Source organism: Salmo trutta, chromosome 28 (assembly GCF_901001165.1).
Source record: "Salmo trutta chromosome 28, fSalTru1.1, whole genome shotgun sequence".
Lineage (NCBI taxonomy): Eukaryota > Metazoa > Chordata > Actinopteri > Salmoniformes > Salmonidae > Salmo > Salmo trutta.
The window spans coordinates 42128860-42200948 of NC_042984.1; the positions used below are offsets into that span (position 1 = coordinate 42128860).

Here is a 72089-nt window from a genome sequence, read left to right on the forward strand (position 1 = left end):
GATATCAGGACAGTGATCACTCACCTCAGATTAGACTAAGAAGTTTTCTTCAACAAGCAGGATGCTCAGGATGTACTTCAAACACACGACAAGGCTAACATCCCCGTCATTGGCAAGAGAAAGAGACGCAGGTACAGACACAGAGCGGGGTGCCTCGTAAGGATCCGCAGAAGGCGAGTGGGAAAGCTACCGTTACCATCAATATTACTTGCCAACATGCAATCATTGGACAATAAATTAGACGAGGTACGATCACGAATATCCTACCAACGGGACATCAGAAACTGTAACATCTTATGTTTCACGGAATCGTGGCTGAATGATGACATCGATATTCAGCTATCGGGATATACGCTGCACCGGCTAGATAGAACAGCACATTCCGGTAAGACGGGGGGGGGGGGGGGTCTGTGCATATTTGTAAACAAGAGCTGGTGCACGAAATCTAAGGAAGTCTCTAGATTTTGCTCGCCTCAAGTAGAGTATCTTATGATAAGCTGTAGACCACACTATTTGCCAAGAGAGTGTTCATCCATACTTTTCGTGGCTGTTTATTTACCACCACAGACTGATGCTGGCACTAAGACTGCACTCAGTCAGCTGTATAAGGAAATAAGCAAACAGGAAACCGCTCACCCAGAGGCGGTGCTCCTAGTGGCCGAGGATTTTAATGCAGGGAAACTTAAATCAGTTTTACCTAATTTCTCATTTGAACATGTTAAATGCGCAACTGGGGAAAAAAATTCTAGATCACCTGTACTCCACACACAGAGATGCATACAAAGCTCTCCCTAACCCTCGTCCTCCATTTGGTAAATCTGACCACAATTCTATCCTCCTGATTCTTGCTTACAAGCAAAAGATTAAAGCAGGAAGCACCAGTGACTCGGTCTATAAAAAATTGGTCAGATGAAGCAGATGCTAAACTACAGGACTGTTTTGCTAGTACAGACTTGAACATGTTCCGGGATTCTTCCGATGGCATAGACGAGTACACCACATCAGTCACTGCCTTTATCAATAAGTGCATCAAGGACGTCGTCCCCACAGTGACTGTACGTACATACCCCAACCAGAAGCCATGGATTACAGGCAACATTCGCACTTAGCTAAAGGGTAGAGCTGCCGCTTTCAAGGAGCGAGACACTAATCCGGGCGCGTATGAGAAATCCCGCTACGCCCTCAGACAAACCATCAAACAGGCAAAATGTCAATAAAGGACAAAGATCGAATCTTACTTACTACGAATCTGACGCTCGTCGGATGTGGCAGGGCTTGCAAACTATCACGGATTACAAAGGGAAACCCAGCCGAGAGCTTCCCACTGACGCGAGCCTACTAGACAAGCTAATGCATTCTATGCTTGCTTCGAGGCAAGTAACACTGAACCATGCATGAGAGCATCAGCTGTTCTGGACGACTGTGTGATCACGCTCTCCGTAGCCGATGTGAGTAAGACCTTTAAACAGGTTAACATTCACAAGGCCACAGGGCCAGACAGATTACCAGGATGCATACTCAGAGCATGCGCTGACCAGCTAGCAAGTGTCTTCTCTGACAATTTTAACCTTTCCCTGACCCAGTCTGTAATACCTACATGTTTCAACCCTGTGCCCAAGAAGACCAAAGTAACTTGTCTAAATGACTACCGCCCCATAGCGCTCACATCTGTAGCTATGAAATTCTTTGAAAGGCTGGTCATAGCTCACAACAACACCATCATCCCAGAGACCCTGGGCCCACTCCAATTTGCATACTGCCCATGCAAATCCACAGATGACGCAATCTCTATTGCACTCCACACTACCCTTTCCCACCTGGACAAAAGGAGCACCTACATGAGAATGCTGTTCATTGACTACAGCTCAGCGTTCAACACCATAGTGCTCTCCAAGCACATCAATGAGCAAAGGTCCCTGGGACTGAACACCTCCCTTTACAACTGGATCCTGGACTTCCTGACGGGCCACCCCCAGGTGGTGAAGGTAAGCAACAACACATCTGCCATTCTGATCCTCAACATGGGGGCCCCTCAGGGGTGCGTGCTAAGTCTGCTCCTGTACTCCCTGTTCACCCACGACAGCGTGACCTCGCACGACTCCAACACCATCATCAAGTTTGACACAACGGTGGTGGGCCTGATCACCAATAACAATGAGACACCCTTTAGGGACAAGGTCAGAGACCTGGCAGTGTGGTGCCAGCACAACAACCTCTCCCTCAACATGGGCAAGACAAAGGAGGTTAACATGGAGTACAGGAAACGGAGGGCCAAATATGCCCCCATTCACATTGACGGGGCTGTAATGGACCTTCAAGTTCCTCTGTGTCCACATCGCTAAGGACCTATCTTGATCCAAACAAACCAACACAGTCGTGAAGATCGTACAACAATGCCTCTTCCCCCTCAAGAGGAAGTAAAAAATGTACTGTTCTCTCTGCTACTGCAAGGCAAGTGGTACCGGAGTGCCAAGTCTGCGATCAAAAGGCTCTTGAACAGCTTCTACTCCCAAGCCATAAGACTGCTAAATAGCTAACTAAATAGCTATCAGGACTATCTGCATTGACCCTTTTTGCACTAACTCTTTTTGACTCTATGCACACACACTGGACTCTACCCACACTACACACTCACACATACTTACACTGACACTCCAACACATACGCACACACGCACGCACAGACTCACTCACTCACTCACACATAACACGTACACACAGGCACACATTCGCCACACACACACACACTTTCACACTCATCATATACGCTGCTGCTACTGTCTATTATCTATCCTGTTGCCTAGTCACTTTACACCTACCTATATGTACATATGTACCTCAATTTCCTCGTATCCCTGAACATCGACTCAGTACTGTTACCCCATGTATGTAGCCAAGCTAGCGTTGCTCATTGTGTATTTATTGCTTGTGTTACTATGGGTGTGTGTGTGGGTGGTTGGTCTTTGGGACCTCCCTTGGTTAGGTGGGTAGCAGATGGCAGGGCAGCTTGGAGTGGGTGGCATGGACTGGCACATTCTTAGTCTACTGCCAAGCTGTGGCTAGTCTATTCCTGTGTGGTTTGATATTGGAATATTGGTGCCGTTTACAACTACAGCCATTCATTTAAATGCCAAATAGGCAGTTAGTGCTTTTTTTCATGTTTCTGATGGAAACTCATTCTCTACTAAAGCAATTCAAGGTCCAGCATTAGCATCATTATCCACTAGCTCATAGCCCTAGAATGCAGGGTCAGGGCTAGGTCAGGGAGACCCTCTCCATTCCCATCTGCACTATTCTTGCTTGTGATTGTCTGTTTATGTCTGTGTGCAGACACGTGTGAGCCTGTATGCCTATATGTTAATGCATTTATTTTATTGTCCCTCAGATCTGGACGGCCGGTCAGTTTAATGGTTTTTCAACAGCGCCAGTCCCCTCAGCAAGATCTCCTGGGTGAATCTTTAACAGTATAGCTAGCCTACGAGCTTAGCTAGTCTACTCCTAATACAGACCTAATACATATTTAAGCTTTGTCGCATATTGGTCATCGTATATGTTTTGCCCACTGGTGGATGTTGTAGAGGTGTACAGCTAAACGTATCTCTTTTGACCCAGGGGAAGAGAACACGCCGGACTGGGTATGTGTGGAGGATGATTTGAAGACTAGACCTCCATTCTGGTGTCCCTTTCTAGCCTGACTACTCCCCATCTTTTCCCCCAAAACTCAAGACCTAAAGGTAAGCAGCAAAAGCTGTGAGGAAGCTCAGTGGTGGAGTGGACATATTTTGACAGCAAAATTATGCCATTTAAGAGAGTAGGAAAGCGATCGTAGACAACAGAAAGATCTGTTTTATGGTTTTATGAAGAAAACAATTTGGGTCAGATGACACTGTAATAAAGTAAAGTGAGAAATTAAGCTTGAGTTCCTCTGAAGGTATCTGGTACATTGGTGGATTTGCGCTTGAACAGAGAGAAGACGATGTAGCAGGCCTTGGCTTCAATCAACCCGGGGAATCAGAAAAAAATTGAATAATTGGCAATTAGAGTAGTGTGACTGGGATTCCTTTGTGTGTCGCAGGCTATGATTAGCAGGTTACATCTCGTTCAGTCAGTGTCTATCTCTCTAGCGTTTCCTGGCAGCTGAGCTGGACAAGTCAGCCAAATTGACTGATAAGATTGTGGAAGCTGTTTGATAAAGAAAATGGAATCCTTCACTCACATGAGGAGAATAGCAGTCCTTGCTCATCTAAGAGACCACTAAATTACCAGAGGAACATTTTTTACATTGCCATTTCTTGTAATTTAGCAGACGCTCTTATTCAGAGCAATTTACAGGCGCAAATGGAATGGCATTAAACACCTGGAAACCATGTGTTTGATGTATTTGATACCATTCCACTGATTCCGCTCCAGTCATTACCACGAGCACGTTCTTCCCAATTAAGGTGCCACCAACCTCCTGAGATATATATATAAAAATAACACCCTTTGTTATTTCTTGCACTATATATATATAGCACTGCATTTGGAAAGTATTCAAACCCCTTGACTTTTTCCACATTTTGTTATGTTACAGCCTTATTCTAAAATTACTTAAATTGTATTTTTCCCTCATCAATCTACCCACAATACCCCATAATGACAAAGCAAAAACTGTTTTTTAGAAATTTTTGCAAATGTATTACAAATAAAAAAAACTCACCTTTACATAAGTATTCAAACCCTTTACTGAGTACTTTGTTTAAGCACCTTTGACAATGATTACAGACTCAATTCTTCTTGGGTATGACACTACAAGCTTGGCACACCTGTATTTGGGGAGTTTCTCCCATTCTTCTCTGCAGATCCTCTCAAGCTCTGTCAGGTTGGATAGGGAGCGTCGCTGCACAGCTATTTTCAGGTCAAAAGATGTTTGGGTTCAAGTCCGGGCTTTGGCTCGGCCATTGAAGGACATTCAGAAACGTGTCCCAAAGCCACTCCTACATTGTCTTGGCTGTGTGCTTAGGGTTGTTGTCCTGTTGGAAGGTGAACCTTCACCCAAGCCTGAGGTCCTGAGCGCTCTGGAGCAGGTTTTCATCAAGGAACTCTATTTTGCTACGTTCATCTTTCCCTCGATCTGACTAGTCTCCCAGTCTGCCACTACATGCTTCACTGTAGGGATGGTGCCAGGTTTCCTCCAGAAGTGATGCTTGGCATTCAGGCCAAAGAGTTCAATCTTGGTTTCATCAGACCAGAGAATCTTGTTTATCATGGCCTGAGAGTCCTTTAGGTGCCTTTTGGCTAACTCCAAGCGGGCTGTCATGTGCCTTTTAATGAGGAGTGGCTTCCGTCTGGCCACTACCATAAAGGCCTGATTGGTGGAGTGCTTCAGAGATGGTTGTACTTCTGGAAGGTTCTCCCATCTCCACAAAGGAACTCTGGAGCTCTGTCAGAGTGACCATAGGGTTGTTGGTCACCGCCCTGGCCAAGGCTCTTCTCCCCCGGTTGCTCAGTTTGGCTGGGTGGCCAGCTCTAGGAAGAGCCTTGGTGGTTCCAAACTTCTTCCATTTAAGAATGATGGAGGCCACTGTATTCTTCAATGCTCCAGAAATGTTATGGTACACTTACCCAGATTTGTGTCTCGACACAATCCTGTCTTGGAGCTCTACGGTCAATTCCTTCGACCTCATGGCTTGGTTTTTGCTCTGACATGTACTGTCAACTGTGGGACCTTATTTAGACAGGTGTGTACCTTTTCAAAATCATGTCCAATCAACTGAATCTACAACAGGTGGACTGCAATCAAGTTGTAGAAACATCTCAAGGATGATCAATGGAAACACGATGCACCTGAGCTCAATTTCGAGTCTCATAGCAAAGGGTCTGACTACTTATGTAAATAAGGTATTTCTGTTTTTATATTTAAGAAATTTGCAAAAAAAATTGTTTTTGCTTTGTCACAATGGTGTATTGTGTGTTGATTGATGAGCATCACTTTACCAATTATGAAATTCTCTTACGTTGAGGACTTTTTACAAACAACATTGTGTCAGCCAGTTTTTGCCCAGTGGGTTTATTATAATTCAACATTGTTGAGTTGACTTCATCTATATCATCACTGGTATAATGATATGCGACCTTGGTCTTACCTACACATATCCCCGAGGGGCAAAAAATAGCACTATAACCTAAAGCAGTATTTCAAGCTGTTACAAAATAGCTCATTACCGAGTTAAAGGCAGGTATGTTAAGATGAAAGATATAATGTGCTCTTCCAGTACTACACTGTTATTATGCCATGCTAACAACACCACCTTAGTTTGCCTGGCAGGGTTAAAGTAACAAAGGATGTTGAAGAGGATATCAAATATGCACTGTTGGCTCTGTGAATGTGCAAAACTAACTCATTATAATAGAATAATGCAGTTAAGATGAAAGGAAACCTTCTGTAAAGTGAAAGAAAGCCTGTGTGTGTGCCCTCATGCATTCATGCATGCTTACGTGTGTCCTGTAGAGAAGATGGGATACTATCATTATTCTCTCTCATTGTTTGAGCGAAGTGAAATCCCCCACAGCCTCGGAAGTCCCACAAGATGAATGACATGGCTTGTTTCAATCTGGAGTCATGTCATTTGTCAGATGTAGTGATAATCTGTGTTTCCCCCCCCCCCTTTCAACACACATACTGCCGATACCGTATCAACACACTCTCTCTGTTTCCCCTCTTTCACAGTCTCTGTCTAGCGATAGAGGAGAGATCAAAGGGTAAGCACCTTATTTCTGGTGACTCGGCTGAGGCCATTGAGTCCTGAAGATAATCCATAAAGCGAGGCAAATGCTGGATGGTATTCAAATTAATCTTTCCAAATTGAGATTGAAAGACTCATGGCCCATGTCCCACAAATATTCCTGCATACATATTCCTACATACATTACAAGTAAACAGTAAATCACAGACCAGCCTGCGTCCAAAATGTCACTGTATTCCCTTATAGTGTACTACCCTAGGGTGGCTCTGGTCAAATGTAGTGCACTATATTGGGAATAGGATGCCATTTTGGATGCGGCCCAGTGTCCTTTCCCTCTCCCTCTGCTCCTCCGACCTCTTACATACTGGACACCACTATTCCCTTCATCTTAACTATTTGAAATTCAGATGCCTCCGTCTCTGAAAGGAGAAATTGTGTGTGATGGATGGCAAGCTCTAAGGAAAATACATTTACACCATTTGTATGGAAATGCAGCAGCAGTGGCAGAGGCCAGTTACCTGGAGACTGCGGACCACTGCAGGGTGCTTGCAGATGATGAACGTGTGTGTCCCTGTGTTTGATCTAGACCTACACAATGTTCAAATTGTCATCCATATGTAGCTTAGTAGTGTGACCAAACTCTTTATATGTCTTCATTCTGACTGAGACCCAGAGTGTGTGAGTGTGTGTAATCATATTGCAGCTCAACCCCACTATGTCTGTTTTGTTATCCCTGTTCGTCTAATACCATCGGCCTCGTCCCATCAAACCTCATCGGAAATCTCATCCGTCTTTATCTGCAAATATAATGTTTCAATTCAAGTATTCAACAAAACAATCTGCTACCCAGAGTGTAGGGTCGTTCCAAGAAATGAGTCCCTTTTGCATCCCTTTGATAGAAATTGTCCAGCAATATTAGATTTTTTAAAAGCCTGTTATATTAAATAAAGTGCCCTTTTAATATAGACCACATGGAAAATTCAATAAATCTGCTGAAGTGCTAAAATCCAACATTGTGACATGTCCCTCTCTATGACCTTTCCCTCTGTGCCCTCTCTATGACCTTTCCCTCTGTGCCCTCTCTATGACCTTTCCCTCTGTGCCCTCTCTATGACCTTTCCCTCTGTGCACTCTCTATGACCTTTCCCTCTGTGCACTCTCTATGACCTTTCCCTCTGTGCACTCTCTATGACCTTTCCCTCTGTGCCCTCTCTATGACCTTTCCCTCTGTGCACTCTCTATGACCTTTCCCTCTGTGCCCTCTCTATGACCTTTCCCTCTGTGCCCTCTCTATGACCTTTCCCTCTGTGCCCTCTCTATGACCTTTCCCTCTGTGCCCTCTCTATGACCTTTCCCTCTGTGCCCTCTCTATGACCTTTCCCTCTGTGCCCTCTCTATGACCTTTCCCTCTGTGCCCTCTCTATGACCTTTCCCTCTGTGCCCTCTCTATGACCTTTCCCTCTGTGCGCTCTCTATGACCTTTCCCTCTGTGCACTCTCTATGACCTTTCCCTCTGTGCACTCTCTATGACCTTTCCCTCTGTGCCCTCTCTATGCCCTCTCTATGACCTTTCCCTCTATGACCTTTCTATGACCTTTCGGAAAACTTTAACCCACGTAGCTCTTTCCTGCGGTCAAATGAACTACTGGCCTCATGGGTGGAATGTTATTCATATTTTTCACAATTAACATTATTTATTTTTTTACTCCGAAAGTCTAGTGTTTCTACGTCAAACAGTTTTGTTATATTTCAGTCTTCTGTGATGTAATATTGGGATGCAAACTCAACATCTATATCTGACATGGTACAGGTGTCTTCTTTTTTTTAAGCCCATAACCATGTGTAGATCATTTTGTTTCAAAGTAGATTTATTCAAGACTACCAAGAAACACTCTGTGTGACCCTGATTTAGCCCACTGCAGTAGACGGTTAACCGCAACATTAAGTTTTCACCATTATTGTAAAGCCCTAGTTATTTTGTTGGTTTGACAAAGTCATTTCAGAAGATCATTATTTATTTCATGTGATTCATTTTAAGGTAATAAACAAAAACTGTCTCTTGTTTTAAGGTCAACCCAGTAACATGAACTGAACTCTCGTTTTAATATGGTGAAAGTGAAATCTAAAATATTTTTTACAAAAGAAACATTGAACATATAATAGTCAAATCATAGTGTAAAAGCAGGTGAGTGGGTTCTACTCTTTTAAAAAAAAACTATTTTCTGTTTTGTGGTAGATAACTGAGTGGGTTGAGCATAACACGTCAACCATATTACCCATATATCAGGGCTGCCCAATTCCCGGTCCTGGAGGGCCAAAACACTTGTGGTTTTTGTTTCTACGTGGTAGTTAATTGCACTCACCTGGTGTGACAGGTCTGAATTAGAGAGGATGAAAACTAGAAGTGCTTTGGCCCTTCAGGACTGGAATTGGGCAGACCTGCCACAGATAGACAGGCTAGAAATGTTTTAACAATTAAACATTTTTCGTGAAGCTTACATTCAATTGCCCCTCCCTGTTGCATACAACAAGCTTCCATTCAACCTGTCACAAGGGGATTGATTGATGATTTAAGATGAAATCGTCAACCCTGTTATTTTGTTTAACACTTATTAGGCACTTACTATAGTATTTTTATTTTACCTCCTGAGATGGGAAACCATGTTTTTTTATTATGTTGAACATGTGCTCGTCATGACAGAATGTTAAAATTAGGTGAAATCAAAAATATCACCAAGTTACAGTACTTATTTTGTGGAACGACCCTGTAATCTTCACATCCAGAACCAAATCTCATTTGAATTCTAATGGTAAAGGTCCAATGCAGCCATTTTCATCTCAATATCAAATCATTTCTGGGTAACAATTAAGTACCTTACTGAGATTGTTTTTTACAAAAATGGTATTCTTAGTAAAGAGCAATTTCTCTGGTCTGAGTGGGGAGGGGAAAACGGAAAACTAGCAGTTATTGGCAGAGATGTTTGGAACTCTCTTTCTTATTGGTCTATTAACTCATTCACCAGGCAGGCCAAAACTCCATCCCATCAAAACAGGCAGAAATTTCAGGCAGTCCTTTCAAACAACTCTTACACTAAATGGGCAGTATCATAACTTAAACAATTTCACAGTATTATGCCAACCTCATAGTTGCTCAAAAAAATAAAGGGAAAACTTAAACAACACAATGTAACTCCAAGTCAATCACACTTCTGTGAAATCAAACTGTCCACTTAGGAAGCAACACTGATTGACAATACATTTCACATGCTGTTGTGCAAATGGAAAAGAACAACAGGTGGAAATTATAGGCAATTAGCAAGACACCCCCAATAAAGGAGTGGTTCTGCAGGTGGGGACCACAGACCACTTCTCAGTTCTTATGCTTCCTGGCTGATGTTTTGGTCACTTTTGAATGCTGGCGGTGCTTTCACTCTAGTGGTAGCATGTGACGGAGTCTACAACCCACACAAGTGGCTCAGGTAGTGCAGCTCATCCAGGATGGCACATCAATGCGAGCTGTGGCAAGAAGGTTTGCTGTGTCTGTCAGCGTAGTATCGAGAGCATGGAGGCGCTACCAGGAGACAGGCCAGTACATCAGGAGACGTGGAGGAGGCCGTAGGAGGGCAACAACCCAGCAGCAGGACCGCTACCTCCGCCTTTGTGCAAGGAGGAGCAGGTGGAGCTCTGCCAGAGCCCTGCAAAATGACCTCCAGCAGGCCACAAATGTGCATGTGTCTGCTCAAACAGTCAGAAACAGACTCCATGAGGGTGGTATGAGGGCCCGACGTCCACAGGTGGGGGTTGTGCTTACAGCCCAACACCGTGCAGGACGTTTGGCATTTGCCAGAGAACACCAAGATTGGCAAATTCGCCACTGGTGCCCTGTGCTCTTCACAGATGAAAGCAGGTTCACACTGAGCACGTGACAGACGTGACAGAGTCTGGAGACGCCGTGGAGAACGTTCTGCTGCCTGCAACATCCTCCAGCATGACCGGTTTGGCAGTGGGTCAGTCATGGTGTGGGGTGGCATTTCTTTGGGGGGCCGCACAGCCCTCCATGTGCTCGCCAGAGGTAGCCTGACTGCCATTAGGTACCAAGATGAGATCTTCAGACCCCTTGTGAGACCATATGCTGGTGCGGTTGGCCCTGGGTTCCTCCTAATGCAAGACAATGCTAGACCTCATGTGGCTGGAGTGTGTCAGCAGTTCCTGCAAGAGGAAGGCATTGATGCTATCGACAGGCCCGCCCGTTCCCCAGACCTGAATCCAATTGAGCACATCTGGGACATCATGTCTCGCTCCATCCACCAACGCCACGTTGCACCACAGACTGTCCAGGAGTTGGCGGATGCTTTAGTCCAGGTCTGGGAGGAGATCCCTCAGGAGACCATCCGCCACCTCATCAGGAGCGTGCCCAGGCGTTGTAGGGAGGTCATACAGGCACGTGGAGGCCACACACACTACTGAGCCTCATTTTGACTTGTTTTAAGGACATTACATCAAAGTTGGATCAGCCTGTAGTGTGGTTTTCCACTTTAATTTTGAGTGTGACTCCAAATCCAGACCTCCATGGGTTGATAAATTGGATTTCCATTGGTTATTTTTGTGTGATTTTGTTGTCAGCACATTCAACTATGTGAAGAAAAATGTATTTAATAAGATGATTTCTTTCATTCAGATCTAGGATGTGTTGTTTAAGTGTTCCCTTTATTTTTTTGAGCAGTGTATATAAAACAAAGGGACATCATGTTTTTGACTGCACTGGGCCTTTAAGGATGTCGTGAGAAACTAACATTGTGCTTTATTCTGTCCCGTTCAAAACAACTTGGAACTCGGAACTGGGAACTCGGAAATCGACTTCCAACTTCAGTGCGTTCAAGACAACTGGGAACTCACAAAAAACTAGCTAAGACTGGGAAAAATTGTTTTGAACGGACATCCAACTAGAAAATTCCATGCCGGAAACTTGGGAATCTTTCTAGAACTCTGACTTTCCAACCTGAAGATCACTGATGTCATTATATGAACTCGTTTTTTTCCAGAGTTCCTAGTTGTCTTGAAAGCACCGTTCCTGTGTGAGATGAGTATTATTTTTTACTTGTCCTGGAATATGGAATTGGTAACCATTTTGGATTGAGTAGACCATTGGACGCATACTCAAAATACTCTCAAATACTCTATGTCCTCTGAACAGGAAGTCAAGCGGGATGTTGCAGAGACGTTCTAATAATATCAAAGGAAAACCATTTCCTCAGGTCATTATTCAACATCCGTATTGAGGCAAAGGAACATTCTGGTAACCAACAAAATATTGCCTATAATGTAGAATACCGCCTATATCCATATAACCAAAGACACTTACTACGCATTTCCAATCCTCTTTGCTATAACTGAGTAGTGATGACAGTAGGTCTGTGGGTAAAACTGAGCATTTGTTGTGTTGTCTGCAGCTGAAGACGGCCCTTCACCATCCGGTCCGTTGTGCCCTGCTGGGCTTCTCTGCAGCCAGCACATCTCTACCGCAGGGCTATCTCTGGGTAAACACTGCAAACTGTAAATAGATTCCAGGACTGAACTGAGCTGCGGAGAGGAGGAGGTTAGGTTAGTGGTAGGAAGTGTAATGAAGGTGGTTCAATGCGCTATGTTGGTTCATGTGATAAAGTAACCTAGGCCTTAGCTTTAGCTCTTTAGCTCAGAGGGTCTAGTGTCGCGAATAAGACCTGTGATCAATAGCTGGTCGACACATTAACAGCCTCTATCTGTAATGACCAGGTGGCCAGTGGAGGTGACCGCAACCAATCTTCTCTCTGAACCGGTCCACACCGCACACGGTCAAGCCCTTCCAGCTGGGGTTGCCAGTCCTGTTTCTGGACCACATGATGGAGCCCTGTCCCACCGAAGAGGATTCGGGAAGAGAACGCTGCTGCAAAGAACACAGCCAGCTCTGGCAACACCATCTGTGTAGGCCTGCAGGATGGTTAGTGAGTCATCATGTACACTGTAGTACAAACAAAAATGGCAGACTTTTTTATGCTGCACCTTATGGATTTGTTTATCCACTATTCCCCATCAAGGAACCAACAAATCAGGAAAAACATGTCAGGCTTAACATTAAGTATTCAGCTCATTGTGGCATGTATTGTCCATAGCAATGCTAGTAGAAACCGGAACGTAGCAGCACAAGTGACCACACACACAACTCTATCAGTAGAATTCATGTTTGCTCATGTTATTGTCATTGTCATGTACCTAATATTTAAATGCTCTTGAGCTCACCCTATTTCCCATTAACTCCATTTCCCAGCATCCATGTGTATTTTAGTGTGGAAACTGCCACCCAGTGCCTTCTGACCTTCTCCCACCCAGACAGTTGTCCAGTTCTGTGCCTGAAACACTCTGCCTCTTTCCTGTGCGCTGGGCTGGGGTACGGAAAAGTTGCCGTTTACGCTCGGAAGAGTATAATCATACCATTATATAACCATACCACCAATCATACCACCAGTATAACCATTTTCTCGTATAATCAAGGTAATCAATTACAGGTTACAAACAAACATAAAAATTAACATGATGGGTCTATTGCAATGAGCATTGGCCAGTGTACAAGGTCATCTCTGGTTAAACCATACATTTTATTTTTGTTTGTTTTCCTTTCTGTAACTAGGCAAGTCAGATAAGAACACATTCTTATTTACAATGACGGCCTAGCAGAAGGCAAAAGGCGGCACTGGGGCTGGGATAATTGTTTTTGTTTTGTTTTTTAAATATAGGACAAAACACACATCACGACAAGACAGACACCACAACACTACATAAAGAGAGACCTAAGACAACAACATAGCATGGCAGCAACACAACATGACAACAACGTGATAGAGTCTTTGAATGAAGAGATGTAGATAAAGCGGTCCAGTTTGAGTGTTTTTTGCAGCTCGTTCCAGTCTCTAGCTGCGGCGAACTGAAAAGATGTGTGTGCTTTGGACGCTAAACTCACCCATACAGGTGATCTCAATTGTAACCATCAATTGGCCACGATTTAACACTCCCTAAAGCGGATGTGACTGTGGGCAGTGGCCCCATCCACACCCTCCTAATCCTGGAGAGCATTTTGTGAGCCAGTTGTGCCAACTTCGTCACAGTCATCCAGGGCTCCAGCCTCCACCTCCAGGGGGGCAAAACACATCCTTCTATACACCCTCATTTACACAGGGCTGAAGGAAAGGGGGAGGGATAGGAAAAGAATAGAGACTATGGCCTTTTCTCAATTAGATTTGCTCAATTCCTTCGTCCTCGCTCCTCTGTTCTCTCTCGCCTCCTTTTGAAAAAGGTCAAAGGTAATCAAGGAGAGGCGGCAAGGAGAGTGAACTTGGACGAAAATGCGCTTGTATGAAATGAGAAGGTTCTTCTCCACTCGCGTCATCAGGCAAATTACGTTTACTGGGGTGGATCCCAAAATAAATGTGTAAAGTGATAAAACGAATTAGGTTAGTTGTGCAAGACATTTCATAGATAAAAGGGCAAGTCATTTTTAAATGTGTGCACGCTTTTCTCCTCCAACAATAAAACAGCTGATTCAAAGGGGGTGTGGCAGATATCAAAACTCTTCTGCGGTAGGATACACTTGTGCTTCTTTGCCAAAAGGAGGCTATCGAGGAGGGGAGGACCATCTTTCGTTTGCCTGCTAACGAAGTGACACACTCCTCGACCACTTATCGGTTTCCGTATGACAGAGGAGAGAGGACGGAGAAGAGAGGATGGAGGACAGACTTTTGCCCAAATGAGAAAAGGCCTATATGACCCTGGAAAGGATAGGTTTCAATACTGTATGATACTGTAGCTAGTATGAAGAGGAGACATGCATTGACATCCTCACACAACCTCTCCTCTCTGTCTCTCAATCATAACACCTCTCTTTCTCACTCACTCTGTCACTCACTCACTCACTCTGTCTTACTCATTCTTACCCCCCTTGAGGTTCGAGGTGTACCTAGAGCACCTACACAAGATCACCAGCATGAGATCAACATCTCCACACGCTCCATATTCCTCAGCCCAGGCAAGTACAGTGTAGAAGGTCTACTTCTTTCACTTACATTATTCAAATCCACCCCCTAGACACTTGTGTAGGTCTAAAATAATTGTATACAGGTATGAACAATCTGGTAATAGGTTCACATTGCCCTATGTAAGGCTACGTGTATTTTTCCCCCCTATTGATCATATGTATTCATAGAGGTTAAGGTTGGATGTGGGAGTGGGAAGCCGCAACGTTGACATGAACAGAAGGAAGTGACAGAATGGTGGTTGTGTCTCTCTTCCAGTTCAGCAGGGCAGCGTCCGGGTCACCAGCCTACTCATCTGCCAGGGGCTGCTGTGGGTGGGCACCGCCCAGGGCATCATCGTCATCCTGCCCGTGCCTAAATTGGAGGACATCCCCAAAATTACAGGTCACAAAATTACAGGTGGCAAAGACACAACCAACGTTTGCACATTAAATCTGGCATCCGGTGACATCGAGGTCCTCCCGTTGCATTTATGTGACTGGCTGTATGGAGTTATGACTTTCTAATAAAACCAATCAATCAACCAAATCAAATTTAAAAAAATCAAATTTAATTGGTCACATACACATGTTTAGCAGATGTTATTGCGGTTGTAGCGAAATGCTTGTGCTTCTAATTCCGACAGTGCAGTAATATCTAACAATTTCACAACATATACCCAATACACACAAATCTAAGTAAGGAATGGAATAAAGAATATATAAATGATATAAAATATATATAAAAGTTTCCTAAGAACAATAAGCGAGGCAGCCCTCTCTGTCGGCGCCATCTTGACTGTGTCCAACCAACCAATCCACCCACCAATCAACCAATTAGGCTGTGTTTTCTAACCGAGACCTTGTGTGCTGTTTGTCCCACAGGTAAAGGGATGACGTCTCTAAACACTCACTGTGGCCACCTCCAGCACCCTGTCCCCAGACATGCTCAACCGGACTGCTCCTCCCCCCAGGACGGCTCCATCTACGAGCTGAGCGAAGACCCTGCCATGGGGGTGCGGGGGCAGTCCCCAGCCAGGGAGGGGAGCGGGAAAGACAAGGTGACCTCGGCTGCCGCAGGGGGTCCCGTAGGCTTAGGGAGGGGACTGCAGCAGCCAATGGGGTCCCAGATGAAAGTACGCTCATGGTTTGGCAACTCTCACTAGCAGTGAGCCAATGAAGATAAAAAGTCTGATTGGATGTTGTGAGAGCTGGCTCTTCCCTCTCACCTGATGTATTGCGTGCTCTAGTAAGAAGAGACACTATTAAGCAAAATATTTCAGGATGGTAGACTAGACTGTTTCAGGAAGGGCTATTGTAATGGAAATTATATGATTAAAGGTTTGACTAAATGATTTCACTCAGAAACCCTATAACCTGTTGAAATGTATTAGAAATAAGGCTATAATAATGGGTTAAAAACTACATTCCAATACTGTGTGAGTAAGACACTGTTACCACATCAAAACGAGGAAGAAATGAGCAGGGCAGAGTTGATAAGACGACCTTGGGAAAGGAACAGGAGAAGATGCCTCCCTAAGTTAGGGAGAGAAACAACGGCCTGGGAACGGCTAGGCTGGCAAAAGATAAGGAGACAGGTGGTCTGGGTACAGTGGAAAAATACAGCCGGCTAAAGCTGGGTGGAGTTCTCTACTGATATAAGTTAGTGTGTGTGTGTTAATATAAAAGGCTTTGTACATTGTAAGGATTTTCAGAGCTCTCATAAACAGCCATACACTATGGTACATTCCTCTACTACTTTGGTGGTTGGATCTCTGGATGGAGTCGAGTGGTGTGCTGCTGCTTCAAACTGTCTGACATGTTTCAGGCCCTGGGGCCACGTCGTAGTCCCATCTGAGGGAACTCTAAACTCTTAACATGCACTCTTCCAACCAGATGCTGCTTCAGTCTGGCAGATCTAGACCAGGAGGTCTTGTCAAATGTGATTTGAGGAGGCTCACCCAATATGACTTTGTATATCTTTTAAGCGTGTTCTTAGAAAAGGGATAATTGACAATTAATTGAAAAGTGACAGTTATGAACATAAGATTGGATTTGTCCGTTTTTTTAATTTTTATAATAAGCTTTATTAATTCTGAAATTATGAAAAATATTAATACAATTCCACCCATGAGGCCAAAGAGGGCGCTTTTGGTGATTTTTTGGTGACAGGGGTACAGTGTACATTAATGGAAAGTGTTACCAGTGAACTTAATGTACAGCACACCACTGATATGTATCCCACTTTTGGGAGAAAAGGAATTCTACATATACAATTTGTTATAAATCAACTTGATGATCAACATACTCTGTGTAATAATGTCCTGTCCTTTTATTCTGCAAGAATTGTTTTAAATGTCCTGGTTTCCATTTCAATAAACACACTGTTTTTTGAAGGAACTTATTTGAAGGTACTTATTGGACAGTGCGTTTTACAGTATGTCATGTTGTTATTGGAATAAATAGTTCATTGTCTTCAAGCTCTTCATTTTTGCTAATTTGGGATTTTTGCAAACTCAGTGAATGACTTTGGGGAGGCAGTTGAGGTACAAGCTAATATACTGTTATCTTGGACACAGAGCGGCTACGTGCCTTTTTCCCCTCATCGTATGTCCCTATTTTATACTGTAGCCAACGTTTTATTTAATTGCATGCTAATAAATCATCTAATGAATAATGAGCTATTTTGCCTATATTTCATAGCACTAACATAGGGCAACTGTCTGTCTCCTGATAGGATTTGGCGCGCCTATCTGTTCTTGTGTGCGCGCTCTTAAGCGTGTGGCGTGTGTTGAGAGAGTTCATTCAAATCTGTTCCTTTTTTTAATCCTCTGACTATTCAGGAGTTAATAACGGGAAGAGGACACTGCTCGCTTGACAGAAACAGAAAAGTAGGTCTACATTCCGGTGCAGAATGAAGCGTTCCGAAAGGGCACCCGACCCCGTGCCGCAGACACGGTGGATGACACATTATCGGTGATTTTTCGCCTAAAAGTAGATGGAATGTAAACTTGACCTCACACACTAACGGGGAAGATGAGTTGTGCTTTTTCTCAATGTCTCATCGTATATATTTTGGATTTAGCAGTTGGTAAGTCTGTTTTTTATACTCTAAGGAGCATTTTGTTCTTATTAGCTAAAACGTTTTTCTTTTATTTCTAAAGCTCAATGCAGTAGACTATTTCACCTAAATATATATATACCCACATACAGTACATATATAGATACACATACATAAATATATATATATATACTCTGAACAAAAATATAAAACGCAACATGTAAAGTGCTGGTCCCATGTTTCATTAACTGAAATAAAAAAATCCCAGAAATGTTCCATACACAGAAAAAGCTTATTTCTCTCAAATGTTGTGCACAAATGTGTTTACATCCCTGTTATTGAGCATTTCTCCTTTGCCAAGATAATCCATCCACCTGACAGTAGCGGCATATCAAGAAGCTGATTAAACAGCAAGATCATTACAATTGTGCTGGCGACAATAAAAGGTCACTTTAAAATGTGCAGTTTTGTCACACAACACAATGCCACAGATGTCTCAAGTTGAGGGACCGTGGTGACTGCAAGAATGTCCACCAGAGCTGTTGCCAGAGAATGTAATGTTCATTTTCTTTACCATAAGCTTCCTCTAACGTTGTTTTAGAGAATTTGGCATTACATCCAACTAGCCTCACAACCACAGACCACATGTAACCACACCAGCTCAGGACCTCCACATCCGGTTTCCTATCTGAAGGGGGGGGGGTCTGGTGGGGGTGCTGAGGAGTATTTCTTTCTGTAATAAAGCCCTTCTGTTGTCAATTTTTTTGTTGTTGATTGGCTGGGCCTGGCTCCCCAGTGGGTGGGCCTATGCCCTCCAAAACCCACCCATGGCTGCACCCCTGCCCAGTCATGTGAAATCTTTGAAATTGTTGCATGTTGCGTTTATATTTCTGTTCAGTATATATCAGTATATATATATATATATATACACACACATGCAGACAGACACATACTTATGTGATAGGCTATAGCTCTAAACCCTGCAGAATTAACTTTCCAATGATTATAGGGTGTAGATGTTCTTTGATTACATATTTGAAACTCATTACAGAGTGGATTGACTGCAAACAGTGTCAAGTCATTGACAGCCATCCAAAAGGATTAGTTGAAGATCTTTGTCCTTGAGGAGATTTGCTTCAGTGTCTGTACATTGAGTGCTCATATTAATACATGTTTGATGTAAACGAAAGTTGCCTGCTGCCAGTGATGTCACAATCCTAGTTACTCAATCCAGATTTTTGATTGATTATCTGAGGGATAAAGGCTGTTTGTTTGGCTGACCCATTTTACAGGTAATCTGTCCTCTAAAATGATTAAATTGCACTGCCCCAAGGCTCTACGCCCTAATACAATGCCAGCAACAAAAACACTGAGGATATGTATTATTTCAAGCATCTCTGTGTGTGTGTGTGTGTGTGTGTGTGTGTGTGTGTGTGTGTGTGTGTGTGTGTGTGTGTGTGTGTGTGTGTGTGTGTGTGTGTGTCTGGGTCTTTAGTCTTGCTTGCCAGACGAATGGCACTCCACCTCCAGCGGCTCGTGAGATCAACTTGGTCTGTGAGTGGGAGAGAGAAAGTGAGAGATAGTCATCTCCTTGCTGCCTTTCTGTCTGTGCTTTATTCACCCCCCCCTTCCCATTTGCAGTAGCTGAGTTAATGCTTGTAGGGATCAACCACATTATGCCTTGAGTGAGCCCATTTTCAGAAGAATCAAGACTCACAACAACGCCAGGCTCTAATTCTCTGATCACCATATAATCTAATACGACCCTGATTTGGATTGTAGATTCTTAGTGGAATGGCCGCTTTAAGAAATGTTGACGGACATCATAAAATGTGCCTTCACCTACAGGACTCACGCTTACAGAGTTGAGTGTCAGCTTTCTTTGCTCCAAGGAGCTGCTGTTTATTTTTTTATGTTTTTAATGTGTAGCACAAGACCCTCCAGCCCTCTCCTCCCATCCATGTAGTATCTGGAGCAGGACGCAGAGCGATGTGCCGAATGGCTGGGTCTGTAGATGAAAAGCTGGGGGATTAGCGGGAAAAAACATGGTGAAAAATAATCCACCATGATGTCAGGGTGTAGAGGCCAAGGTGGGAGGGAGGGGCTGGAATGCTACACTGGCATTATTATATAACACCGTGGCTACATTTACACAGGCAGCCCAATTCTGATCTTTTTTTTTCTTCACTAATTAGTCTTTTGACCAACCAGATCAGCTCTGAAAAATATCTGATGTGAAAGGACAAATTAGTGGGATAAAAACAAATCTGAATTGGGCTCCCTGTGTAAAAGCAGCCTATTTGGTCTTTTGACCAATCACATCAGATCTTTTCACATCAGATCTTTTTTCAGTGATTATCTGATTGGTCAAAAGACCAATTAGTGAAAAAAGTATCAGAATTGTGCTGTCTGTCTAAACGCAGCCTACAACACTCACAATATTTACTTAATGTAAAGCTAGTTGAGATTCTTTCTGCCACAGAATGTGCTTATGAAAGTGCAAATGAAAACATATAATTCATTACAGTGTATAAATTCTCAGAGAATGAGGTCGCTACTAGGTTTCTGTGGCCTCAGATGCCTGTGCAGGATAGAGATAGAGATTAGTGCTTCTAAGCACTATATCCTCTCTTGACTTGTTTAGGAGACAGGTTGGCTTTTAATTCATCATTCTGTCCTTTTTACCCCGACAGAGCCACAGCACTTAGCACACACTAAGACCACACCAATGGAAGAAAAATAGTACCATCAACATGCACTAGTGTTGCCACAGCTTTTAACATGCATCCTTTGTCCCCTCTCTTGTCCACATTCTGATTGTGCCAACCGTTTTAGACAGGTGTAGATGATTAAGAGACGCATTATGATCTGATCTTCCTGACCACCTCCGGAGGTAGTCAGGCACGCATTGTGTCTGGATATCTTACAAGTGTAGACAGATCTGGACAGTGAAACCATTTAAATCATCATCAATAGCCCTATAAAATCATTGACAGGTGTTACCATTGACAATATGTCTTCAAATAAATTATATTTTGAAAGAAAAGCTGTGAAATAATTTGCATACAGGGAGGGACCATGAAATGTGGTCACAATGCGGACACAGTGGACGGATAAGATAAACATGTTAATACCATGTGAAGACACATTTCTGAAAATGTGTGTAAATCAGCACTGCAATTAATGAATGAACAAGCCAATAATGAATCATTAAAGTGAAGGGGAAAAAAGTGTGTACATTATATTGCTATCCCAACCTGTAATTGTCCTCATGAGACAAAATAGATGATGCTTTGGCCACATAACCTTGATAATGCACTATTAATAATCCATTACGGCTAGCCAGTAAGGTTTGATTCCCAATGCTACAGAGAGAGGGAGGTATGGTCATTTGAGAAGTATAGTAACAATCTTAGATTTTGCCATTAGGAATCATAAAGTTGTTCTATTCTATGTCTAACGAATGCCTATAGCATGTTTGCGCTGGTCTATGCTATGGGTTTCATAGAAGGGAGTGGACTATACATTGTGGGGAGAAATGTGTGTAACAGATATTTTACTTATTGTCTTTGAATCACAGGCTATTTAACGGTCACTCTTGAGTCCCTCCCTCCCATTGTCATTGGAGACACGGTGACACTCAAGTGCAATTTCAGGACAGATGGCAACCTGCGAGAGATTGTGTGGTTTCGGGTGAGTAGGGTTGCCTTGGTTTCCCTGAATGAACCGTATGGTTGTTTGCAACAGCACATATCTTGTGTTTACTTCCATGAGATGCTTTTGACTAGACCGACATTGTTATCTACTGTTTTCCATTGACACTTCAATTAAAACGCTGACACATGCATCAAAGCTTTGTTCAGAAGAGACAGAGCGTTAGATACAATACATAACAAGCTATCTGACTTCTGAAGAGCTACTAGGTTTGATAAGGTTTGTTAAATTATTATTATTTTTATTATAAGCTCCTTGTGAAAATTCACTTCAAATTCCCATTAACTCCCCACTGTGAAATTCATATCTAACTAAACTGATAAAGAAGAGGCTTCAAAGCTCTCTGGGCTTCATGAATTGGAAACCAATAACTGTGTGCATTGATAGTTTTGTATAGAAAGCTTGTTTATTATTGACATGCCCAGGGTGTGTGATGTATTCTTTAACTTTCTAGGTGACAGAGGGTGGCAGTGCCAAGCAGAAGATCTTCACCTACGATGCCATGTTCAACAGCAACTTCTCCCATATGGAGGATTTACGCAGACGAGAAGACCTGGTCTACCAATCAACTGTCCGGTAAGCTTGACCAGTAGTCTGCAGCCTCAAGAAAAATAGCATTGGTCAGTGTTTTCACTTGCAAGTGTATTTGATCTTATAAAGGCTTTGAGTGCATGGAAAAGTGCTGTAAAACTCCTATCTTGTACTTGTGTTATCTTCCTGGGTTTGCTGTTGTGTTGCCAGGCTCCCTGAGGTGCAGATGGAAGATGATGGACCATATGAGTGCCATGTGGGGATCTACGACAAAGCCTCTAGAGACAGGGTGGTCTTAGCCTCAGGCACCATTGTGCTCACTGTCATGGGTACAATTCAAGAGAATTCATGTTATATAAATATGATCATGTGGTATTGGATAGGATTTTGTGGATGGAAGGTTTTGTAGCCTTTGTCCTGCATCCACGATTCTTTTGCGTTTTAGTCGTTTTCATTACCACCGCTACTAGCATTTTTATCACCTGCCTCCCTCTACTGTTGAGATGTAGGAAATGCACAGAAGACTACTTTCTGTCATCAAGTACAGACATGAAAAACATGTTTTAGTTAAGTTGCCCTTCGGAAAATACTGTGGGGGGGGGGGGGGGGGGGTGGTAACTGAAAATACTAGACAAAATTTGCCTATATGTGGATGGTTTTGTCGTTTTAGTACCAGGCTCCTTCTTTTCCTCCATAGTGCCTCCTAAATCCATCTCTGTAGTGGCAGCAGACTGCCCGGCCCCCTTCAATCGCTATGAGGCCCAGAACTTCACTCTAATCTGCATCGTCATGGGAGGAAAGCCAGCCCCTATGGTGAGTTTGCCCACATGCTAGCTGAGGAACGCTCAACTCCGTTCTCTTCTGATATCGAGGCAGAGTTGAGTTTTGATAACTGGTACCGATAACTGGTACCGCGATTTGCTAGCAACAACATTGAGCCACCATCAGTCAATTCTTGTAAAAATGTAAATTCTGAAAAAACTTACTTGTACCTATTGTAATGAAACAGCAGGGAGCAGGTCTCGAACTCTCGACCTTCTAGCCCGAAGTCCAGCGCGCTATCGACTGTGCCACAAAAGCATGCTCAAGCAGCAGAGTCGATATCCGCGTGATATCTGCGCTTATAAACCCAGGGTCGTTACACTATGTTTGTCCTTTACAACTGGGGGGGCGCTCAAGATGGTGGCATAGGAGGTCGTAAAATGTCTAGCTGAGGAACAATTTTAGGGTTTCTCACAAAGTTTATAAATGTAGACTGCAGTTGCAAAACTAAATAAATATATATAGCCATACAGTGTAGCTATTTTGAATAAGTTTAATTAATCAAGCCATTTAAATATTTTGACGATTTCCAACGAACAAGTTAGCTACTGTAGTTATCGAAAAGTTTCAGCTAGCAGCATGGAGTCAGGACATAACCAAATTGTTCCTGAGATAATGGATGTTGCGACTTTCAAGGAGAAAAAGGCATTGCTGAAACGCATTCATAGGGTTGTAGTGTAGAAAAGGGGGGTGAATGTGATTCATACCCGAATACCCCAACCAAGGAGCAACTTCCAAAGAGGCAGAGAAGTGAACCATCATCAATGAGCCAGCTACAGGACAACATTGTCCGCATCCTCACGGTTAACATCAAATAGAGCACAGATGACATCATGGACTTTGTGAAAAAGAACACTGTCACCATCGTTAACCTGAAGAAAGCGATTGATTACCATGCTGAGGAAGTAAATACTCTGAAGCAGCAGTACGCAACACTGAAAACTCAGGTTGCAAAGCAGCAGAAGAAATTCACAGAAATAGAGTCAAAGGTTAACGAGACTGACCGGTACAGTCAGAGATGGAATCTTCAAATTTATGGAATCGCAAAAAGAGAACATAAAAGCAAAGGTGAAGGACATTTGCAGGTCAACAGTCCCAGAGGCCGAGCGGAAGGTTGTTGCAGCTTTGCAACCTGCATTTTCAGTGTTGTGTACTGCTGCTTCAGAGTATTTACTTCCCCAGATGGCGCTGGAGAAGAAGGCAGACGTTTTACGTGCCCCCAGCAAATTGTGCTTTTTGTTCGTTTATTTGCGTTGTTTGTAACATATTTTTTTACTTATTTTGTACATAATGTTGCCGCTACCGTCTCTTATGACCGAAAATAACTTCTAAACATCAGGACTGTGATTACTCACCAAGGTCCTTTTTTTCCTTTCATGACTCCGACGAGCCCGACGCAAAGGTTATACTGCTTCCTCGGGAACAGGCCCTGATCCCTGTGATCTGCGTGAAGAGAAGGTGGAGAAAGAGAGGCCGAAGGTCGGGCTGCCTTCTGAGAATTCGTAGGCGATCGAATAAACCCCCACTTCCCTCCAATTATGCTATCAAACGTGCAATCTTTGGAGAATAAAATTGACGAGTTACGCAGAAGATTAAACTACCAACGGGACATTAAAAATGAATGACATCTTATGCTTCATGGAGTCGTGGCTGAACGGCAACAATATCAACATACAGCTGGATGGTTATACAATGTACCGGCAGGATAGAACAGCGGCATCTGGTAAGACAAGGGGCGGCAGTCTATGTACTTTTGTAAACAACAGCTGGTGCACGATATCTAAGGAGGTCTAGAGCTATTGCTCGCCTGGGGTAGAGTATCTCATGATAAGCTGTAGACCACACTACCTACCAAGAGAGTTTTCATCTGTATTCTTTGTAGCTGTTTAAATATCACCACAGTCAGACGCTGGCACTAAGACAGCATTGAATGAGCTGTATTCCGCCATAAGCAAACACGAAAACACTCACCCAGATGCGGCGCTCCTAGTAGCCGGGGACTTTATTGCAGGGAAACTTAAATATTTTTTACCAAATTTCTATCAACATGTTAAATGTGCAACCAGAGGAAAAATAACTCTGGCCCACCTTTACACTACACACAGAGATGCATACAAAGCATACTTTTATTCTCCTGATTCCTGCTTACAAGAAAAAATTAAAGCAGGAAGCACCAGTGACTAGATCAATAAAAAGTGGTCAGAGGAAGCAGATGCTGAGCTACAGGACTGTTTTGCTAGCACAGACTAGAATATGTTCCGGGATTACTCCGATGGCATTGAGGAGTACGCCACATCAGTCATTGGCTTCATCAACAAGTGCATCGATGACGTTGTCCCCACAGTGACCGTACGTACATACCCCAACCAGAAGCCATTGATTACAGGCAGCATCCGCACTGAGCTAAAGGCTAGAGATGCCGCTTTCAAGGAGTGGGACTCTAACCCAGAAGTTTATAAGAAATCCCGCTATGCCCTCCAACCAACCATCAAACAGGCAAAGCGTCAATACAGGATTAAGATCGAGTCGTACTACACCGGCTCTAACGCTCGTCGGATGTGGCAGGGTTTGCAAACCATTACCGACTACAAAGGGAAGCACAGCCGAAAACTGCCCAGTGACACGAGCCTACCAGACGAGCTAAACTACTTATATGCTCACTTCGAGACAAATAACACTGAAACATGAATGAGAGCACCAGCTGTTCCAGAAGACTGTGTGATCACGCTCTCCGCAGCCGATGTCAGTAAGACCTTTAAACAGGTCAACATTCACAAGGCCGTAGGTCCAGACGGATTACCAGGATGTGTACTGCGAGCTTGCGCAAACCAACTGGCAATTGTCTTCACTGACATTTTCAACCTCTCCCTGTCTGAGTCTGTAATACCAACATGTTTCAAGCAGACCACCATAGTCCCTGTGCCTAAGAGCACTAAGGTAACCTGCCTAAATGACTACCGACCCGTAGCACTCACGTCTGTAGCCATGAAGTATTTTGAAAGGCTGGTCATGGCTCACATCAACACCATCATCCCAGAAACCCTAGACCCACTCCAATTTGCATGCCGCCCCAACAGATCCACAGATGATGCAATCTCTATTGCACTCCACAATGCCCTTTCCCACTAAGGACCCTGGGACTAAACACTTCCCTCTGCAACTGGATCCTGGACTTCCTGACGGGCCTCCCCCAGGTGGTAAGGGTAGATAACAACACATCCGCCACGCTGATCCTCAACACGGGGGCCCCTCAGGGGTGCGCGCTCAGTCCCCTCCTGTACTCCCTGTTCACTCATGACTGCATGGCCAGGCACGACTCCAACACCATCAGTAAATTTGACGATGACACAACAGTGTTAGGCCTGATCACCGACAATAACGAGATAGCCTATAGGGAGGAGGTCAGAGACCTGGCCGTGTGGTGCCAGGACAACAACCTCTCTCTCAATGTGATCAAGACAAAGGAGATAATTGTGGACTACAGGAAAAAGAGGACCTAGCACGCCCCCATTCTCATTGACAGGGCTGCAGTGAAGCAGGTTGAGAGCTTCAAGTTCCTTGGTGTCCACATCACCAACAAACTAACATGGTCCAAGCACACCAAGACAGTCGTGAAGAGGGCAGGACAATACCGATTCCCCCTCAGGAGACTGAAAAGATTTGGCCTGGGTCCTCAGATCCTTAATAGGTTCTACAGCTGCACCATTGAGAGCATCCTGACTGGTTGCATCACTACCTGGTATGGCAACTTCTCAGCCTCCGACTGCAAGGCACTACAGAGGGTAGTGCGAACGGCCCAGTACATCACTGGGGCCAAGCTTTCTGCCACCCCGGACCTCTATACCAGGCGGTGTCAGAGGAAGGCCCTAAAATTGTCCAAGACTCCAGCAACCCTAGTCATAGACTGTTCTCTCTGCCACCGCACGGCAAGCGGTACCGGAGCGCCAAGTCTAGGTCCAAAAGGCTTCTAAACAGCTTCTACCCTCAAGCCATAAGACTCCTGAACATCTAGCCAAATGGCTACCCAGACTATTTGCAGTGCTCCACCCACTCTCACCCCGTCTTTACACCGCTGCTACTCTCTGTTGTCATCTATGCATAGTCACTTTAATAACTCTACCTACATGTACATCCTACCTCAACTAACCGGTGCCCCCGCACATTGACTCTGTATCGGTACTCCCTTGTATATAGTCTCGCTATTGTTATTTTACTGCTGCTCTTTAATTACGTGTTACTTTTATCTCTTATTCTTATCCGTATTTTTTTTTAAACTGCATTGTTGGTTAGGGGCTCGTAAGTAAGCATTTCACTGTAAGGTTGTATTGGGCGCATGTGACTAATAACATTTGATTAGTATTAGATATTAGAACCATGAGTGTGTTATGAATACGTTTGGAAGTTACTGGGAACTGATGAATTTTGATATAAGGGTTTTGGCTTTTTCAATGGGGAAAGAAATGACTTGTGACAAGAGAGAGAAAGAGGAATAATGGATTATACTACAACAACAAAAATGGTCTAACTAATCAGGAATTACTGGAGCTAATGCAGTTTCTGTATCTACGAGGAAAAGGCCCGGGGAGCGTTTGTAAGATCAAGACAAAAATGATCTAACTAATCAGGAATTACTGGAGCTAATGCAGTTTCTGTATCTACGAGGAAAAGGCCCGGGGAGCGTTTGTAAGATCAAGACAAAAATGATCTAACTAATCAGGAATTACTGGAGCTAATGCAGTTTCTGTATCTACGAGGAAAAGGCCCGGGGAGCGTTTGTAAGATCAAGACAAAAATGATCTAACTAATCAGGAATTACTGGAGCTAATGCAGTTTCTGTATCTACGAGGAAAAGGCCCGGGGAGCGTTTGTAAGATCAAGACAAAAATGATCTAACTAATCAGGAATTACTGGAGCTAATGCAGTTTCTGTATCTACGAGGAAAAGGCCCGGGGAGCGTTTGTAAGATCAAGACAAAAATGATCTAACTAATCAGGAATTACTGGAGCAAATGCAGTTTCTGTATCTACGAGGAAAAGGCCCGGGGAGCGTTTGTAAGATCAAGACAAAAATGATCTAACTAATCAGGAATTACTGGAGCTAATGCAGTTTCTGTATCTACGAGGAAAAGGCCCGGGGAGCGTTTGTAAGATCAAGACAAAAATGATCTAACTAATCAGGAATTACTGGAGCTAATGCAGTTTCTGTATCTACGAGGAAAAGGCCCGGGGAGCGTTTGTAAGATCAAGACAAAAATGATCTAACTAATCAGGAATTACTGGAGCTAATGCAGTTTCTGTATCTACGAGGAAAAGGCCCGGGGAGCGTTTGTAAGATCAAGACAAAAATGGTCTAACTAATCAGGAATTACTGGAGCTAATGCAGTTTCTGTATCTACGAGGAAAAGGCCCAGGGAGCGTTTGTAAGATCAAAAATGGATGAAAGAGGGAGAGAAAAATGCAAAATATTTCATTCATTTAGAAAAAAGCGCAGGCGAAATGTCTTCCGTATGTAAATGAATGATCAATAATTCTCCCAATGAAAATCCAAAAGAAATCTCTCAGTTTGTTGCCCAGTTTTATCAGAATATTTATACATCAGCCCAGTCAACTTCCAATATGGATTCTTTCTTAGACAATGTAGCAAACACTGCTCAGAAGATAGATCACGATTTCAGGGATATTTGTGATGATTAGTTATCAAAATTGAGATAAAATATTGTATTTTAAAGCCATAAGGACAATAGATCCTCTGGAAAGTATGGTTTAACAAGCAAGTTCTATAAAACATTCAATGATCGATTGATTTCTTTCATTTGTGCTATGTTCCAAGAAAAAGGGGAGTTACCGGCTTCCTTAAAGCACAGTGTAATTACTTTGATTCCCAAACCTAATAAGGATTAGCCTGTTGAATAATGATGTAAAGTTATTTGTCAATGTATTTGCTAAGAGGTTGAAACATGGCTTACATCATATAATTGATGAAGAACAATATGGTTTTATGCATGGCTGACACATTAGTAGTGATTGTTTGTATGTTATGTACTCGTGTATTTTGTATCGGTGTGCGACGGGTTATTTTTACCCATGTTATTTTTGTATGTTGGTTTTGGAGTTCGTTTTTTGTTAATAAAACTACTCCAGTTTAACCAAATTGGTTTCTCCTGCGCCTGACTTCCCTGCCACCTACACACACGACTATGACATGAGGAAGGATACAATTTTTTATTTGTTCTTTAACTGTAGTTATACTAGATCTTTTGGGATTGACATAAAGAACTTTGTTACAAAGAAAACATGTCCGTTTGTACAATTTAATGGTTTTGATATAATATATTTAAGAAATTCTGACGTTGATAAATTCAACTGCTAATAATATTAGGTAGATTTAATACTCACACATGCAAATAAGCTAATTCAAAATATTCGTTTTTTTTACTTTATAAATGAATTTAAACAATATGGCACTACTTAACTAAAATGGAAAACTAAAAGGCAATTAAAACTTGTATTTATGAACACGATTTCTTTGTTTAGGATTCCTGGCCATGTAAAAAGTTTATGTATGCTTGTGACATTGTAAAACGTTTGTATGTATGCTTGTTTGCATGTGACTATTCCTCTTTTGTTTGTTGATATTTGTTTGTTAATATAAATAAAAATGTCCTCATTGCATGTGGCTCCTTGGGACATCCTAACCTTACCTTAACCGTAACCATAACCTTACCTAACCCTAACCTAAACTCTTACCTTAACCACTTAAAATGTCAACTTCAATGGGGTAGGGACTTCCCAAGGATACTGGATAGCACAGATCTAATTTAATCTCAGTTTAAGTAGTACGAGCAATGAGGAAAAAGTTGATGGTTGTATTTGCTAAATGTTTTTATTAAAAGTTTGAATTTCAGGACCCCGCAAAAGGGCCGCAGTTTTAAAGGATGAACATAGGTACAGGTAAGCGTTTTCATAATTGACATTTTTACAAGAATCGACTTATGGTGGATCAATGTTGTTGCTAGCAAATCCCGTGACCAGTTATCAAAACTCAACTCCGCCTCGATATAAAAGAAGAGTTGAGAGTTCCTCGGCTACCCACATGCAAACTACCCAAAAGTACTCCTACTAGAATATATTTTGAAGTAAGAACACTCACTGCACTGTTGAAATGATTAGTGTTCTTGGTTGTTACGGGCTCTTATGATGTCGTTCTCTTCTCAGGTGTACTTCAAGCGTGACAGCGAGCTGATCGAGGTGTTCCCCTCTATTATGGAGGGTGGTGGGGGCCAGTCCCAGGGAAGGGGCCTGGCAGGTCTACGGGGCTCTAGGCCCCTGATCAGCAGAGATCTGGATGACACCAAGCTGAAGAAGTCCCTCTCCCTGCTGGACCAGGACCAGGGGAAGCCCCCCCGTCTGGACCATGACACCCCTGGGACCAGAGGGACAGGGAAGACAGGAGGGGCCGGGGAGGAACCAGGGGCCCTGGGGGAGCCTGGCGATGTGGAGGGGTCTGAGCCCAGCCCCACCACCACGGAGGTGATCCCAGAGACGGTGGTAAGCCGGGAGTTCCCCCGCTGGGTGCAGAGCACAGACCCGCTCTACTACTTCCAGCACAGGCGGCAGGTCTCCAGCGATGGCACCATGGAGGTCAGAGCCATGCTCACCTGGAGCCTCAACCCCCAACTGGACAACGACGCCCTGTTCAGCTGCGAGGTCAAGCATCCAGCTCTGTCCATGCCAATGCAGGCTGAGGTCACTCTGTGTGGGTACCAGACCAGAGCATGCCCTTCCACTTTTTACCTTCCTCAGATACCATGCTAGACAGCTACAGTAGTTACCGTGGTAACCAAACAAACAGACTTGCGAGTTTAACTAATCAAATCATCTGTCCTAGCTTGCCATTATGAAAATCTAATTCAACAATACCAATGCTTTCAATTCGACTTTTGCTTTCAAAAGCAGCTCAAATATACAGTGGGCTCCAAAATTACTGGCACCCTTGACTGGCAATGCACAAACAATACTTTAAAAAATATAAACAATATAATTAGAGAGATAAACTCAAAATACCAACATGTGAGAAATACTGTACTTTATTAATGTTTCAATGGAACCAATCAAAATAATTTATTGATTTAATTAAAAATCTGTGTCCTCCAAATCAAGGTTTCACAATTATTGGCACCCTTAAAGATTATTGTAAATAACATTTACCAAAATTAAACCACAAATTAAATTCCACTTAGTTAAGTTTATCTAAGTCTTAAGGAACTATATTGAGCCATTACATCCCTTCCTGTTTCACTAGGGTATAAAAATGAGGGAACACACATGCATTACCAGTAATTTTGGAGCCCACTGTAGAACATGTAAGAATGAACTATTGCCATTGAATTATACGGTGCAAATATACTGTGTAGGGAAATAATGCACACTCTAGAATGCCCTTCAAGCCAATCAGAAATAAGTGTTCAACAACGCCATGGTATAATTAAGCAATAAGGCCCAGGGTCTGTATCTAGGCACTCTGCGTTGCGTCGCGTTAAGAACAGCCCTTAGCAGTGGTATATTGGCTATATACCACAAACCCCCGAGGTGCTTTATTGCTATTATAAACTGGTTAACAACGTAATTGGAACAGTAAAAAGTATTTTTTTTAATCATACCCGTAGTATACCATGGCTTTCAGCCAATCAGCATTCAGGGCTCAAACCACCCGGTTTATATTCCAAAATAATATATTTCCAAAATATTAGTTAAAGTTCAAATGCACTATAGGTTTACATTTTTTCCTGAATTAATGGAAAATGTCCATGGTGTCTGAAAACTCTGAATTTAGAGAATATGGCATCTGAAAACTAAAAATGTAGGGAATATGGCTCCCGAGTGGCGCAATTCGATTCCAGGCTATATCACAACGGACGGCCGTGATTGGGAGTCCCATAGGGCGGCGCACAATTGGCCCAGCGCCGTCCGGGTTAGGGTTTGGCCGGGGTAGGCCGTCATTGTAAATAAGAATTTGTTCTTAACTGACTTGCCCAGATAAATAAAGGTTATATATATATATATATATACAGTATATATATATATATATATATATACACACACAACCCTACTCAGAGATAATGCATTCAGTAATGGCAGAAAACAATCACTTCCCAGCCCAAAGCATCAGCTAACTACAGGAATATACAGTACTCATATGCTTTAGCTCAGGATCCAGCAGCAGCCAGCGACTATTTAGAGGCAGTGACTCACGTAATGAGGATGATCCTTAATGGAGTATTTGTTCAGAGCATCCATTAGTTCTCCTTAGAAACGTATTAGAAATCTCACTGCAGATCAGCTATTTTTTTACACCGTTACATATGTAATCACATAAGCACACACACACACACCTGCCCACACTATGTTCTGTATGCAGTACAGCCACGGGCATCAGTTTATGATGAATGCATGGCAAACCTCATATCAGTAAGTATGAGTGGATTACTAGATATAGTGGAGGTTTTTCATCATCAAAAACAGCTATTCCAAGACTGTCATGCTCATATACAAAATGGACTCATAGGCTGAAAGCTTTGTGCACGGTATACAGAGAATATATACTGAACAAAAATACATGTAAAGTGTCACATGTTTCATAAGCTGAAATAAAATATCCTCAAAATGTTCCATATGCACATAAAGCTTATTTCTCTCAAATTTTGTGCACAAATTTGCCTACATCCCTGTTAGTGAGCATTTCTCCTTGGCCAAGATAATTCATCCACCTGACAGGTGTGGCATATCAAAAAGCTGATTAACTTTGGGCTAGACGTGCCGCTTGCGACACACCTCGACAACATCCGGTGAAATTGCAGGGCGCAAATTCAAAAATAATACATTCGTAATATTAAACATTCATGAAGATACAAGTGTCTTACATAATTTAAAAGCTTAACTTCTTGTTAATCCAGCCACTTTATCAGATTTTAAAAAGGCTTTACAGCGAAAGCATAGCATGCGATTATCTGAGGACAGTGCCCCGCATACAAAAGCATTAAAAACATTTTCCAACCAAGCAGATGCATTGTGAAAGTCAGAAATAGCGATAAAATAAATCCCTTTTGATGATAAAATAAATCGCTTACCTTTGAAGAACTTCATCTTTTTGCAATCCCAAAGGTCCCAGTTACACAATGAATGGTCATTTTGTTCGATAAAGTCCTTCTTTATATCCCAAAAATGTCTGTTTATTTGGCGCGTTTGATTCAGAAATACACCTGTTCCAACTCGCCCAACATGCCTACAAAGGAATCTAAAAAGTTACCTGTAAACTTGGTCCAAACATTTCAAACAACGTTTCTAATCCAACCTCAGGTACCCTAATATGTAAATAATCGATACAATTTAAGATGGAATAAACTGTTTTCAATACCGGAGAAAAACAACGAGGAGTGCACACTCATTCACACTCACCAAAAGACTAGAGTCCTGCTGAGTGACACTTAGAAAGAATATGAATACTTAAAGACTGTTGACATCTAGTGGAAGCCATAGGAACTGCAATCTGGGTCCTAATAATTAGGCTTTCCCATAGAAAAGCATTGAAAAGTCCAATGACCTCAAAAATAATGTTTCCTGGATGGATGGTCCTTGGGGTTTCGCCTGCCAAATCAGTTCTGTTATACTCACAGACATTATTCTAACAGTTTTAGAAACTTTTGAGGGTTTTCTATCCAATACTACCATGTGCATATCCTAGCTTCTGGGCCTGAGTAACATGCAGTTTACTTTGGGCACCTCAGTCATCCAAACTTCCCGAATACTGCCCCCTAGCCTTAAAAAGTTAAACAGCATGATCATTACACAAGTGCACCTTGTGCTGGGTGCATTGAAAGGCCACTCTAAAATGTGCAGTTTTGTCACACAACATAATGCCTCAGAGGTCTCACGTTTTGAGGGTGCTCGCAATTGGCATGCTGACTTCAAGAATGTACACCAGAGCTGTTGTCAGAGAATTGAATGTTAATTTCTCCACCATAAGCCACCTCCAACGTAATTTCAGAGAATTTGGCAGTACGTCCAACCGGCCTCACAACCACAGACCACGTGTAACCACGCCAGCCCAGGACCTCCACATCCGGCTTCTTCACCTGCGGAATCGTCTAAGACCAGCCACCCCGACAGCTGATAAAGCTGAGGAGTATTTCTGTCTGTAATAAAGCCCTTTTGTGTGGAAAAAGTCATTTTGATTTGCTGGGCCTGTCTCCCAAGTAGGTGGGCCTATGCCCTCCCAGGCCCACCCATGGCTGTGCCCTTGCCCAGTCATGAAATCCATAGATTAGGGCCTAATTTATTTATTTCCTTATATGAACTGTAACTCGTTGAAATTGTTGCATCTTGCATTTATATTTTTGTTCAGTATAGATGACTTGCTGCATTTATTCTTTTGTAAATCGTTTCTGACAAATAAGGGAAAAAAATAAAAGTGATTTGTTACTGACTGCAGTGACTGTAAGCCACTGTGGATAAGAATGTCTGCTAAATGACCAAAATGTAAATGTGACAATTTTGTTAAAATATTAAGGATTAGATCAGATAAAAAAAATATTGAACATTGATTGTTTGTATTATATTTCCCTTTAGCTGCTCCCAGGGGCCCCAAACTCTCCATGTCGCCTGGTAAGGCTAAAGTAGGAGACACTGTCCGCATTACAGTTCAGGGCCTCCAGATCTCTTCCACGGGGGTGAGTACATGAGAAGTGCTATTTGCACCAATAAGTGCATTCAACTGTAGTAGGAAAGAACCACATATCACAATCATTGAAAGCGAATCTTCTTCAAATATATAACACTTCACCAACAGGTGTCGCTCTATGACTATAGAATACAGCTAACTGGTAGATACATTTGGATGAAAGTCATTCAGCGTGTTTGATGGGATCAGTTTGAGTATGGCGAGCTGGCAAGGCACATAATCGATAATCTTGATCACAGAGTAATTATTTGGGATGCAAGGTGATTTGTGCATCAGTGATTATGTGCAGTCCGGCTGTAATGTAGTCAATCTCATGCACACATTATTTACAAAGGATGCTTTCCCCCATGCACTCTTCAGAATATGGTGTTCCCCGAGCCGCTGTTCACCTGGACCAGGGTGGGAGGTCATTTGCTGGACGGGAGAGAGGACCATAATGGGAGGGAGCTGGTGCTTGAGAGAGTACCAGCCGAGCTCAACGGCTCCATGTTCCGATGCACTGCCCAGAACCCTCTGGGATCCACTGACACACACACGCGGCTCATCGTGTTTGGTGTGTGTGTTCTCTATGTCAAGGGTTCTCTATGTCAAGTTACCCCCTCTCCTCATCCATATGACTTACTTTATTTTCTCTGTTTTTACAGAAAACCCCAGACTTAAGAAGGGGAGACAACATTTTGTTGGTATGCATAGAGGGAATGGACAAAAGGAAACTCAATTCTTTGCAAGGTCAACGTAAGTCATTCTACTAAAGATGAAGTAACACTTATTTATTTCTATTAGCAGATGCAGCCTATTGCAATGAGGCACTGGAGCTGACCACCATGCTGTTAATGTTAGCCGTGACATGGGAGATGACGTGAACAGCAAAATGGACCCCTGCCCTTCTCCAGTCTCACTAGTCTCTTGAGCCTCTCCTCTGTCACTCACTTCCCCATCTGCAGTTTATTTATTTTATTTTTTTATTTCACCTTTATTTAACCAGGTAGGCTAGTTGGGAACAAGTTCTCATTTGCAACTGCGACCTGGCCAAAATAAAGCATAGCAGTTTGACACATACAACAACACAGAGTTACACATGGAATAAACAAAACATACAGTCAATAATACAGTAGAACAAAAGAAAACAAAAAGTCTATATACAGTGAGTGAAAATGAGGTAAGTTAAGGCAATAAATAGGCCATGGTGGCGAAGTAACTACAATACAGCAATTAAACACTGGAATGGTAGATGTGCAGAAGATGAATGTGCAAGTAGAGACACTGGGGTGCAAAGGAGCAAGATAAATAAATAAATACAGTATGGGGATGAGGTAGGTAGATAGATGGGCTGTTTACAGATGGGCTATGTACAGGTGCAGTGATCTGTGAGCTGCTCTGACAGCTGGTGCTTAAAGCTAGTGAGGGAGATATGAGTCTCCAGCTTCAAAGATTTTTGCAGTTTGTTCCAGTCATTGGCAGCAGAGAACCGGAAGGAAAGACGACCAAAGAAGGAATTGGCTTTGGGGGTGACCAGTGAGATATACCTGCTGGAGCGCGTGCTACGAGTGGGTGCTGCTATGGTGACCAGCGAGCCGAGACAAGGCGGGGCTCCACCCAGCATAGATATGTAGATAACCTGTAGCCAGTGGGTTTGGCAACGAGTATGAAGCGAGGTCCAACCAACGAGAGCATACAGGTCGCAATGGTGGGTAGTATATGGGGCTTTGGTGACAAAACGGATGGCACCGTGATAGACCGCATCCAGTTTGCTGAGTAGAGTGTTGGAGGCTATTTTATAGATGACATCACCGAAGTCGAGGATCGGTAGGATGGTCAGTTCCACGAGGGTGTGTTTAGCAGCATGAGTGAAGAATGCTTTGTTGCGATATAGGAAGCCGATTCTAGATTCAATTTTGGATTGGAGATGCTTAATGTGAGTCTGGAAGGAGAGTTTACATTCTAACCAGACACCCAGGCATTTGTAGTTGTTCACGTATTCTAAGTCAGAGCCGTCCAGAGTAGTGATGCTGGACGGGCGAGCAGGTGCGGGCAGTGATCGATTGAATAGCATGCACTTAGTTTTACTTGCGTTTAAGAGCAGTTGGAGGCCATGGAAGGAGAGTTGTATGGCATTGAAGCTCATCTGGAGGTTAGTTAACACAGTGTCCAAAGAGGGACCAGAAGTATACAGAATGGTGTCGTCTGCGTAGAGGTGGATCAGAGAATCACCAGCAGCAAGAGCAACATCATTGATGTATACAGAGAAGAGAGTCGGCCCAAGAATTGAACCCTGTGGCACACACATAGAGATTGCCAGAGGTCTGGACAACAGGCCCTCCGATTTGACACACTGAACTCTATCAGAGAAGTAGTTGGTAAACCAGGCGAGGCAATCATTTGAGAAACCAAGGCTGTCGAGTCTGCCAATAAGAATGTGGTGATTGACAGAGTCGAAAGCCTTGGCCAGGTCGATGAATACGGCTGCACAGTAATGTCTCTTATCGATGGCGTAGCTGAGGTGCACCCATGACCAGCTCTGAAACCAGATTGCATAGCGGAGAAGGTACGGTGGGATTCGAAATGGTCGGTAATCTGTTTGTTAACTTGGCTTTCGAAGACCTTAGACAGACAGGGTAGGATAGATATAGGTCTGTAGCAGTTTGGGTCTAGAGTGTCACCCCCTTTGAAGAGGGGGATGACCGCGGCAGCTTTCCAATCTTTGGGAATCTCAGACGATACGAAAGAGAGGTTGAACAGGCTAGTAATAGGGGTTGCAACAATTTCGGCAGATAATTTTAGAAAGAGAGGGTCCAGATTGTCTTGCCCGGCTGATTTGTATGGGTCCAGATATTGCCGCTCTTTCAGAACATCACCTATCTGGATTTGGGTGAAGGAGAAATGGTGGGGGCTTTGGCGGGTTGCTGTGGAGGGTGCCGGGCAGTTGACCGGGGTAGGGGTAGCCAGGTGGAAAGCATGGCCAGCCGTAGAGAAATGCTTATTGAAATTCTCAATTATAGTGGATTTATCGGTGGTAACAGTGTTTCCTAGCCTCAGAGCAGTGGGCAGCTGGGAGGAGGTGCTCTTATTCTCCATGGACTTTACTGTGTCCCAGAACTTTTTTGAGTTAGTACTACAGGATGCAAATTTCTGTTTGAAAAAGCTAGCCTTAGCTTTTCTAACTGCCTGTGTATATTTGTTCCTAACTTCCCTGAAAAGTTGCATATCACGGGGGCTATTCGATGCTAATGCAGAACGCCACCGGATGTTTTTGTGCTGGTCAAGGCAGACAGGTCTGGAGTGAACCAAGGACTATATCTATTCCTAGTTTTGAGTGGGGCATGCTTATTTAAGATGGTGAGGAAGGCACTTTTAAAGAATAGCCAGGCATCATCTACTGACGGGATGAGGTCAATGTCCTTCCAGGATACCCCGGCCAGGTCAATTAGAAAGGCCTGCTCGCAGAAGTGTTTTAGGGAGCGTTTGACAGTGATGAGGGGTGGTCGTTTGGTCGCATACCCATTACGGATTCAGGCAGTGATCGCTGAGATCCAGCTACTGGAGCTGAAGCCCTGTTCACTTTTCATAAAAGCAGCTTAGGAAAATAAAAACATTAATTCCACATACATTCTAACTTTCTAAGCTTTTATGTTGTCATTCTGCCTGCCTAACTGCTTCTTCCCTTTTGGTTTTTTCAACATCCTATGACCCACCATCACAGTGGTTACGTTTTATGGTAGACCCCAACCTGTGTTAGAGCTAATTTTAACCAAGTTTATGTGGGCTGGCCCGCATTAGATGCTTTTTCCCCATCTCCCTGTTATTTGAAGGTCAGAACACATACAATATGACATGTTTTTGACATATCTTGGACAGCAAGTCCTTGGATAAAATAAATGTTTGGTTGGAAGACATGTCCTTGAAATTTATTTTTTGTTCAGAGTCATAGATAAAGAGCGATATGTTTTTTTTCTCGATTTGCTGAAATGCTTGCAATTCTTTTAAGAGAAATGTACAGGCTGCGGTAATGGTCCCTACTTCAATACACAGCCCAGTTTCTTTTACCGACACCAAATCTGAGTCAAGGTGCCAATGTCACCAAACAGGTATTGTTTGAATATGTGCTGTCCTGGGAATAGAGATATATGATGGAACTTGAGTCTACAATCAGATGAGAGTTCAAAATGATCTCATGTTGAATATAGTCACCTTAAAACACGATCTTTTTGGCATTACTGATGTATCACCAGAGTAATCAAACACAAGGCAATTTCAATTCTAGGCTACAGATAACACATAGGCTACTTCTATATAGTTATGACAGCCTATTAGCAATTCATAACATAAAGATAGTGGTGGTTGTAAACTTGATCATGTAACCCCTGTCCCCTGCAATTCATACTTTTTCCCCATGCGACTTTCTTCTCTCGCAGCTCTCTTGGGGGTGGAGAGAAGTAAAATGAGCAACAGCCGTTAACGCACAGTTAAATCGGAGGGACTTTAATCTCCAACAACTGTCAATCAACATTAATGGGCTATATAAAGCCGTATTATCGTCATACCGGTAGTCAGACAGTGCTGGGATTGAAAAGGCTGAGCATAGGCGAAGACGTAAAATCCAAATTGTGTTGGTTGGCGCACGCACTGTTGGCATTGGCTCTCAATGTCAGCTATTGTCACTGCATGTTCGTCCTGTGCCTATTATAACAAAGACTTATGTGTCAACCTCTGATATTCAAACTCGAGTGATGATAATTCTGTCGTAGAGGGGTAGTGTTATGGAGAAGACTTAAAATTCCAACATCTGGCATCCACGCACTTTGGGAAGGTGTGCATTGCCTATGTGGATACTCCAATTGTATTCTCAGAAAAGGTCATCTTTATACCTCAAAGTCGTAATGGAACTAAATAACTTGGGACACGCTTTGCTTTTCCCGTTCCACATCCTCTTCTGCATATTAAAAGCATGCTTTGGATTGTTGCTCCCGAGCAGACGGAAGGACCTAAGTGGAGAGGTGGTGCTGATCACCGGCGGTGGACGGGGCATCGGTCGGCATTTGGGGAAAGAGTTCGCAAAACATGGGGCAAAAAAGGTAAACAATCACTGTGCGCTATTATGCATTTGTGCGTCATTACGCATATCATCAATATGATAAACGCACAATTAAAAAGCAATCCACTGCCAAATAGTCATATCCACCACTGTAGCGTGCTCACATTTTGTACAGCTTGTATGTTATCTTATTTAAAAAAATAGAATATGAACAAGACTCCATTAACATTTTACCTCATGTGAAAGTTGGGGAGCAGAAAGTTGTTTGGAGATGTTTTATTATTTATATTCTATTTGATTCAAGCATAACTTTAAAATCTATTGTATTGTTGTATAACTTATAGTATAGCTTCAGTTCTATTAAAAACTTGAGTCAATCAGTCACTCTCGGTGTGTTTGTTTTCCATGTGAAATGTACTTGGGAAAGCACAAGTACTCACTAAAGTAGGCTAGTGGAACGGAGCCTGAACTCCTCTCGCCCCCTAGCTGACCTGGGGGATGTATGATGTGTAGTGTGTTCCCTTCCCCATTCATTTTATTGTAAAGGCACACAAACACAGGTGTTTCCTCAGTCCCTGTGCTTTACAATGGGTTGATGACAGGTTGGGCGGTTGGCTCCGTAGTGCTACAATGATATTTGACTTTTTAACCTCAACTCTAGCCTCTCTGGGTCCCCAGTGACTGTTGAAGAAAGTTCACTGACAGGGTAGTGGAAGGCACAGTTCGGTTCAGTGAAAATATTCCTTTTATCACGAAGCATTTGTCATTGTTGTAAAATGATCTGATGGTTATCTCTGTCTGTCCGTGTGTCTGTGTGAGAGTCTGGTGTATGTGCGTGCGTGTCTGTCTGCATTTGTGTGCATGCGTGCGTGTCTTGCATGTGTTTGTGTGTGTAGTGGGGCCAGTAGCTAGACATCCAAGGTTATCAGTGTACAGGGGCCCCTCTGGGGACGGATATTAGATCTTTTGTCTTTGGTTTTCACTCCAAAACTGAAAATCAATGAACTTGTGTCTGCTCAAAATCTCTAGCCAATGCCTCCTCCATGAGCAATTCAAGATATAGCACTTTGCAATGCACAGCAATCTCAAACAGATGGGAAAGATGTTAACGTAATAGAATATAACTTCATACCTTGAACCTACTGTAGGCTACCTGAGCACTGGTTTAAGAAATGCATGCAATGATCATTAATCTACAAAAAAAAACATTTTTCTTGCCGCCCAGAAAGCATATGTGTTTATTTGTGATTCCTACAAGATGACACAAGTCCAAATATGCGTTCCCAGTCTCAGGCCAATAGACTGTTCTTTTTGACCTTTGTCAGGTGATCCTGTGGGGCCGCACTGAGAGGTGTCTGAAGGAGACCTGCGAGGAGATCTCTCTCACCACCGGAGTCGAGTGCCACTACTTCCTGTGTGACGTGGCCAATCGCGAGGAGGTGTACAAGCAGGCCAAGGTGGTCCGAGAGAAGGTACAGTAGAGATAACCTCCGAGATACTGTAGCCCCACCCAAACGAACAACCCAGTTCCTATGTCATTTAGATAACAAACACATGACTGTGTTAAAAATGGTCTACAGTCCAACCAGTCTTTCGAAGGTTGCATTTAGGATCTCTTCCACTGTACAGTGTTTCACAGGGATATATGATGTATCGGGTTACCAGGTGTACAGTGTTTCACAGGGATATATGATGTATCGGGTTACCAGGTGTACAGTGTTTCACAGGGATATATGATGTATCGGGTTACCAGGTGTACAGTGTTTCACAGGGATATATGATGTATCGGGTTACCAGGTGTACAGTGTTTCACAGGGATATATGATGTATCGGGTTACCAGGTGTACAGTGTTTCACAGGGATATATGATGTATCAGCTTCAAGAGATTCTCTGGTACTTTTGTATACTTTTTAGCCAGTAGTTCTGAAAGTAGAGCTCATAAGACAAAAGTAGTCCCTGAAAATTGCATACTACGTCACGTATGTGCAGATATGTGCACCACGTCATGGCTCTCTCTCTGCTATGTGTGCATCTTCCTACCTGTCACTCAAATGGCGAGGCCTAGAACTCAATTTTCTAGGGGGCTGGCCCACGTGAGGGAAAATGTAGGGAAAATGGCACAGCTTTCAAAAAAACAGTCGCTTTCAAACTAGGGATTTCGTGGCTAATTGAGGTAAGACAGCAATTCTGCTTATAGATTATGCATGTATGAACTACACATTGACACATTCAGCCCAAAGCTGGAGGTTTAAAAAAAACACTTAGTCACCAAAGTTCCAGAGCATGTCTTTAACTTAACAAGGGTTAAAATAAGACATAATTATCGCTCACTTATCAGTCTTGCAATTTAATACGAAGGGAAACAAAGTAATAAAACAAAGAGGTAAGCCTTTTAACAGAATATGTTTATTTTTGTCTCTTAGGTAGGCGACGTCACCATTCTGGTGAATAACGCAGCAGTGGTTCATGGGAAGAGTCTGATGGACAGTGACGATGATGCCCTGATGAAGACTCAACACATCAACACACTGGGCCAGTTCTGGGTGAGTGTTGAAAAATAGATTTCCTTTGGATAAGTATGTTGATACAGGAAAGTACTAATTCGTTATGGCTTGTATTATGTATTGAAGCATTTTATGAATTTTGATTTGTTTCAGTTATTTGAAATATAAGGGTTATCTTTCTACATATGTTGATACCACAATGTATGAAGGGGAGAAGTTATGTTTTTAGTACTCTATCTACTACTGGTCTCAATATGACTCCCTGTTGAAATAAAGGTTACAATAAAAAGAATTAAGAAAGAATCAATAGATCTGAAATCAAATGCTGGTACCTGAGAAGGCTTGCTGACACTGTTAAAAGGATCTCATGATGTTGGAGTTTGTCTTCTGATTTGCTCTGATGGGATGTGGAACAGGTTCGGTTCCCCAATTCCCTCTGAGTGCTGCAACTCCTCTCTTATTCTTGCGAATTCCTGAAGGTAGGAAGGGAACTCATTTTGAGAGAAGCGTGAATGAACAGCTTGGGAATAGCAGTGAGTGGAGCAGAACAATGTGCAGACGGTCACATTTCTCTCTGTCTCTCTCGCTCTAACTCTCTTTCTCTCTCCCCCTCTCCCTCTCTCCAGACCACCAAAGCTTTCCTACCCCGCATTCTGGAACTTTGCCATGGCCACGTGGTGTGCATCAACTCCATTCTGTCCCTGTCCTCCATCCCGGGGGCCATAGATTATTGCACCTCCAAGGCATCGTCCCTGGCCTTCATGGAGAGCCTGACCCTGGGCCTGCTGAACTGCCCCGGGGTGGGCTGCACCACCGTGCTCCCCTTCCACACCAACACAGACATGTTTCAGGGCATGAGAGTCAGGTGAGTGTGCCTACCATGGGATACCATACATTGGAACTACCACACAATGAGTCTACTATACATTGGAACTACCATATATTGAGTCTACCATATATGGCATTCTAGTTGTTTTACAGTGGGTCAGCCAGCAAGCACAGTCAGCACACAGAATTGACACATGGACTGAGATAGAGGTTCCATAGAAAGCAATGGATGGAATGTCTACACGGACCAATCCCATTCACACATCAATAACAGGAAGAATGAATCAATATTGTGAAAGAAATTCACCAATATGACTTACAGGGTTAAATAAAAGTGAAGTGAGAGTGTGAAGGTAAAGTGTTGTGATGTGTTCATCCCCCAGGTAAATAAAAGTGAAGTGAGAGTGTGAAGGTAAAGTGTTGTGATGTGTTCATCCCCCAGGTAAATAAAAGTGAAGTGAGAGTGTGAAGGTAAAGTGTTGTGATGTGTTCATCCCCCAGGTAAATAAAAGTGAAGTGAGAGTGTGAAGGTAAAGTGTTGTGATGTGTTCATCCCCCAGGTTCCCTCAGCTCTTCCCACCTCTGAATCCTGAGCTGGTGGCCCAGCGGACGGTGGACGCAGTCCGGACCAACACGCCGTTCGTCTACTTACCATGGACAATGCACGCTCTCGTTATCCTCAAGAGGTAGGGGAACCGAATCCCAGGCACGACACCAGAGTAGCCTACTACTAAGTTAGATAGATGAGGCGGTGACACTGGGTCTTCTGAGTGCCAACAACTGTGTTAGCCCTCTGAGCTAAAGCCCTAGGGATTAGCTTGGGGAGCTAACACAAGTCTTCAGGTCTCAGACAAAGGACAAAGTTCATCTTCATCTAAGTGTGGTTCAAGGATCTACCTCTGTTAGATAAACATGCTCCATTCTCTTCTCCAACAGCCTCCTGCCTCAGGCGGCCCTGGAGGAGATCCATCGCTTCTCAGGGTGCTACACCTGCATGGACACCTTCAAGGGACGGACATAAGAATGGAGGCCAGGCACAAGTACTGCCCTGGTCGTTCATGAATTGCGGTGGCATTCGCGTCACTTGCCTTTGCAACCATGAAAAACACATTTAAAATGACATAGTTACACATCATAAATGTTTTTGTATATATTGATCTGTTTATAAATGGTAAAACATAATGCAAGTCCTTTATCCTGCAGAAATGTAGGTTTAGGCATTGTTTAAAGTACTTAGGGTAAGCAAATTGGCTTGTCCCACTAGTGATGTGTAGAATTGTAGTGTTTTAGAGATACTGTATCTATCTATTATTTTGAATGCTAGAAAGTGAACTAAACTATTTAATATATTGTATAGATCAATTAAAACAAAGGCTATTTAAATACCTATTTTCTTCACTAGTATAACGTGTCCCTCAGTTTCATGTCATTGGTGTTATCGCCTTGAAAATCACGCATTACAAAGATCCCCAAGGACTCCAGTGGCAAACTGTTATCGGGGAGGGGTCTATATTAAAGAGAACTCTTAGCTAATCACACCCTTTTACTATGTCATACATTGAAGGATTCCATTGTGTCTAAATCCAGTGTCAGCTGGTATTTAAATGAAGGGAAAAAACATTGTGAGCAAAATAATTAATCATATTACTTTTAAAGGATTGTTCACTTTAGATTTGAGCATTTGTGGCCTCCATGTCAGAAAATCCTTATTCACCTAAAATGTCTCATTGGTGTTACCATCATTGGTGTTAATAATCCAACTGGTGGCACAATGTTAACCTAATGGTAAAACATTTTTAAAGTCATTAAGCTACCATATTAGTTTATTTAGAATGGGAAAATGTACCCAAATACATAAACTAGAAAAATGAAGTTAATTTTCTCCAATGCCATGCACAAATGCCACTGTAATTCAAGAATTACCTGCCCGTCTGCACATCAGAAGCATTAACCTCGTGGCTTGGCACTAAGAACTACACAACAGCTTCCCATCTAAAAATGAAATTACAGTTGCTAATGGTAGAGTGTATACAGGGCCTTCAGAAAGTATTGATGCCCTTGACTTATTCAACAATTTGATGTTTTACAGTCTGAATTCAAAATGGGATAAATCCCAAAAATTATCTCTCACGCATCTACACACTACTCCATAGTGACAAAGTGAAAACATGTTTGAAAATGTATTGAAAATTAAATATCTAATTTACATAAGTATTCACACCCCTGAGTCAATACATGTTAGAATCACCTTTGGCAGCGATTACAGCTGTGCGTCTTTCTGGGTAAGTCTCCAAAAGCTTTGAACACCTGGATTGTAAAATATTCGCACATTATTCTTTAAAAAATTCTTCAAGCTCTGTCAAGTTGGTTGTTGATCGCTAGACAGCCATTTTCAAGTCTTGCCATAGATGTTCAAGCCGATTTAAGGCAATACTGTAACTAGGCCACTCAGGAACATTCAATGTCATCTTGGTAAGACACTCTAGTGTATATTTGGCCTTGTGTTTTATGTTATTGCCTTGCTGAAAGGTGAATTTGTCCCCCAGTGTCTGTGGAAAGGCAGACTGAACCAGGTTTTCCTCTAGGATTTTGCCTGTGCTTAGCCCTATTTAGTTTATTTTTATCCTAAAAAACTCTGTAGTCCTTGCCGATGACAAGCATACCCATAACATGATGCAGCCGCCACCATGATTGAAAATATGAAGAGTGGTACTCAGTGATGTGTTGGATTTGCCCCAAACATAATGCTTTGTATTCATTCATTTGCCACATTTTTTGCAGTTTTACTTTAGTGCCTTATTGTAAACAGGATGTATATTTTGGAATATTTTTTATCCTGTACAGGCTTTCGTCTTTTCATTCTGTCATTTAGGTTAGTATTGTGGAGTAACTACACTGTTGTTGATCCATCCTGGCTTCTCCTATCACAGCCATTAAACCGTTTAAGTCACCATTGCACTCATGATGAAATCCCTGAGCGGTTTCTGTCCTCTCTGACAACTGAGTTAGGAAGTACGCCTGTATCATTGTAGAGACTCCGTGTATTGATACACCATTCAAAGTTCAATGTCTGCTTTTTTTTTAAAACCTCCTTGATCTTTGTGTTTGAAATTCACTGCTTGACTGAGAGACCTTACAGATAATTGTGTGTGTGGGGTACAGAGAGGAAGTAGTAATTCAAAAATCATATTCAACACTATTATTGCCTACAGAGTTAGTCCATGCAATTTATGGGACTTGTTAAGCACATTTTTACTCCTGAACATACTTAGTCTTGCCTTAACAAAAACAGAATTCCCATGTTGACAATAGGGAGTATTGTGTGTAGGCCAGTAACACAAAATCTCAATTTAATCCATTTAAAATCCAAGCTGTAACTCAAGGTGTTGGAAAAAGTCAAGGGTATGAATAATTTCTAAAGGCACTGGTTGTCATAAAGGGTCTCTCTACCTCTATTGATCTCTGGGTAATTAGTAAAAAAATGTGTTACTTTCCCCTCAGTTCTTTTATTTTTATTTAAACCTTATTTTACCAGGTAAGTTGACTGAGAACATATTCATTTACAGCAACGACCTGGGGAATAGTTACAGGGGAGACGAAGGAGGATGAATGAGCCAATTGGAAGCTGGGGATGATTAGGTGGCTATGATGGTATGACAGACAGATTGGGAATTTATCCAGGACACCAGGTTTTACACCCCTACTCTTACAATAAGGACCATGGGATCTTTAATGACCTCAGAGAGTCAGGACACCCGTTTAACATCCCATCCGAAAGACAGCACCCTACACAGGACAATGTCCCCAATCACCACTTTGGGGCGTTGGAATCTTTTTTTTTTTTTAGACTGGATGAAAGAGTGCTTCCTACTGGCCCTCCAACACCACTTGGTCTCCCATCCAAGGACTGACCAGGACCAACCCTGCTTAGCTTATGAGGCAAGCCAGCAGTGGGGATGCAGGTTCTCCCCTATTGTGTAAAATTCTGTATTAAATACTTATTATACATGTATTATTGTGTGATGTGTGTGTGTGTAGCTCGATCCAGTCTTCTCTGTGTGCTTGTTCATGTTCTGCCAAAGCCTCCAGCCATCTCATGGTCAACATTCCTGTGCTGCAGCCCTGCCAATTGTGAGCTCATTGTTCGCTTTGTTAGGGTTGTCATAACACTTTCTCAGCTCCAAAGGAAAGTGTACCGGAGAAGCTCCTTCCATTGGAAGACCCATGGTTTAAGGGGGACACAGGCAATACAATCAACATTTTGAGAATCATCATTCATCTGACAAACAGGAAAAAATCTATTTGATCCTACACTGTACCTACGGAACACACTTCCTGGTACCCCCTTTCGTCATCTTTCCCTCTCACTTCCTGGTACCCCCTTTCGTCATCTTTCCCTCTCACTTCCTGGTACCCCCTTTCGTCATCTTTCCCTCTCACTTCCTGGTACCCCCTTTCGTCATCTTTCCCTCTCACTTCCTGGTACCCCCTTTCGTCATCTTTCCCTCTCACTTCCTGGTACCCCCTTTCGTCATCTTTCCCTCTCACTTCCTGGTACCCCCTTTCGTCATCTTTCCCTCTCACTTCCTGGTAACCCCTTTCGTCATCTTTCCCTCTCACTTCCTGGTACCCCCTTTCGTCATCTTTCCCTCTCACTTCCTGGTACCCCCTTTCGTCATCTTTCCCTCTCAGCTCCATCTTTTAATCTTCTTTAGTGCGGTTATAAACCTGGAACACAGAGACCAATATTATCAATTTTTCTACGTTCTGTTAATAACTTGCCTTTGCTAAGTAAGGGCAGTCATTCAGGTTAAGTTTAAGTGGTTATTCAGGTGTAGATATTGAACATTCAAACTTACGCACAATGACGTATCCAAATCTTGTTCAAAGAACTGTCGAGAGCAAAAAACGGTCAAAGTTATTTGATAAAACAAATTCACTTGGTCATATTTATGTGCACAAATGCAGGGGAGGCTCATCCATTACTATAATACTACTTTGGCCAATTAGATACAAAAGTGATAAAGTGATTGTTTGTTTTAGACTAGTAACGTTTCAGAATATAATGGGCCAACCTCTGAGTGTGTGTTGGAGAAGACCGGTCAAATCTCAGGGGGCGAGTTCATAGCAAGGTTAGCCAAACAACAGATAGATTTGAGGAGGTGGTTGGACAGACTGAAGATTCCCTCTGTACTGAACTCTTCACCCTGAGGCCTTGGAAGGCAGGCAGCTCTCTTGAGTGGAGGCTCAGGTGGACGAGAGGTGCATCAATTACCAATCTTTAACATTCACAAAATTCTTGTCCGACTTGTGAAACTAGAGGAGAAGTGGGATGCTGCAGCATGCAAGGAAGGGAGCAAACAGCATACACCATGGCACATGACAGACAATGCACCGATAAAAAATGTCCATCCTCCTAGTTAGGCTTTAGATACATTGACTTGGGTTCTTCTAAAGTTGGTGCCGCTGCCCTCTGTAAAGAGAGAGAGATTTTACTTGCCACTACCTCATTTCTCTCTTGATGCAAATGAATTGTGAAACCCCTCCATTACTACCAATTACCTCGGTATGCAAAGGCTTCTCGCAGGCTTTATGTGAGCGAGCGAGGCACTGAACTCAGGGCCTCTCTCTCTCCGTAACATAGGTTCTCTTACAACATTCATATAACATTCATCTGATATTCAAATGTAATGAAAACTCATCCGTGTAATTGTCCAAGCTCTATTTGTATACATTTTCATAATCACATGGCTTCTGGAATCAGACAGACTTCAGAGCCTGCATCCAATCATTGCTCAAACACACTGAAACCCTGGCCATGGATTTGATTGAGCTGGCTTTAAAAGACTTCAGCAACTCCAGCGAAAGAGGCAGGGAAGTCCAAACGAGCAAGGATCGTGTCTCACAGTTCCGGGAATCTTTTAATTCAACATTTTCTGTCTGTTAAGATCACTGCAGCTTCATGGGGGCTCAATAGGGGTTTGCGGTCTGATCCGTTGCAAAGACTCTTTCTAAACCTCCTTAAAGACATGCTCCGGAAGTATTTTTTAAACCTCCCACTTTGGGCTGAATGTGTCAATGTGTAGTTCATACATGCATCATTTATGAGCAGAATTACTGTCTTGCCTCTATTAGCAACAAAATCCATAGTTTGAAAGCAAATGTTTTTCTGGAACCTGTGCTGCGCCATTTTCTCTATGGGCCATTCCCCTAGCAATTCGAGCTTAACCAATGACTTCTTAGACAATAGGCTAAGAAGTAGGCCAGGGGTGAGCAAACCTTTTTTGTCTGGAGGGCCACAACAGGATTTCGAAATTTAATGGACGGCCGCAGAGATTTTTATATCTTTTATTTACCTTTATTTAACCAGGTAAGACCCATTGAGGTTAAAAACCTAATTTGCGAGGGTGACCTGGCAAGAAGGCAAAACAGGGAAATAGCAGCATGTACATAGAATATGACAGAAAAATACAAAATACACACAAAAGACAACGTGTTACAAGTTACAGATACAATTGAAGATTAGAAACAACAGCAGCTATCAAAACAGGCAAGGACACTAACTCCCCTAACTTTAATATCTTTTGACGCATGTTCCAGGATGAAGGGCATTATTGGAAAAAGATTGTTTCCCCATCTCAGTTCTACCCTTAGGAAGAGACAAGGACAAGGGAACGAAGACTGTATTGAGTGAGAGATCTTGTCAGTAAGGAACAGAGATACAAAGGGAGTTGTCGTATCAATGCTTTGTACACAAACGTGTACCAGTGCTTTAGCCTCCTGTCCAATTCAATTTGCCAGCCAGAAAAAGGGCATTTATTTGAATATATACAGTGAGGGAAAAAAGTATTTGATCCCCTGCTGATTTTGTACGTTTGCCCACTGACAAAGAAATGATCAGTCTATAATTTTAATGGTAGGTTTATTTGAACAGTGAGAGACAGAATAACAACAAAAAAATCCAGAAAAACACATGTCAAAAATGTTATAAATGGATTTGCATTTTAATGAGGGAAATAAGTATTTGACCCCCTCTCAATCAGAAAGATTTCTGGCTCCCAGGTGTCTTTTATACAGATAACGAGCTGAGATTAGGAGCACACTCTTAAAGGGAGTGCTCCTAATCTCAGCGTGTTACCTGTATAAAAGACACCTGTCCACAGAAGCAATCAATCAATCAGATTCCAAACTCTCCACCATGGCCAAGACCAAAGAGCTCTCCAAGGATGTCAGGGACAAGATTGTAGACCTACACAAGGCTGGAATGGGCTTCAAGACCATCGCCAAGCAAATGGAAGAAACACAAAAGAACTGTCAATCTCCCTCGGCCTGGGGCTCCATGCAAGATCTCACCTTGTGGAGTTGCAATGATCATGAGAAAGGTGAGGAATCAGCCCAGAACTACACGGGAGGATCTTGTCAATGATCTCAAGGCAGCTGGGACCATAGTCACCAAGAAAACCATTTGTAACACATTACGCCGTGAAGGACTGAAATCCTGCAGCGCCCGCAAGGTCCCCCTGCTCAAGAATACATATACATGCCCGTCTGAAGTTTGCCAATGAACATCTGAATGACTCAGAGGACAACTGGTGAAAGTGTTGTGGTCAGATGAGACCAAAATGGAGCTCTTTGACATCAACTCAACTCGCCGTGTTTGGAGGAGGAGGAATGCTGCCTATGACCCCAAGAACACCATCTCCACCGTCAAACATGGAGGTGGAAACATTATTCTTTGGGGGTGTTTTTCTGCTAAGGGGACAGGACAACTTCACCGCATCAAAGGGATGATGGACGGGGCCATGTACCGTCAAATCTTGGGTGAGAACCTCCTTCCCTCAGCCAGGGCATTGAAAATGCGTCGTGGATGGGTATTCCAGCATGACAATGACCCAAAACACACAGCCAAGGCAACAAAGGAGTGGCTCAAGAAGAAGCACATTAAGGTCCTGGAGTGGCCTAGCCAGTCTCCAGACCTTAATCCCATAGAAAAGCTGTGGAGGGAGCTGAAGGTTCGAGTTGCCAAACGTCAGCCTCGAAACCTTAATGACTTGGAGAAGATCTGCAAAGAGGAGTGGGACAAAATCCCTCTTGAGATGTGTGCAAACCTGGTGGCCAACTACAAGAAACATCTGACCTCTGTGATTGCCAACAAGGGTTTTGCCACCAAGTACTAAGTCATGTTTTGCAGAGGGGTCAAATACTTATTTCCCTCATTAAAATGCAAATCATTTTATAACATTTTTGACATGCGTTTTTCTGGATTGTTTTGTTGTTATTCTGTCTCTCACTGTTCAAATAAACCTACCATTACAATTATAGACTGATCATTTCTTTGTAAGTGGGCAAACGTACAAAATCAGCAGGAGATCAAATACTTTTTTCCCCCACTGTAGGTGTTCCTTTTGTCCAGGTAGGAAAGGGCAGTGTGGAGTGCAAGAGATTGCATCTTCTGTGGATATGTTGGGGCTGTATGCAAATTGGAGGGGGTCTAGGGTTTCTGGGATGATGGTGTTGATGTGAGCCATGACCAGCCTTTCAAAGCATTTCATGGCTACAGACGTGAGTGCTACGGGTCGGTAGTCATTTAGGCAGGTTACGTTAGTGTTCTTGGGCACAGGCACAATGGTGGTCTGCTTAAAACATGTTGGTATTACAGACTCGGACAGGGAGAGGTTGAAAATATCAGTGAAGACACTTGCCAGTTGGTCAGCGCATGCTCGGAGTACACATCCTGGTAATTCGTCTGGCCCTGCGGCCTTGTGAATGTTGACCTGTATAAAGGTCTTACTCACATCGGCTGCGGAGAGCGTGATCACACAATCTTCCGGTACAGCTGATGCTCTCAATTGGTGCTGGTGCTCTCAACTGTAGTGGTTTGCAAGCCCTGTCACATCCGACGAGCATCAGAGCCTGTGTAGTACGACTCAATCTTAATCCTGTATTGATGCTTTGCTTGTTTGATGGTTTATCGGAGGGCATACCAGGATTTCTTATAAGCTTCCGGGTTAGAGTCCCGCTCTTTGAAAGTGGCAGCTCTAGCCTTTAGGTCGGTGTGGATGCTGCCTGTAATCCATGGCTTCTGGTTGGGGTATGTATGTATGGGCACTGTGGGGACGACGTCCTCGATGCACTTATTGATGAAGCCAATGACAGATGTGGTGTACTCCTCAATGCCATTGGAGGAACATATTCCAGTCTGTGCTAGCAAAACAGTCCTGTAGCTTAGCATCTGCTTCATCTGACCACTTTTTTATTGATCTAGTCACTGGTGCTTACTGCATTAATTTTTGCTTGTAAGCAGGAATCAGGAGGATAGAATTATGGTCAGATTTGCCAAATGGAGGGCGAGGGAGAGCTTTGAATGAGTCTCTGTGTGTGCAGTATAGGTGGGCCAGAGTTATTTTTCCTCTGGTTGCACATTTAACATGCTGATAGAAATTTGTTAAAACTGATGTAAGTTTCCCTGCATTAAAATCACCGGCTACTAGGAGCGCCGCCTCTGGGTGAACGTTTTCTTGTTTGCTTATGGCGGAATACAGCTCATTCAATGCCATCTTAGTGCCAACCTTTGACTGAGGTGGTATGTAAAACAGCTACGAAGAATAGGGGGGTTTATTCGATCGCCTTCGAATTCTCAGAAGGCAGCCCCTCTTTCTCTGCCTCTTCTTCACACAGATCACGGGGGTCGGGGCCTGTTCCCGAGGGAGCCGTATATCCTCCGCTTCGGGCTCGTCAGAGTCGTGAAAGAAGAAAAAGGATTCTGCTAGTCCGTGGTGAGTAGTCGCAGTCCTGATGTCTAGAAGTTATTTTCGGTCATAAGAGACGGTAGCGGCAACATTATGTACAAAATGAGTACAAACAACGCAGATAAACGAACAAAAAAACACAATTGGTTGGGGGCAAGTAAATCGTCTGCCTTCTGCTCCGGCGCCATCTTACATTAATCGTATTGTGTTCTAAATATACAGAAGTCGTTAAAACACCCGTTTGCAAAAACAAACTTCACTGTTAAAATTGTGTGCTTCATGGGATGTCGGACCCTCTAAGTCTAAACTATGTTGCGCTACTGAACCAAGTGCAGCGGTGGCCAATCCGGACCCGATTTTTTCCTCGCCTGAGTAGCATCATTTCACTGCCAAAAATAAAATGAAACCATCTAGTGTTCAGCGAAATAACAACACAATGTCAAATACAGGAAGCCTAGTCAAATAATTAACATCCAATCACATTAACCATTACTCTCTCGCGGGAAACCTTCACTCTTTCGCAGACATTTAGAAATGAAACATGACAATTTCAAAAATAAGCCATGGGAGTTTTTCAAGCGAGAATAAAGATGACATTCGAGTAGTAAGACATGTATAAAAGCAACAGATACCATTAATAAATAAGAAGGGGCTAGAAGTGTCTTATATGGTGAGCTACCGAGTGGCTAGGACAGGCAAGCCCCATACTATTGTGGAGGACTTCATTTCTTCCGGCTGCCGTCGATATGGCTGGGACAATGCTGGGGGAAAAGGGCCAAAAAACTATACAGACAATGCCTTCATCAAACAACACTGTTTCACGACGCATCAGTGACATGGCAGGAGATGTTTTGAAACAATTACTGCTTCATATTCAAGCCAGTGAATTCTATGCGTTACAGCTGGATGAGTCAACAGACATGGCGAGCCTGGCACAGCTCCTGATATATGTCCGTTACGTTTATGGGGGGTCAATTAAGGAAGACATCCTCTTCTGCAAACCACTGGAAACCAGGACAACATGAGAGGATATTTTTAAAGTACTGGACAGCTTTGTGACATCAAATGGACTTGTGGTCTAGATGTGTTGGTGTCTGTACTGATGGCGCAAAAGCCATGACAGGGAGACATAGTGGAGTGGTAATGCGTGTGCAAGCAGTTGCTCCCGATGGCACTTGGGTCCACTGCAGCATCCACAGAGAGGCTCTTGCTGCCAAGGGAATGCCTGACAGCTTGAAAGACGTTTTGGACACTACAGTGAAAATGGTTAACTTTGGTAAAGCGAAAGGCCCCTGAACTCTCGTGTATTTTATTCACTATGTAATGATATGGGCAGCGATCATGTAACGCTTTTACAACATACAGAAGTGCGCTGATTATCAAGGGGCAAAGTATTGACACATTATTTGAATTTAGAGATGAGCTTAAAGTTTTCTTTACTGAGCATAATTTTCACTTGTCTGACCACTTGCATGATGACGTGCCTCCAGTCCACTTACCGATAGCTGAACAAGAGAGCCTCATTGAAATCGATCAGAGTTTCTTGCCTTGGCAAATTGCGCTGTTAAGACACTGATGCCCTTTGCAACCACCTATGTGAGAGTGGATTCTCGGCCCTCACTAGCATGAAAACTAAATACAGGCACAGGCTGTGTGTCATTTACGAGTGCAAAAGAATGCAGTCTTCAGTCTCATAAGTTGCTGCTCATAGTAAAGTCTCTTGGCATAGTTGATTTCTTGAGAGATTTTCACAGCAAGATTCTCGCTCTTCACATGAACCTATGAGGACATTAGGGAAGATGATACTGATTTAGCATTGTAGCAACCTATGAAAATCCTTAGCAATATTAGCAAAGTAAGTACTTTTGTTTCTGAGGGAAAAAGTAAAACAAATACATAATGTTTGGACTTTATAGGCTAGAATGTGCATAAATAAATGAAATAATAATACAATTATTAAGACCATAATTCATTAACACTATAGAAGAGTTCTGATAGGGTTGTGGAAGCCTTACCATAGGCTTCTGTTGGGAAGGGCCTGGCATGGCTATGCCACTGCTGGTGCGCTCTGACTTCTTGGTGAGCTGCACATACACCTTCCAATGGTCCTTTGAGACCAGGCAGTGGTACAGGTGGTTTACAAATTCACCAGGTTTGAGGAAGTAAACCATTTTGGAAGATATGAGCACACAGTAGGTGTTGATGGGCTCCACAGCAATGAAGGTAAGTGACGACGGGCGATAGAGAAAAATATTTAGAACTCAAGACTTGTTTGGCAAAAATGCGTGAGGTAGAAAGGAGGAGCGCAGACCTGAGTTGATTTCCTGCCGAAGCTAAGAAGCACTTGCTTTACAGTAACCACTGAGTGTAATTTCCTAACACTAACATTTTATTTGTTACAGACAACGTGTTTAGCAGATGTTATTGCGGTTGTAGCGAAATGCTTGTGTTTCCAGCTCTAACAGCGCAGTAATATCTAACAGTAATATCTAACAATTTCACAACAATACACACACATCTAAAGTAAAGGAATGGAATTAAGACAGTAGAATAGTATAGAATAGAGTATATACATATGAGATCGGTAATGCAAAATATGTAAACATTATTATAGTGACTAGTGTTCCATTATTAAAGTGGCCAGTGATTCCAAGTCTTTGTATATAGGGCAGCAGCCTCTAATGTGCTATTGATGGCTATTTAACAGTCTGATGGCCTTGAGATAGAAGTTGTTTTTCAGTCTCTCGGTCCCAGCTTTGATGCACCTGTACTGATCTCGCCTTCTGCAGACCGCACCACACTCTGGAGAGCCCTGCGGTTACGAGCGGTTTAGTTGCCGTATCAGGTGGCGATACAGCCAGACAAGATGCTCTGTAAAAGTTAGAGGGTTTTAGGCGCCTTCACCACACTGTCTGTGTGGGTGGAACATTTCAGTTTGTCAGTGATATGTACGCTGACAAACTTGAAGCGTTCCACCTTCTCCACTGTTGTTTCCTGAAGCCCACGATCAACTCCTTTGTTTTGTTGACGTTGGGTGAGAGGTTATTTTCCTGGCACCACACTCCCAGGGCCCTCAACTCTTCCCTGTAGGCTATCTCGTCTTTGTTGGTAATCAGGCCTACTACTGTGGTGTCGTCTGCAAACTTGATGATTGAGTTGGAGGCGTGCAAGGCCACGCAGTCATGGGTGAACATGAGTACAGGTGGGGGCTGATCACGCATCCTTGTGGGGCCCCAGTGTTGAGGATCAGCAAAGTGGAGGTGTTTTTTCCTACCTTCACCACCTGGGAGTGGCCCGTCAGGAAGTTGCACAGGGCGGGGTTCAGACCCAGGGCCTCGAGCTTAATGATGAGCTTGGAGAGTACTATGGTGTTGAATGCTGAGCTATAGTCAATGAACAGCATTCTTACATAGGAATTCCTCTTGTCCAGATGGGATAGGGCAGTGTGCAGTGCGATGGCATCGTCTGTGGATCTATTTGGGTGGTAAGAAAATTGAAGTGGGTCTAGGGTGTGATCCTTGACAATAAAAAATAAAATTAAAAATGTAACTAGCCAAGTCAGTAAAGAATAAATTCTTATTTACAATGACGGCCTACCCCGGACGACGCTGGGCCAATTGTGTGCCGCCCTATGGGACTCCCAATCACGGCCGGATGTGATACAGCCTGTATTCGAACCAGGGACTGTAGTGACACCACTTGTACTGAGATACAGTGCCTTACACCGCTGCGCCACTCGGGAGCCCTAATGCACTTCATTATGACAGAAGTGAGTGCTACGGGCGATTGTCAATTAGTTCAGTTACCTTTGCTTTCTTGGGTACAGGAACAATGGTGGACATCTGGAAGCAAGTGGGGACAGCAGACTGGGATAGAGAGAGATTGAATATGTCCGTAAACACTCCTGCCAGCTGATTTGCGCATGTTCTGAGGACTCGGCTAGGGATGCCGTCTGGGCCGGCAGCCTTGCGAGGGTTAACGCGTTTAAATGTCTTACTGACGTCGGCCACGGAGAAGGAGAGCCCACAGTCCTTGGTAGCGGGCCGTGTCGTTGGCACTGTGTTATCATCAAAAGCGGGCGAAGAAAGGTGTTTAGCTTGTCTAGAAGCAAGACGTCTGTGTCCACGATGTGTCTGGTTTTCCCTTTGCAGTCCGTGATTGTCTGTAGACCCTGCCACATACCCTGGCACACATGCATGAGCCGTGTAAAATACATGCACACACATGCTAACATAAACAAACATGGTGTGAGCAGCAGTCCCATTGGAAGAGTGAAGTGTGGGCCAGAAAGCCCAGAGTCTGAGCTGAGTATTTGGCTGGTTAACACCTCTAGGGTCAGAGGTAAGGGGCTAGAGACAGGGTTCTGCTGACTCTCTGGATTTATTAGCCTGTGAGGTGACAAATGCTCTCAGGCCCAGCAGAGATACTGGATACAGACCAGTGCCCCATCTGTGCCAGGGATTTCATGTCTCTTTCTCCCTCTAGAGATACTAAATATGTATTAATGAACTTAAACGTACATTTAATTCGAAATTAAATGAAACTTTTTCCATGTGACGCAATATTAATCAGAGATAGCTGTTTCTCCAAACCTTCAGCTGTCTTTTTCAAACACCTTCAGCAGGCTTTTGTTCCAGCCCATCACTAACTCACCTGACTCATCAACTCATCGTGGTCTAATACTATGATGAGTGGAATCAGGTGGAAACAAAATCCTGCACAGACTGTGGCCACTGTGACTGGCCAGATAGTGGCTTAACTCTGGAAGCTCAGAACAGGAGTGTGACTCACAACTCAGAGTGGATGTTGTCAGTGAGGTGGAAGAGCTGCTCCTGTCCGTCGGCTTGGGTGGAGGAGAAGCGGGTCTGCAGGCCCTGGGGTCCCTTATAGCAGTGCGGCTTCCTCACCCGCAGCACTCTCAACCTTCAACACAGGATGGAGAGCACAGAGCAGCGTCAGCAGTCGTCAGTATAGCTGCTAAATACAGAGGATCAATATAACAAAAGCTCAGCATAGCAGCTTTAAGAAATACACAGCATCAACATAACAGCTTAGCACAGCAGCTTTACATAGCAGCTTTACATAGCAGCCAAATACAGAGTATCAATATGTTAGGTCAACATGGCAGCTCAACACAGTGCGTAAGGTGGTATATAGAATACTAGTTGAGACTGATTCCAACTGGAAAGGACCTGTGAGGCTGTTGAGAGGTGAAGAGGTCACACAGTGCCTTAGTGCCAGCCTGCCGGTGCCAGGACCAGGTCTGGTCTCACTTCCCCTTCAGACGACCCCCCTCCCCCCCCCCCCCCCTCCCCCCCCCTTTTTTTTCCTGGCTGGACTGAGCCCGGCTGGAATTCCCACATCTGGCTTGAATCTTCCCGGGCTGCAGTCTTTTGATTAGGGACCAATGGGGCTCAGTGAATTTACAAAGACGGCACTGTGCTGCTCTGCTCTACTGGGCTGGGCTGCGGGGGTTTGCTTTTCTTGGGGCGAGACAGGTTCCAGGATGTCTGCAGCTGGAGCCGCTGCTAAGGTGGAATGGGAGCTTGTGGGAAGGCTGGGCGCCGGGAACCAGGGGGCTGTAGGGCTCCTCTGGCTGGCTGGCTGGCTGGGTAGGTAGGTGGGTGTGTGTGTGTGGACAAAGAGACGGAGAGAGGCGCCGGCCGATGTCAGCCACAGGTGAAAAATTGGGGGGGAAAGCCACAGCTCAACAGCTTCATATCAGTGTGAATAGCGTAGGACAAGCCAGGTCGACTAGAATGGCAGTGTAGCTTTGGGTCAAGCTCAGGGGCCTGGAGGAGGACCAGCCTGCTGTCAGGAGTTCAGGCCCTAGCCCAGCACAGAAACACACACTACCCTACTCCAGCCGTTTTCCTCCAGGAGACAGCATTGCCCAGTCTCCCACATTGCCCCTGGCCCTAGGCACTTCATGTAGTTCAGAGAGGATCGGATGGATAGTTACTGCATATGCAATATGCTAATAACTCCACTATGCCATCTAGAAGGCTGGGTTGAATTTGTGCTGTATTAGTTACACACTTCTCCCATTCTCTCAAGCGCCTAGGACGCTAGGGGTATTGGTGAGATTGGGCAGAAAGAAGTGTGGGCTGGGCAAGATGAACACCGAACAAAATTTGTCTCAAGTGTGTTTTGTTATGGCATGCATGGCAGAGAAGTATAGTTGGTTAAAAGAAGATATACACTACCGTTCAACAGTTTGTGGCCACTTAGAAATGTCCTTGTTTTTGAAAGAAAAACACATTTTTTGTCCATTCAAATAACATCAAATTGATCAGAAATACAGTGTAGACATTGTTAATGTTGTAAATGACTATTGTAGCTGGAAACGGCTGATTTTTGTTCCATGGCCAAAAACAAAGACTTTCTTCTGAAACTCGTCAGTATATTCTTGTTCTGAGAAATGAAGGCTTTACATGCGAGAAATTGCCAAGAAACTGAAGATCTCATACAACGCTGTGTACTACTCCCTTCACAGAACAGCGCAAACTGTCTCTAACCAGAATAGAAAGAAGAGTGAGAGGCCCCGGTGCACAACTGAGCAAGAGGACAAGTACATTAGAGTGTCTAGTTTGAGAAACAGACGCCTCAAGTCCTCAACTGGCAGCTTCATTAAATAGTACCCACAAAACACCAGTCTCAACGTCAACAGTGAAGAAGCGACTCTGGGATGTTCTTTTGCCCATCTTAATCTTTTATTTTTATTGGCCAGTCTGAGATATGGCTTTTTCTATTGCAACTCTGCCTAGTAGGCCAGCATCCCGGAGTTTCTTCTTCACTTAAAAAAAAAAATGTGAATCACATTTTTATTTGGCGTACCCCGGGGGAATACCTGGTCTAGAAGATACAGAAGTTTATAACTTGCAATGCTGGTGGAATAACCCCCATCCTCTTAGAGATGTGGAATGGTGATCATGCTAAAACACATTCCGTACCAGTGTGTAGATGGCTTGTGGCGAGACACCTCATTAGCATGTCTGTCTGGTATTTCTTACGCAGGGTTGACAAAATAAAACAATTCCTGTCCTCTCACTTTCCATCCCTGTGGTTTCACTGTCAAATCTCTGCTGTTGTCATGCTCATTTTCAATGTTGGGATAGAAAGAGAATAGGTGGACTTGTGTTTGTTTTGTGCATACTGTAGATTTTTCCCTGGTTCATTTGAATAGATTGAATAAGTGTCTAAATCTGATGCCATGACTCTGGACATTGGATAATAAATTAATAACATATCTAACAGATCACCAACAATGCTACCTAGGTCAATTATGTCCTGTAATGTGCTGTATATAGTTCCCATTTGTGGGTTTTGAAAATGTGGGTCTAATGTTCTGTTTCTCCTCATTGCAGTGTAGTGTATTTGTAGTGAAGGAATGTCTGGGACTGGGTTGACAGTGTGCTGAGGGGGTGTTAGGAGTGCTTCTCTCCCCCTTTGTTTGGGAATTGTAATTGAGCTGGCTCTAGAGGGCTGCCAGGACCGAGGGAAGGGGAGTGTGTGTGTGAAAGAGAGAGAGAGAGAGTGAGAGTGTGTGTGTGTGTGTGTGTGTGTGTGTGTGTGTGTGTGTGTGTGGGGGGGGGGGGGGGGGGGGGTTCATGAGCAGGGCAGAAGAGCAGGGGAGTGCAGACCATCCAAAAACTTCTGCTTCTCATTGACTTGTTTGTTTCCTGGTGTGCGTGTGTTCCTGGAGACGTGATCTGAGCAGTCATACAGAGGGTAAAGGGAGAGAGCTTCATGTACTGCGGGCTGTCTAAGTGTTTTTCCGGACTGCCTATGTCCAAACGGAGAAAATAAAGTACAAATCTATATACTTTTGGGGGGATAGAAAAACGTTTTCAGTGTAAACTTAAACGACTAAAACCAGATATAAAGTATGTAGAAAAGAGAATGGAGCTATATATTTTTTAAATAAGATCATCTTTGAGAACAAACAATCACTGAAATAAAAGCTAGACAGTAAGGGAGAATCTATAATTTCAAAAATGATGCATTCAGGAGTATTTTTGTCATGGCATGCGCCGGGCCCTCATTGAATTAGTTTTAAAATGTTTGAGTCCCTCATAGCATAAGCCATGGAAATTAGCCATTGAAATTAGATTTAAAACTGCACACTTTTCTCTCCGCCACATAAAAAAAATGTGTAGAATTGCAGGAAATTTGCTTTCAAACGGCAAAGAAAATTCACTGCGGCCAACAGGAGCACCTCTAAAATCCCAAGCCAATGGCCACTCCCCCATAGCCCCATTTTTATCCAGAAAAAAACATGCACAGTGTAGAAGGTTATGTGATGAGAAACTCAACCACAGTAGGGAGAACTGTCTGTAAACCCCCCATCATTCCCTTAGATAATTTCACAGCTTTTCTTCAGTACGCGATGGTATCACATCAATATCACTGCTTGATTAATAGGCATGACAGTGTCGGGGAGCATATGTGTGTGTGAGACTATGCAAGTCTATTGGTATGTGCAAGTGAGAGTTAAAGTATAATTCTGTGTGTGAAAACGTAAGTGTGTGTGTTTAGTCTCTACCTGTGTGAGTGTGTTATGAGTGGGTGTGATAGAGTGGTCAGAGTGTCCTTCGTGACCCATGATTCTAGCACATTCTCTCGGGTGAAGTCTGGCTGACGTGCTCGTGGACACACTGTGGCAGGCACGCTTCGGATTCCCCCTCCCTCATCCTCCTTTCTCTCCTCTCTACTCCTCTCCTTTCCCTCTCTTCTCCCATACCTCCCCTCCTCTCCCAAATAGCGCCTCGCTAGTACAGAAACAGTTCATCTGCAGGTCTCTTCGCTTTCCCTGTACACACACACACACACACACACACACACACACACACACACACACACACACACACACACACACCCGTCACTAATCAACCCCTCACATGTGAGCACACACACACCTCCCACACACACAGAGACACAGACACGGAAACACACACACTCTTTCATAGTCAACAAGCCTATACATGCACGTGTCCCCCCCCCTCCACACACACCTCCCACAGTGACACGCATGAGTGCCATCTGTTATCTTTACCATTCCAAGTACACAAATAGTACCGTTCGCCTGGCCTGCCTAATGTATACACACACTGTACGCAAATGCTGAACAAAAGGCTTGAACTCCCAGACCGCCTGTGTAATATGACCTGCCTGTGGCTTTAAAACCAGTGAGAGCTGGAAATTGAGGGCAGAGAAAGGCTCCACTGTAACAGTGCTGAGCCCACTCAGTAGATGTCACACTGTGTGTATGTGTGAGTTAAAGAGAGTGGCTGTGAGGACCGTTACCTGCCCTGCCGCGCCGCTATATATTCTAATTGGGGGAGAGGCTTGACCCAGCGTCGAGCCAGCCGACCCCTTTAAAAACGGCAGGTGGCATTTACAAGCACATCTGGTGGGTTTAGTTGGTGCGCACACACAGGAGTATGTGTGAATTTTGGTCTCCAGGCAGAGCTTTATAATGCAGCCTCTCAAAGCACAAGAGGGACTCGGAGTGGTCACACAAAAATCCTGAAGAAATAGATGAAACCCTGTAACAATTGATCGACCCTTAGCGGGGCAGCTTACAACCGGATGCATCTGGTTTTCAGGGGAAATGGAAAGAGAGCCTGTGACGCGACTTCCGCTTTTGGACGTTAACAAGGCAACACTCCATCGTAACTCCTCTTCCACATTTACTTGATTGGTTGAACAGTGCAGAAGAGAACCTCTACCGACAGTATTTTTATCTTGCCAGGACCAGAAAGAAAGAAACGCCGGCTACGTTTGGTCAGGGTTTCCCAACCTCAGTCCTGGGGCCCCCCGCTTGGTGCACAATTTGTTTTTTGCCTTAGCACTACACAGCTGATTCAAATACACAACTCATCATCAGCTTTGATTATTGGAATCAGCTGTGTAGTGCTGGGGGGGAGGGGGGGGGGGGGTCTCTACGCTTATGGGATGGAGGTAGGCATTTGGGAAGGAGATAAAAGAGATAAAAGAGATTGATGTTTAGTAAGCATCATATGAGGCAGGGGTATGTGCTGGCACCGGTACTCTTTAAGATCTTCCTCCTGTGTGTCACCCAGCTTCTCCACAAGGATCTTGAGGACAGCAGTGGTGTTGCGGTGGACTTCACGCTGGATGGAAACCTATTCAACATCACGAGGCTCCAAGCAACCACCAAGGTTTTGACGGAGCGGGTTCTTGAGTTGCAGTATGCTGATGACTGTGCTCGTTACCCACACCCCGGAAGACCTTCAGTCCATCCTTGTAGAGGCTGTGAGGGTCTATAGCAAGATGGGCCTGTCTATCAACACCACCAAGACAAAGGTGGTCTGCCAATGGAGATCCAGTCTTCTTCTTCCACCCACCATGCCTGTGTTCACTGGCAATAGTTCCGTCCTTCAAATACCTGGGCAGCATTCTCTCGGAGGACTGCAGCATCGACCTCGAAATTCAAAATAGGATCAAGCAAGCATCAGCTGCCTTCGGGAAACTCAGATGCAGGGTCTTCCAAAACAGTCACTGTCTATCAAGCTGTCTGCATCCCCACACTTTACAGCTGTGAAGCAATTCCACATAAGATGCCTGCAGCGCATCCTGGTGCAACCGTGTGCCCCATACATAAATACTTGCTAAGACCACCTGCAAGAGTATGGAGGCCATGGTCACCCAACACCAACTGTGCTGGCTTGGGCATGTCATTAGAATATCTCAGGAGCGCTTGCCGCGGAAGATCCTGTATGGCCAGCTACATCTTGCCCGGCGGTCTGTAGGCGTGCAGATGAAGCACTACAAGGACCAGCTAAAAATGTTGCTGAAGAAGTGCAACATCGAACCCACAGACCTAGAGGATGCTGCTGCCAACTGTTCCACCTGGTGGCAGCTCTGCCAGAGCGGTGTACAGAGTTGGGAGGAGGAGAGGAGCACAAAGAGACAGCCACCACAGACTGCATATGCCCCACCTGCAATAAAGTTGGTGGATCTCGGATTGGACTCTACAGTCACCAAAGAATTCACTGTTAACTCATGATTGGAAGTCATCATCAAATACGATGGACTATCATAAGCAAGAAGGATTTGACTTTACAATTTACATTTGTGAAATGATATGAATTCAGTGCATTGTTAGTAGTTTTGGTTATCGTCTAGGCCTAGGACTATATGATCCGGACTATTTTTTAAGTGAAAGAACATTAAAGCTTTAACATTTAACCTGTCTTCTCTTGAAATTAAAATCTTATTCACAGTTTTACTGCAAGATATGAATTGCCACGATGTTATTCTTCAAATTATGTACAGTACCAGTCGAAAGTTTGGACACCCCTACTCATTCCAGGGTTTACCTGGAATAATAGAATAATAGTGAAGATGTCAAAACTATGAAATAACACATATAGAATCATGTGTTATTGCCTGTTTGATGGTTCATCTGAGGGCATAGCGGGATTTCTTTTAAGCATCCAGATTAGTGTCCCGCTCCTTGAAAGCAGCAGCTCTAGCCTTTAGCTCTCTGATGATGTTGCCTGTAATCCATGGCTTTTGCGACGACATTGTTGTTGATGAAGCCAGTGACTGAGGTGGTACACTCCTCAATGCCATTGGATGAATCCCGGAACATATTTCAGTCTGTGCTAGCAAAACAGTCCTGTAGCGTAGCATCCGCGTCATCTGACTACTTCCGTATTGAGCGAGTCACTGATACTTCCATCTTTAGTTTTTGCTTGTAAGCGCAAATCAGGAGGATATAATTACGGTCAGATTTGCCAAATGGAGGGCGAGGGAGAGCTTTGTATGCATCTGTGTGTGGAGTAAAGGTGGTCTAGAGTTTTTTTCTCCTCTGGTGGCACATGTGACATGCTGTTAGAAATTAGGTCAAACTGATTTAAGTTTGACTCTATTAAAGTCCCCGGCCACTAGGAGCGTCGCTTCTGGATGAGCATTTTCTTGTTTGCTTATGGCCTTATACAGCTCGTTGAGTGCGGTCGGTTTGTGGTGGTAAATAGACAGCTACGAATAATATAGATGAAAACTCTCTTGGTAGATAGTGTGGTCTACAGCTTATCATGAGGTACTCTACCTCAGGCGAGCAATAACTTGAGACTTCTTTAATATATTAGACATTGCACACCAGCTGTTATTGACAAATAGACAGCTGGTGTCTTACCAGACGTAGCTGCTCTGTCTTGCTGATGCACGGAAAACCAGCCAACTCTATATTATCCATGTCGTTGTTCAGCCACATCTCGTGAAACATAAGATATTACAGTTATTAATGTCCCATTGGTAGGATAGTCTTGATTGTAGATCATTCAGCTGATTTTCCAGTGATTGCACGTTGGGCAATAGTACGGATGGTAGAGGCAGTTTACCCACTCGCCGACAAATTCTCACAAGGCACCCCGACCTCCGCCTCCTGTATTTCCGTCTTTTCTTCGCGCAAATGGTCTCGGGAAAGCAGTATATCCTTCACGTTAGACTCTTTAAAGAAAATATCTTTGTCCAGTTCGAGGTGAGTAATTGCAGTTCTGATGTCCAGAAGCTATTTTCGGTCATTAGAGACTGTGGCAGCAACATTATGTATGCGAAAAAACAAACAAAATTGCAGTTGGTTAGGAGCCCGTAAAACGGCAGCCATCCCCTCCGGCACCAGTTCATGGAGAGGTTGTGCATTGGGCGAGCGACCCGCCACAGAAAAAAGCATTGTCACAAAACCTTGACAAAAATTATATTTTACTTGGTCTGACTATGATGACTTGACCCTGCACCGTCTTGATTTACAAGATAAGAATAACGAACTCAAACTCAACATTACAACCTGGAATGTCCTATCAATGAAAAAGGATGGCTCAGCATTCCTAGTAGCCAAAGAACTGTTGCATATGAACATTGCCATTGCTGGGATAACGGAAGTTGCTGGCCAGGTTCTGGCACCTACTCTTCCAACGGCATGACCTTCCTCTGGTCAGCCAGAGATTACATAGACAAGGTGTGGCCATAGATCTTTCAGACGTTGCAAATCGTGCCCTCCTATCTTGAAAAGCCATAAACAACCGGCTCTTGATTGTCTGACTACTACATCAGCATGGCAGGCCGACAGTTATAGTGTATTACACTCCAACCTATGTGGCCTCAGAAGATGAAAAGGACACCTTCTACACACAGCTGGTAAGTCTAACTTAGGGCATCTCTAGACACGACATCGTTTTGCATTGTGGGGGACTTCAATGCAGCCACTGGCTCCGACAGTACTGACTTTGAAAGTGTACTGGCATCCGCAACGACAATGGAAACAGACTCCTGAAGTTTTGCACCAGCCACATACTAAGAACTGATCGATCCTTCTAAGCTCATAAACACATAGACTGCATGACATGGATCAATAATAATGGGGCGGCAGGTAGCCTAATGGTTAGAGCGTTGGGTCAGTAATCGAAAGGTTGCTGGATTAAATCCCAGAGCCGTTCTGCTGCTGAGCAATGCAGTTAACCTTCTGGGTACCGAAGACATGGATGTCGATTAAGGCAGCCCCCTGTACCTCTCTGATTCAGAGGGGTTGGGTTAAATGCAGAAGACACATTTCAGTTGAAGGCATTTAGTTGTACGACTGACTTTTTCCCCTAATGATGGCCACACAACCAAGGAAAGAGATCAAACTCTCGCTGGCATTGTAAATAAGAATTTGTTCTTAACTGGCTTGCCTGGTTAAATAAAGGTTAAATAAATAAACTCAAACTGCCAGGTCTACCACAGTGTGGAATTTGGGAACACAGATCACAGGTTTCTATCCATGTCCCTCCGTCTTCACCTAAAATGAATTGTGTCCTCCTCCAATCAACACAGGATTGATGTTGATAAGCTACGGATCCTCAATGTAACATCCACATTCCAACTTGAGCTGCAGAGCTGCTTCTCTGTTCTCGCCCACAATTTCCCAGATGATCTAGAAGAGATCTGGACCGCTTTTAAGAATCACATCAATGAAGCAGCTGGAAAGATACTTGGGCACAAAAGAACAAAGAAGGAGGACTTCATCTCAAAGGAAACTGAGTATAATCGAGCTCAGAAGAGCAGCCAGACTCAAAGGACTCAGGAGCGAGTACAGAAGTTTGAACTCCATGCGCTACACAAGGACAAACAGAAGTGGCATGACACCTTGCTAATGAAGTTGAGGCTGCCTCTAAGATAGGCAACCAAGCATGTGTGGTACCAGCATGTGTGGTACCAGCATGTGTGGTACCAGCATGTGTGGTACCAGCATGTGTGGTACCAGTTATGGCCAGGAATAACACGTCCTCCACAGCCTCAGCTTCACGCAGAGGACGTGGCAATCCTGGCCGAGCTCTTGGACATAGTGTTGTCACGATATCAGAATTTTGACCTCAATACCAGGTTTAGTATCACGTTACTCAATATCATCATGATACCACAAAAAAAGGCGTATTAGCCAAAGTCACAGAATGGCACTTGATCCAGACAGACAAACTCAGCTACTGCTCTGTTCAAGAGTTGGGCATCTTTTGAGTTCAATATCATTACATTTGAACATTTGTAAGCCCATTTTTTAGATACAGCCATGTATGCATTAATGAATCAATTATACAATCATACATTCAGTTTGACTTTTTACTAATGTAATTACAAAACAATATAATGGTAATCCTTTATTTGAATGGTAAATCTTTATTGATCAACTGGGTAAATCAAGATGTAGCCTAGGTCTATTCAGGACGACATGTGAATTAATATTATTCAATAGGAGGGTGAGCATGCATTGAGTTATTTAGCTTGTTTTAACTGATTTCATGGGGCTACAGATGAAAAACAATCCCTTCCATTTTTTTTTAACTTATCAACAACATTTGCATAGAAGAAGCAATCTCTTATTTTATAAAAGTGTGCGCTGACTCTTTAAAAAATAATGACGTAATTTGCTCAGCAGAATGTGACTTTGTGGCTCTGGAATCTAGTGGAAACCAGAAGGCATGTGAGGGAGACGAAGAAGTGAATTCGTTTTTGGTGGCGAGGGAGACAAAGTGAATTAATAATGTTTTTGGTGGCAATCAGTTTTGAAATTAGCATATTTTGCATTATGATTCACAAACGAAGTACTACAGTAGTGAATTCAGCTGTAAGCTAGCAAGGAAAGTTAGCCTACAGTTAAAGTTGGAAGCTACCGGTATCATCTTGCATTGTAAAAGTGTTCTAGCCTGTATGAACATTGTTTTGCGAACAGTAATGAACAGTTTCAACATTTCTACATGCCGTGTTGCATTATTCAAGTGTGTTAACTTCTGTGCAGCATGAGTGGGGAGTTAACAATGCAGCCCAGACAGCTCAAGCAATGAAAGAGGAAAAGTACCAAGTTTCGGTGTACCATGCAACACCACTTGGAAATCATACACCTTGCCCTTCAGATCATGAATTATGAAAACCACCCACCCGGCCTCATGATCAGCTGAGACAAAACTAAGATACAGTCCTTCAGTAACTTCGAACAACCTCCAACAAGCCCTGTTGTGGACACCCACCATGTAGGCGTTGTTCTGCTACCTTGGAAACATAATCTGTGAACAACAAACTCTCTCTCAAAAAAAGTACTTTGCATATACAATAGTGTGGTCATCTTCATCCTGACGTTCGGATCAGAGTCATGGACCCTCACCCTGGACCTCATACGTCGTCTGGACGCTTTTGACTCCAAATGCCTCTGCCACATACTGGGCATCACATGGCGTGACCACATCCCGAACTCCACAATATGGCAAAAGACGGACCAATCCCTGTCTCCTCCCTGGTCAGAGCCTCCCGACTCCGACTGTTCTGTCACCTGGTCAGACCAAACCCACCTCTGGAGCCTGCCCTTGTCCTCAAGGAGCCCATCACCCAACTGTCCACGCCCAAGAGGAAGACCGAGAACCAGGTGGTCCGACCAGTTGGAGAACGACTCTCACAACCTGGAACTCAACACCACATCAGCCTGGGACCTGGCCCAGAATAGGACGGCGAGGAGACCGATTTGTCAAGGTGCTATGCTCCAAGGAGCGAGAGAGATGAGTGAGTGAGATAAGGGGATTGTAAATATAGGCTAAATTACATTTTACCTTATGATCGCTGGAGATTAATGTAAAACCAGTCGTATGGCAGGAAACTGAAAAGCATATCAACATGACAGGTAGTCCTATTTATGCCCGTTTCCTTCAGTGAAGTATGAAATGTTATGCAGAATTTTAATTGCATGGCCTTCAAACTTGCAGGGATTAAATTTGGAGACGCAAGCCAAATTGGATGACAACACAGAGTTGCGCCAAATTTAATCTTCGTGCTCACTTTAATGTTTTAATCATATGCCCTGACTTTTCCTGTTTCCTTCAATTTAGTAGACTATGTTAAATATTATAAGCCACTATCGTTAGTGACCATAAGTAAATAACCACCTATAGGAAACTGCCAATTTAGTGTTCATTCCCTTCCTTGCATTTGTATCATTCCATTACATTGTTTGATTTAGCCTACCTTTATTTCTTTCCTCTGTAAACGCTATCACGTCCTTGTGGTTGTGGCTGAGGGTCAGGTAGTAGTGGATACTATTTAATAAAGGTCAAATACAAATTGTAGTAAACATTTTATCGGAACATATAGGCTTATTAAATCATTATGAAACTCATTATGGACCGTTATTTTGAACTTGATGAACTGCACAAGACTGCGCACTTCCATCACACAGTTCTATGATCAGTGTGGGCAATTAGGTTAGATTTATGATATCATACTATTGTATATTATTTTCCATATTATAAGTATAGGCCTTATAGGCTACACACATGAAGTAGGATTCATGATTATTCCCTAAACAAAAAATATGTGTAAAATCTGTGTTTTTAAATCTGCCAATGGGTTCTGAACCAATTCTCAATTCATTCAAGGCTTGTGCCAATCAAATTCAAATGAAATAAACACCGTATTTAAAGTGATTGCTTTATATAAATGAATAGAAAAACAAATTTAACAAAAACTCCCTGATAAAATTGGTGAGCCACACGATGGGTGTGTTTTCTGGAGTTCAATTACATATATTCAGTGCACGTTAGGGAACCACTCCTGCAAACCTCCTAATGCGCTTCCATAAGGTACACAACGTGCCCAAAAGTATGTGGACACCTCTTCAAAGTAGTTGATTCAGCTATTTCAGCCACACCGGTTGCTGTCAGCTGTATAAAATTGAGCACACTGCCATGCAATCTCCATAAACATTGACAGTAGAATGGCCTGCACTGAAGAGCTCAGTGACTTTCAACGTGGCACGGTCATAGGATGCCACCTTTCCAACAAGTCAATTCGTCAAATTTCTGCCATGCTAGAGTGGCCCTGGTCAACTGTAAGTGTTGTTATTGTGAAGTAGAAACATATAGGTGCAACAACAGCACAACCGTGAAGCGGTAGGCCACACAAGCTCACAGAATGGGACCGCCGAGTGCTGAAGCGCGTAAAAATTGTCTGTCCTCGGTTGCAACACTCACTACCGAGTTCAAAACTGCCTCTGGAAGTAACTTCAGCACAAGAACTGTTCGTCAAGAGCTTCATGAAATGGGTTTCCACGGCTGAGCAGCCGCACACAAGCCTAAGATCCCCATTTGTAATGCCAAGCGTCGGCTGGAGTCGTTTAAAGCTCGCCGCCATTAGACTCTGGAGCAGTGGAAATGCGTTCTCTGGAGTGATGAATTACGCTTCACCATCTGGCAGTCCGACGGACTGGTAGCCAGGAAAACGGTACCTGCCCAAATGCATAGTGCCAACTGTAAAGTTTGGTGGAGGGGGAATAATGATTCTGAGGCTGTTTTTCATGGTTCAGGCCCCTTAGTTCCAGTGAAGGGAAATCTTAACACTACAGCATACAATGACATTATAGACAATTCTGTGCTTTCGACTTTGTGGCAACAGTTTGGGGAAGGCTCTTTCCTGTTTCAGCATGACACTGCCCCAATGCACAAAGTGAGGTCCATACAGAAATGATTTGTTGAGATTGTTGTGGAAGAACTTGACTAGCCTGCACAGAGCCCTGGCCTCAACACCCATCGAACACCTTTGGGATGAATTGGAACGCCGACTGCGAGCCAGGCCTAATCGCCCAACATCAGTGGCCATCCTAACTAATGCCCTTGCAGCTGAATGGAAGTCCCCTCAGCAATGTTCCAACATCTAGTGGAAAGCCTTCCCAGTTGAGTGGAGGCTGTTATAGCAGCAAAGGGGTGTCTGAATCTGCCTCATTGTAAGGATGGTTCAATGACATATTTTGTCTCCCTGTGGTTACTGAGGCTGGACATGTCTCGGACCGTCTGTGCTGTCTCCGAGGCAAAGTCCAGCGCTACGGCCACCGGCTTGGTTACCATACCAACCAGGCCTTTCCCCAAGCCTGAGAAGAAGCCACTGACCCCTCCCTTGGTCTTCACCCCCTCCACTGTGGACGTGATGACGCTGGTAAAATGCCGATGATACCTGTGGAACACCAGAGAAGAACCAGGTGTGACTCCTCGCTAACAGCACAATGGACTGTGATCAGCACTACAGATTCTAACAGATTATAGATCGACTGTGAATATCTGATGTTAGATAAATAAAATGCAAGTCCCATATTGAAAGTGAAATACGAACTACAGTCAGTGGTGGTATTACTACAGTATTATTAGTAGCACGACATTATTACTGTAATAGTAAATTCCATGAGCCAATCCATGATTCCCAGCCACCAGATGCTCTCCGCTGGTGGCTCCCTGGTAACGAATGTACTCTTGTTTGCATAACAGCACACTTCTTTTCAAGTTTGTATTGCAATATTATATTGCAGTATTTTGAAATAGTGTTGGAAAATGCAGCATCATGTCTATGTATCACTTCTTAGAATAGGTGTCATGTCCTGACCTTAGTAAGCTGTTATTTTCTATGGTAGAGTAGGTCAGGGCGTGACAGGGGGGTTTTCTAGATTAGTTTTTCTATGTTGTTCTGTTCTAGTTTTGTATTTCTATGTTGGGTTGTTCTAGTATTGTATTTCTATGTTGGGCTGTGTTTGGGATGATCTCCAATTAGAGGTAGCTGGTCATCGTTGTCTCTAATTGGAGGTCATATTTAAGTTGGTGTTTGTCCCACCTGGGTTTGTGGGAAATTGTTTTTGAGTAGTGTATGTTTCACCTCTGCGTCACGGTTTGTTAGTTCAGTTTATTGTTTATGTATCGCATAGTTTCACGCTGAAAATAAAATGTGGAACGACACACATGCTGCACTTTGGTCCGCCTCTTCCTACGACAACCGTGACAATAGGTGTACCTCAGGGATCAGTTTTGACCCCCCTT

At 43.5% G+C, this 72089-nt stretch overlaps 3 protein-coding genes across 4 annotated transcripts; all 3 read left to right on the forward strand.

Moving 5' to 3' along the window:
- The first annotated feature begins 12551 nt into the window (after positions 1-12551).
- Positions 12552-15931, forward strand: LOC115166389 (rho guanine nucleotide exchange factor 10-like protein). Its single transcript, XM_029720295.1, has 4 exons — positions 12552-12701; positions 14699-14780; positions 15046-15171; positions 15651-15931. Exons 1-4 carry the CDS (start codon positions 12699-12701, stop codon positions 15929-15931), a joined length of 492 nt encoding a protein of 163 aa, XP_029576155.1. The 5' UTR covers positions 12552-12698.
- Positions 15932-17489: 1558 nt separating this feature from the next.
- Positions 17490-35652, forward strand: LOC115166278 (immunoglobulin superfamily member 21). 2 transcript variants are annotated; one of them, XM_029720124.1, is made up of 10 exons: positions 17490-17856; positions 21407-21519; positions 21995-22116; positions 22282-22400; positions 22769-22884; positions 30108-30648; positions 34518-34618; positions 34990-35182; positions 35274-35312; positions 35413-35652. In XM_029720124.1, exons 1-10 carry the CDS (start codon positions 17802-17804, stop codon positions 35490-35492), a joined length of 1479 nt encoding a protein of 492 aa, XP_029575984.1. In that variant the 5' UTR covers positions 17490-17801; the 3' UTR covers positions 35493-35652. The 2 variants fall into 2 exon arrangements, with proteins under 2 accessions (XP_029575984.1, XP_029575985.1); XM_029720125.1 differs by having other exon boundaries at positions 35416-35652.
- Positions 35653-38059: 2407 nt separating this feature from the next.
- Positions 38060-44532, forward strand: LOC115166280 (short-chain dehydrogenase/reductase 3). The gene is made up of 6 exons (XM_029720126.1): positions 38060-39701; positions 40987-41133; positions 42086-42205; positions 42793-43031; positions 43555-43680; positions 43931-44532. Exons 1-6 carry the CDS (start codon positions 39450-39452, stop codon positions 44013-44015), a joined length of 969 nt encoding a protein of 322 aa, XP_029575986.1. The 5' UTR covers positions 38060-39449; the 3' UTR covers positions 44016-44532.
- Positions 44533-72089: the final 27557 nt, after the last annotated feature.

Excerpts from the sequence above, each read along its gene's own strand:
- LOC115166389 (XM_029720295.1), top strand. Across the intron at positions 14,781-15,045 it reads CTCCATATTCCTCAGCCCAG|TTCAGCAGGGCAGCGTCCGG; the intron begins GCAAGTACAGTG and ends TCTCTCTTCCAG. Across the intron at positions 15,172-15,650 it reads GGACATCCCCAAAATTACAG|GTAAAGGGATGACGTCTCTA; the intron begins GTCACAAAATTA and ends TTTGTCCCACAG.
- LOC115166278 (XM_029720124.1), top strand. The coding sequence starts at position 17,802 with ATGAGTTGTGCTTTTTCTCAATGTCTCATCGTATATATTTTGGATTTA. Across the intron at positions 21,520-21,994 it reads GAGAGATTGTGTGGTTTCGG|GTGACAGAGGGTGGCAGTGC; the intron begins GTGAGTAGGGTT and ends TTAACTTTCTAG. Across the intron at positions 35,313-35,412 it reads GGGGAGACAACATTTTGTTG|CAGATGCAGCCTATTGCAAT; the intron begins GTATGCATAGAG and ends TATTTCTATTAG.
- LOC115166280 (XM_029720126.1), top strand. The coding sequence starts at position 39,450 with ATGTGGATACTCCAATTGTATTCTCAGAAAAGGTCATCTTTATACCTC. Across the intron at positions 43,032-43,554 it reads TTTCAGGGCATGAGAGTCAG|GTTCCCTCAGCTCTTCCCAC; the intron begins GTGAGTGTGCCT and ends TTCATCCCCCAG. Across the intron at positions 43,681-43,930 it reads GCTCTCGTTATCCTCAAGAG|CCTCCTGCCTCAGGCGGCCC; the intron begins GTAGGGGAACCG and ends CTTCTCCAACAG.